This window comes from Erigeron canadensis, chromosome 7 (genome assembly GCF_010389155.1).
Source record: "Erigeron canadensis isolate Cc75 chromosome 7, C_canadensis_v1, whole genome shotgun sequence".
Classification (NCBI taxonomy): domain Eukaryota; kingdom Viridiplantae; phylum Streptophyta; class Magnoliopsida; order Asterales; family Asteraceae; genus Erigeron; species Erigeron canadensis.
In genome coordinates this window covers 27,008,967-27,081,055 of record NC_057767.1, presented here as the reverse complement: position 1 = coordinate 27,081,055, position 72,089 = coordinate 27,008,967, and the positions used below count along the sequence as shown (strand labels likewise).

The 72,089-nt window shown below is 33.4% G+C and overlaps 4 protein-coding genes across 5 annotated transcripts; 2 read left to right on the top strand and 2 right to left on the bottom strand.

Moving 5' to 3' along the window:
- Positions 1-26,508: 26,508 nt before the first annotated feature.
- On the bottom strand, positions 26,509-28,158 carry LOC122609195 (protein FAR1-RELATED SEQUENCE 5-like). Its single transcript, XM_043782252.1, has 2 exons — positions 27,960-28,158; positions 26,509-27,338 (listed from the first exon to the last, which is right to left on the bottom strand). The coding sequence occupies exons 1-2, from the start codon at positions 28,156-28,158 to the stop codon at positions 26,509-26,511; spliced, it is 1,029 nt and encodes a 342-aa protein (XP_043638187.1).
- An 841-nt stretch (positions 28,159-28,999) lies between these two features.
- On the top strand, positions 29,000-34,296 carry LOC122606819 (magnesium-chelatase subunit ChlH, chloroplastic). Its single transcript, XM_043779685.1, has 4 exons — positions 29,000-30,517; positions 30,959-31,041; positions 31,386-33,188; positions 33,274-34,296. Exons 1-4 carry the CDS (start codon positions 29,113-29,115, stop codon positions 34,126-34,128), a joined length of 4,146 nt encoding a protein of 1,381 aa, XP_043635620.1. The 5' UTR covers positions 29,000-29,112; the 3' UTR covers positions 34,129-34,296.
- Positions 34,297-35,379: 1,083 nt separating this feature from the next.
- Positions 35,380-40,068, bottom strand: LOC122607534 (probable glycosyltransferase STELLO2). Its single transcript, XM_043780524.1, has 3 exons — positions 38,090-40,068; positions 36,950-37,076; positions 35,380-36,094 (listed from the first exon to the last, which is right to left on the bottom strand). Exons 1-3 carry the CDS (start codon positions 39,784-39,786, stop codon positions 35,624-35,626), a joined length of 2,295 nt encoding a protein of 764 aa, XP_043636459.1. The 5' UTR covers positions 39,787-40,068; the 3' UTR covers positions 35,380-35,623.
- A 28,076-nt stretch (positions 40,069-68,144) lies between these two features.
- Positions 68,145-71,328, top strand: LOC122608374 (tRNA-uridine aminocarboxypropyltransferase 2). 2 transcript variants are annotated; one of them, XM_043781471.1, is made up of 2 exons: positions 68,145-68,529; positions 70,853-71,328. In XM_043781471.1, exons 1-2 carry the CDS (start codon positions 68,184-68,186, stop codon positions 71,269-71,271), a joined length of 765 nt encoding a protein of 254 aa, XP_043637406.1. In that variant the 5' UTR covers positions 68,145-68,183; the 3' UTR covers positions 71,272-71,328. The 2 variants fall into 2 exon arrangements, with proteins under 2 accessions (XP_043637406.1, XP_043637404.1); XM_043781469.1 differs by having other exon boundaries at positions 70,847-71,328.
- The last annotated feature ends 761 nt before the right edge of the window (positions 71,329-72,089 follow it).

Genomic DNA, 72,089 nt, shown 5'->3' with positions numbered 1-72,089 from the left:
AAGGGTACGTTTGCGGCTATTGTTCCATCTCTTTAAAAATCGTCTTCTTCAATCGAACATCTTGAGAATATCAGGATTCAGAAGTATCCTTTTCATAACGTGTTCAATACTCGGAAGGTCTAAGAGACATTTGTTCTTCAACTCGCTGGCAACCTAAAAATGGAAACATAAGATTATTAAGAGAAAATAGGCCGGATACCCGAAAACCATCCTATATATACATAAATGCCCAAGTTTTATGGAGTTTTCACAAAATAACCCATCAAGATCCCAAATCAGGTTGAAGGTTCGCAAATTCTAGCAAAATTGCAAAGAGCCTTCGTGGGTATTTTGTGAAAACTCGAAAGAATATGGGTATTTTCGTATATTGAGGATGATTTTGGGGTTCTAGACAATACGATAATGATTCACAATAATTCACGGAATTGTCCATAATGAATTAGGGGTCAAAAATACACATACGACCCAAATAAACCGACCTGATCAAAATAGTCTTGGGTCATATGGGTCACCTTAATTCGGGTTTTTGTTGGTTATTTGGGCTAATTCGAAACCGTATGGTTTGGTATATAGGTTCAACATATAAAGATTTGGGTGACCCATTTGTATATGAGCTAAATCCATATTAAACTAGCATTTAAAATTCCATGTAAAAATATCATTACAAAAAAATGTCATATTTAAATGTTGTATGAAGGCTCGCAAGCGTCCTAGCTAGTAAACATCGAAATTAACATGATCGGTCTTCCTATACATTCCCTTAGAAGTTTATCAAAACATAATTTAACTCAGTAGATTTGATAGAATCGTTTCATGTTGCGAATACTATAAAATCATTAAAAAAATACACCATGAAAGCAATCTCAAGGACACGATTACCATTTTTTTTTTTTTTGAATAAAAAGAAGAAAAAAAGATTGTGACTTCATGAAAAAGATTGGGTTTTTTTTTTTTTTTTTGAACTGCAACTTTCCAAAAAAAAAGATAATCACGAATAATAAAAGATTGGGTTACTAGACCTCGAATAACCTAAATTCTTATTCGGTTTGGGTAATGGGTTAAATTTTAATTCATTCGGAAGCAATTTCTCAATCCAATCCAAATGATAATCACGAATAATAAAAATAAAAACGTACATTACATTATACTTCAACCCCATCAAAGAAAAATATATATATAAAAAAAATACCCATCTAACTAATGTTATCGAATCCAAAATCGATAGAAAAAAAAAAGTGACTAATCAATTATTTTCAAAAATTTATGTTTCTAGCTATATATGAGCCATTTCTTTATTATTGATAGCAGTAAAGAATTTATAGAAGTGATTAGTGCAAGACGTGGTCCATGCAAGAATTTGCGATGAAGAGAAGCAGCTAGTGTCTCTATTCAAGTTGTGATCGCTACCCTTAATCTTCAATAATCGTACTACCGATCACAAGGATTCTTTCTCCTCTTGAGAGCGAAAAGCGAGAACCTTTCTAGGCCTCTTACCTCCTTTACTACTTGAACTATCAAGCCTTGTTGAAGTCAACCAAGTATCCCAAAAGCAGATTGTGGAAATTTAACATAAAGCACCGTGATTTAGACAAACCAGCATTCAGGAAACTTGACAAGTAAATTCACATGCTTATAAGTAAACAAAACGAACGAAATTCGGATACGTGTTCAGTCCATTGATAATATATGAAACTTATTGCACCACTGTATGAAAAAACTAGCTAGTAAAAGTAACAAAGCTGTAAATTCCTAAAGTGCAGACACATTGTTAGAAAATGGTATACCTCAAAACAAACAGATTGATATAGATGTCTAAAAAATGTTAACATGAAAAGCTGGATAATATCGAGATCAACATTGTGTCATTTACACAAATCCTAACTACAACTGCCCGAGTATAAATTCAAACATGAATGTTTAGTAGAACTTGAATTTGCAGGAAATTACAAGATCATCACTTAAAAGCCCAAGGGTACATTTTTTACTGTAGTTCGATTTCCTTAACATTCACCTTCTCCTTCACGTCGAACATCTTTAGAATATCAGCTGTATCCATTTCATGGACGATCTTAACGAAAACAAGTGCAGTACTGGTAAGGTCCAAGAGGCTTTTAATCTTCAAATCGCATGCAGCCTAAAAATAGAAACAGAATATTATTAAGAGATAATAGGCTAGATACCAAAAAAACCATCCTAATTGTTTGGAGTTTTCACAAAATAAACCATCAAGGTCCCAAATCAGGCAAAATTGCAAACGGGTATTTTCTCGTATATTGAGAGGATGATTTTGGGGGATACGATAATAATAGACAAGAATTCACGGATTTGTCCATAATCAAAAATACCCATACCCAAATAACCCGACCTGACCCAAAAGGGATTGGGTCATATGGTTCACCTTATTCCGGCTTTTTTGTGGGTTAGCCTGAACCCAAATATTTTTGTATGTTTTGGTATATGGGTTAATTAGACATATAAAGATTTGGGTGACCCATTTAGTTAAATCTCATTTAATATTCCATATAAAGATACCATTATGATATTTAAAAGTTGAGAAAGCATAAACATGATCAGTCTTTCTAAACATTCCCATCAAAAAAGTTTAGCAAAAAGTTTGTAACTTGATGAAAACGAGTAACCTAAACCCGATAGTGAAGCTTTAATTGTATTTGGGTTAAATTGGTCACTCGAATAACCCAACCCAAAACCCATATGGAAACAGTAAACATAAATAAATAACCCGAAACCATTAGTCCCGTGAAAGAATTTTAATTTTTCATTCCGGTCTAGTAAACCTGCAACGCTGTGAGTATAAACACGAGAAAAATACTCAATAAAAATAAAAAACGTACATCAATTAAGGTATTTGACGAGTTCATGCCCGGATTTGCACTTCAATTTTAGAAAGTCATCATCTATTACATTCAAGATACCTTGCTGAATCTCTTCAGGGTAATGTCGAGTCGTAATCCTGACATTTGCACGAAACACAAAACCCTAAAACATCTTCGATATGTGTATGACATGCTTCACGCTTATAATGCAACAGGCAGGAACGGATCTTATCGGATTCAAACATACAAACACTTTTCGCCCAAACTTGCTCGCGAATAATTCTTTTTCTCCAAACGTACGTGACCATTACCAGCAACTATACAAAACCCACGTTTATTATTGGTCGTTCGCTCGTTATATTTATTAGAATATTTATCTAAGAGGTCTTCAAATTCTTTGTTTTCCAATGTAAACTCTTCTTTTAACGTGATTTTTCGGTGACCCATAATGATAACAGAATAGAAACCCTAATATCTAAGAGCTTTATGTATGTGTGTGTCTGTTTTTGTATATGTGGGTTTGAGGTTTTTTTTTTTTTGTTTTTAATATATCCCGGCGACGTCGATTTCGTCAGTTTACCGCGTTTCGTGATGTGAAGAAGATGACAAGTACCACATTATTTACTAAGAGTATTTGTTTTTGTTATACTGTTACTAATTTTCAATTTTAACCTTCAAACGTTAATCTGTACTATATTATAAAAAAGAAGACTTAATATAAATTTTTGAAATTGAACTTAAATTTTTAATAATGATTTTAAATACTTCTCAAAATACATCTCCCATTTATGTCATATTTATCTAAAATAACTATAATAATAAAAAAAATATTAATAATGTAACAAGTGTAAAAATGTGTGACAAAACGGGAGAAAAAAATGAAAACGCACTAAAATTAAAGTATAATGAAAAGTACCATATAAATCATTGTAGAACATAGAAAGACTTATGAAGGCAGATAATATATACTCGTATTAACTTTGTACAATAAATTGTAAAAAACCAAAATAATCGAAAAAACGACAATTTTACTTAAATATATAAGGCAAAAACACTTTTTTTCTTAAATTGGGCGACCGATAGAAAATATTAATTTGACACAAAAACTACACTCAAAAGCCCATTAGAAAAATGGACTTTATTAGTAGCAATTTTTGTAACTCTCGTAAAACACTAAAATAACATCTAACGATCAATTGATCATTAACACCCGTTTGAGAAAAAAATGAACTTCTGATAGAGAAAAAAAACCTGATTTGCAGTTGTTATTGATCCCGTTAAACACTCAAACAATACTTAATAGTTGTTAGCATTTTTAATAGTTTTTTTAAATATCTTATAACAATGAGGATATTATTATAAGATAGTTAAATACAAACCCTACAACTTCAAACCATAAACTACTGCTTAAAAAGTCTGCGACGATCACTATTTAGATATATGTGGTTTGTTCATATGAATCCCTAATTATCTATACATCTAAAGGGCTGCATCTTAGCCCTTAGATCAAACTAATCAATGGCTGAGATTAGCACTTAACTTATAACTAAAATTATACACGGAAGGGTAGTTTCGTAAATTACCCCGCATCCTTTATCTTCTTCCTTCGCCTCACAAAATACACACGCACACAGTAACCAACACCAACACACACTTAAAACCTGCGATTCACACAGTAAACACACACACTATTGCTCTCTCTTTCTTTCCGCCATTTCTACCCGTCTATCATGTCTCTTTGGCCATTATTTTCTACCGGCGATTATCTCTATCTGTTAATTATGTGTCTCCGGCAATTATTTCTACTGGCGATTATCATTTCCATCGGCGATTCCGTCTAAATCATTAAATAGATAACGGGAAAGTGATATGATTTTTCCATCGGCGATTATCTCTATCTGTTAATTTTTTTTCATATAGATCTTAGAGATTTCTTTTTATGTATCTGTATTTGTAAAATCATATTTGATTATGTAAAATCATAACTTATACAAGATCAACTATTGAAAATCATATATGATTATGTAAAAATATTTAAAATCATTGTTTAGAATCATATATGATTTTCTATATGCTTTCCATACAGAATCATAACTTATACAAGATCAACTATTGAAAATCAAAAATGATTTTACGTATACATGGGTAATAGTTATGTAAAATCATATATGATTCTGTATAGCACAATGTGACAAAATGAAATGATTTTCTTACATTGAAACTTATTCATAATCATAAATGATTTTAAGCATACATTGTGAGATACCCATACAAAATCATATTTTATATATCATACAAAATCATTGTTTAGAATCTTATATGATTTTCTATATGCTTTCCATGCAGATATAGTTAATGTACAAAAAGATTTATGATATTTTTTACACATTTAGTCAAACAAGATGGTTTGCATAAAAAGATATTTATTTATATTCAAAAATGATTTTATAAAAGGATACATTATGAATAACTTATACAAGATCATATTTGATTTTATTCATGTATCTAGAAAAAATAAATTATATTTCATTTTCTATTGCTGAAATGCATAAATATAACATTCTCATCATATTTGTTTCATAACAGATTATACAACTTTATTTCACAAACTATTTCCATATGCACGACGAACCCTATAATCTCTTATTCTTAGATAGTTCTCTTTTATTTCCTTAATGCTATACATGCTTTTATACTCATTTGCATCCTCAAGTATTTTTGTCGCTTCAGTGTTAATGTCATGTGTCAACATCTTTGCGGCATACTTTATCCTCTGCGGCATACTTTATCCTCAACTTCACAAGTACTTCAAGCTGATCCTTGGATTCGACTGGAATACCACAATTCCAATTTTTGGATTGTTGACCAATAAAACATTCCATATGTCGCATAAGAAAAACACCACAATCAACATTGTTATTTTCTGTATGCCATTGAAGATCTAGTTGTTCTGCTTGGTATAACTCAACAATATTTGACAATGGATGATTCACATTCTTGAAATGCCTTGAGAAGTGATAAAGCTATACAAATATCAAAAGCAAATTTAGCTAATTTTATAAAATTAAATAAAAGAGAGTTGATTTGATTTGTACATACCACGGTATCACACACGTTCTCATACTTGTCTTTGAAATCGGAAGTTGAAGTGATATTGTCGATAATATGAATGCCATTTAAATCATCTGTTATCTCCAGAACCAGAAGATAAAAATGTTGCCCACGACAGATTGGGATAAATATCTATTTCGTAGTTTAAAGCAAAAACAAAATAAGTTAGATAAACAATTAAGAAAAATCAAATTCAAATGAATGGAAAGACACACAAATTTGTATCATACCATATCGACTTCTCTAAATGACAGCACATCAGGATCATTATTAAAGAAGTTCTCCAAATTAGACTTAAAAATCTGGTGAAGTACATCCTTATTTTTCTTAGAATGCTCATCAAATAGTTCATGTGTCTGTTGAATTAAAAAATCAAAGAGTTTTAACTTGATATAATATAAAATTTTTAATATTGATTAATAGATAAATAATTAAACGTTACAACTTACAAAAATACATGTACTAAGAAACACCCTTCTTGGTGAATATTGATCCTTGAATCTTTCTTCATAATTCAGTATTCCTGACCAGCAATCAACAACTGGAGCTTCTATATATGATCCAGGGCTAACGATTGAAACATATATGCCATTCCAAACGGATTTCCATATACACCGTTAGTTTTGAAAACAATTTTACTGTAACAAAAGTAAACAAGGTAAAAGTTTAGCTACTCAACAAAAATTTATCTACTCAACAATTAATTTATCTAAACGAAACTTACCAAAAACTGTCTTCTTGTGTAATTGAAGAAAACATATTCAAGGCAACCACTAGTTCAGAGTAAACTATACGTGTAGAGGTAGGGAGAAACCTCCTGTTAACATATGGAGATTTTATGACAGGGGCAGCAACTTCTAGAGGATTATTCAACGGCGAGTTTAAAGAAAACTGAGATAATAGTTGGAATGTTGGATGGGACAAGTTTACAACATCCTTATTTTCTTCTTTTTTATTTTCTGATTGATTCTTTGTCTTGATTTCCAACGAAAGTTTGTTCATAGTTTCAAAAAATTCATCTTTATTTTCTTCCAACCACTTTAAAAATTTTTCTTCTTCTTCATCATTCTTCTTAACAATTGACTTTTTACCAATTTCATTACAACCAGAATCTTGAAATAATTCATTCTGAACATTATTTTCGTAGTCTTCTTGATTCCGGTTATTCTGATTTTCAGATTCATATTCATTTTCAAATTCAAAATCTGCTTCATCTGAACCAAGATTAACTTCAACTTCATATTCTTGACTCATATTGTTAATTTTTTTACTATTTAAGGTTGCACCATGGTTTTCTTTTTTAAACTCAAGTTCATTATTGTTTCCAATTCCTTCTCTGTCCAATATATTAGTCACATACAAATCCACATCTTCTCCTTCTTTAGCTAAAAACTCCTTCACAGAAAAAACATCATTGATCTTCCAGTATACCTTTTGCAAGCTGGCATCATCTCCATAATTTGATTTTAATTCTTTGATGATATCCAACAACAACAACTTCATCTCAATTATAGCATCTAGCTTATAATCAATTAATGTTAAACAATCCTACAAAATTAATTAATAAGAAAACTATTTAAAATCAGAAATGATTTTACACATAGATTGTCCAAACCTTATACAAAATCATATATGATTTTATTCATACATGTAGAAAGAAAAATGTGACTTCGGTAATATTAAACCCATTAAAAATCATATATGATTTTGTATAGCATATTGAGTCAAAGCAAATGGCTTCAATAGAAAGAAATTTATTCATAATCAAAAATTATTTTACGTGTACATTGTGATATCTATATAAACAAATATATTAAAGATCAAAAATGATTTTACTTGTACATTGTGATATCTATACAAAAAAACATATTAAAGATCAAAAATGATTTTAAGAATAGAGTGTACCTTTTTTCCACAAGGCGACAAATGTTCCATTAAAGCAAAATCTCCAAAAGCATTCTCTCTTTCTGCACGAGATTTTAAAAAAGGAGTCCAACTTTTGAATATAGGCCGTTGTCGACAAACAGGTAGCCCTTCAGTTTTTAAAGCAGCTAAAAAAAAGTAACACAATGAAAAGTTACAGGGTCAAAAAACACAAATACAATATGGATAACAAAATAAACTTACAGTTAAGAAGGTAGATGGACCAGCATATGGATTTGTTGCAGGACTCTCTCTGTTCCAATTATTTTTACTCTTTTGTAATTCATTCAGCAAAAAACCAATCCAATCTATGTCAAAAATAACTGTTTTACTTGATATATGTTCCAAAACGTCATACTTAACGAGACCATTGGTTTCGCATCCTATCATTGTATTGGCAAAGAGCATTAAGAAATTCATCTTAAAAAATTCATCAGTTGCGCCATTTGAATTAGTGGTTGCCGATTCAATTTCAGACATTGTAATATCTCTCACATTACCAAATTGATTACACCACTCTTTAACAAAAGAATCACTCACTTTGTCCAAAGACTTAATGTCAACTTTTCCACCAGCAATTCCAAATACATCAAATACAGCATCACGGTCACATTTGATGTCACCTTTTGATGTCCTTATCAGCATTTCGTCCTTATCAAATGAGTCAACAACATAGAACAAAAGATCCAATGGTAGATCAATTATATCAAAACCTATCAATGAACCAAAACCTAAATCACATACAGCTTTCTTCTGTATTTGATTAAGAGCTGTCATTACAACAGCTAATTGTTTCGGCTTAGTTGTGAATTTCATATGTCTTTTCGAACCTTTAGTTGTATTATTTTTAGGTGAGAATCGCTTTACAGAAGATAACAAAGGTTTTGTAAAAAGTTGACTATCATCTATCTTAGGAGATTTTTGAGAAACCCTAGTCCTCTTATTTGATTTCGGAGGAGACGGATATAACGAGTCATGTGTAACTTCTGCGAAAAAAAGTTACACAATAATTAAATCAAATATAATTCACAAAAACTTTATATCCGTATTTCTATCAAAGTATCATCACTAATTACACATCTATATAATAAATAAAATTCGAATCAAACATCAAAAAATCATAAAGAAATATAATATTAACCTAAAAAAAAAAAACCTAGAAAAATCTTCATTATATAATACACTAACAAGTAACATGTAATAAATTAGAAAAAACAAAAAGAAGATAGAACATTGAATTTACCTGAATCTGCAGTACAGTTTATAGGTATGAAATCTTCTGATTTTTCAATGTTGTTTTTGCGTTTAGAGTAAGATGATAGAACCTTTGACATAATAAAATATTTAATAATTCTCTTGAAATGATAAGGAAAAGCAGTTTTCGTTTTTTGAAGAACATGAAACTGAGATTCAGTTTTTAAATATTTCCATAAATGATCAAGGAAAAGAAAATAAAATCTTTCTATCACACGAAAGTCAATTATGTTGTATACTAAATTACATAAATACCACTTACAAGAGTGTTTATGTGAATCCAAAATCATAATTCATTTTGTATTATTTTAGGGGTAATTATGTAATTTCAGTAATTTCACGATTAAAACCTAAGCGTGTAAAAGATCATAATTGATTTTGTTTTATTTTAGTGATATAGAATCCAAATTCATGCGTAAAATTATAACTTTATGTCAAAAATCAAATTTAGTTTTACATAATTTTCATGATATGCTTTTTTGATAAATTAAATATGACTTCGTATAGTAGTTTTTTAACACTGCATACCAAAATTAAATAAGATTTTATAACGTTTTTTGACATTGTTTGTTGAATAAAATAAAAATCATATATGATTATGTATAAGTATGAATAAAATCAAACATGATTATGTATAAGTATGAATAAAATCAGATATGATTTCGTATGGATAATTCAGACTATGTTTAAAATCATAAATGAGTTTCTAAAGTTTTCCTCTAATTTATGTGTAAAATCATTTTTGATTTTGCTTTGCTTTCCTAAATCATGCATAAAATCATTTTTGATTTCGTATTATTTTTTTATGAATGAGATGGAAGTTACGTAAATCTACTCCACAAAATCATATATGATTTGACATACTTGGTTGACTAATTACCACTAAAATCATATATGATTTTGAATAGGATTAATGTTATCGAAATCATTTTTTTTTGTCTATATTTATAAATAAAATCATATATGATTTTGTATATGTTTTCCCCCATTCATACGTAAAATCATTCTTATGGATAATTCAAAAATGATTTTGTATAATTATGATCAAAATCAAAAATGATTTTCTATGGATAATTCACAATATGTTTAAAATCATATATGATTTCAAACGGTTATATTATTCTGCAACTTATTTTTGGTTTTGACTCGATGTAATATACAAAATCATAAATGAGTTTCTAAAGTTTTCCTCTAATGTATGTGTAAAATCATTTTTGATTTTGCTTTGCTTTCCTAAATGATGCATAAAATCATTTTTGATTTCGTATTGTCTTTTTATGAATCAGATGGAAGTTACCTAAATGTCCTACACAAAATCATATATGATTTGGTATACTTGGTTGACTAATTACCACTAAAATCATATATGATTTTGAATATGATTAATGTTATCGAACTCATTTTTTTTTTGTCTATATTTATAAATAAAATCATATATGATTTTGTATATGTTTTCCCCCATGCATACGTAAAATCATTTTTGATTTTGAATATCATACTTCATACTTTAAATCATTTTTGATTTTATATGAGTTTCTTTGTATGTAACTTATTTTATACAGAAACCTGTAAAAAGAAATAAATTGAGATACTTGGATCTCAAACCAATATATAGTTTTTTCAAAGTTTCCATTAATTCAAACCACTTTATAAACATGTTCATGAAAACTTTATAAACAATACATAGTTTTTTCAAAGTTTCCATTACTTCAAACCAGTTTCTACACAAATCACAAACTTCACCTCTTTCCTTTCAGATACTTGGATCTCAAACCAAGATATAGTTCTCTTATGTGTCTTTTGCTATGTTCAGCTCCATACGATACTGCCTCTTCTTCCATTAATGTTTTCAAATTGTTAGCTCTATGTCGCATTATCGTTTCAATGTACCTAAATCTCAAATTGAACAGCACATTTTCTTGTCCTTCAGATTCTTTTGGAATTGAACAGTCCCAATTCTTTAGAATTTGTGAATGGTAACATTCCATGTGACGCATTAGAAATATGCCAGAATCAATTGAATTCTTCTTTGTATTCCATTTTATTCTGAGCTGCTTTGCTTTAAGTGACTTAATCTTTTCAGCATTGGGATGCTCAACAAGAACCAAATATCTGCAGAAAAGGTTATGCTGTGCAAATACAATAAAAATAATCAGGAAAAATTTATATAAAATGAAAACAAAACATGAGTACTTAACGGTACTTACCACAATCTCTATAGTCTTTCTGTATTTTTCTTCAAATTTTTTCCCTGGAATGTTGTTGTCTATAACATGAAATGCTGGTTTCCGTCTTATGTCATAAACAAACAAATAAAAATCTTCTGAAAAACAAATTGGGAAGAACACCTGACAACATATGAAAGTAGAAATTAAATTCAAGAAACTAAAATTAAAAAACATAAAATTAAAATAAGTGAAACATACCAAATCAATTCATTTCAATGACTTTAAATGTTCAGCATTGTAAAAGAAGAACGACCAACTACTACTGAAAAGCATACAACGTTCTTTGTCGTTCATAGAATTATCTTCTAAAAAGAACTCATCTGACTACATTTTTAAAAGTACGTAATTACAATAAAATATAGACGAATGAATAACAAATTATATTATGCAAAAAAAGTACAAAAAACTTACAAAAATATGAGTAGGGAAAAACAATCTCTTTATTCCTTCTTTTTTCATCGATTGTTCTTGGAAATTCAATACTGATGCCCAACAATCTACAATCTCTCTTTGAATATGTTTTCCAGGTTCAAAACACTGAAACATATGACGCCTGGCGTTTGTCGTTTCAAAAAACTTGTCGCTTTTGAAAACTACATCCCTATTATTAAATAAAAAAAGAAAGTTAAAACAAGTGTTAAGGGATTAAAATCATTTTTGGTTATTAAATATAAAATTATACTTAAATTAATAAAAAGATGAAACTTACATTCGTGTGCCCTTGTAAAAAGAAAACATAAGCATTGCATAAAAAACTTCGATTTCATCCAACTCATCTCTTGCTCGTATTATAGTGAAAAAAGAATCTTTTTGAAAAATTGGCTCCATAATAGAAGTTTGATCATATTTTGCTACTTCATCATTCAATACTTTTTCAACTTCATCATCACCTTCTTGCTCAACTTCTTGGTTATCTTTAGGATCAACTTCTTTTTCTTGTTCAGGCTGAACTTCTTGCCCAACTTCTCTATCAATTTCATGCTCACCTTCTCGATCAAGTTGTTGTTCATCTTCATGCTCTACTTCAGCATTCAATTCTTCATCCACATCATAACCAGCATTGTAAGCAACTAAGTTCATTTCTACATCCTCCTTTTCATAATCAACATCATCATTCACACCATCTAAATTGTAGACAACTAAACTCAATTCTCTGTCCATATTATCAGAACCTTCAACCTCATTATCATCATCTCTTGAAACAAATACCGAATCACTCATCTTGTCCTCATTCACCTCTTTCTTTTTAAGCAAATCATCAAGAAACTTTTTGTCCAAAGAAAAAATTTCGGACAACTTCTCACGTTTATCAAAGAAAGTATCATCGTCGCCAAACTTTTTTGATATCTCAGTGAATATTTCAATCACAGATGACTTCATATCATTCACTGTTCTAAAACTATCCTCAATCATATGCAGGTAGCCCTATTCAAAATTAAATTCTTGATCAAAATCAAAAATGATTTTAAGCATGTTTTCTGAAAAACCTATAAAATATCATATATGATTTTGTATAGGACATTAACCCAAAACTAAATTATTTCCATCCAGAGAAACCTATTTATAAAATTTTTTATTTTACTCGTAGTTTGTAACATTCTTACACAAAAACATATATGACTTTACTCATACATGTAGACATAAAAAAGTTAGTTCACTATCATTAAACCTAGTCAAAATCATATATGAATTTAGTGTTCATTTTCGAGAAAATATAAAAATCATATATGATTTTGAATGGCATTTTATACAAAATCAATATAATCAAACTTAACAGTTATAACAAAATCATATTTGATTAAATTAATAATAATATTACCTTTTTCTTATTTAGCGTTAAGTCCTTCTCGCCACCATCCTCCTTACATTTTTCTTTTTCACTTTTGTCCACAGAAGGCATCACAATATCAAATGTACCGAAAGATTTATTTCTCATTTCCTCAACAGCTCGAGCTTGTATGTCAGCATCAGTCCAATTCTTATGAATTGGATATTGACGGGTTGAGTCTTGGGAATCAGATGTGGTACGATCAAGATACAACAACTAAAAATTAAATAAAACAAAAAAAAGTGTAAATCATACAAACATTAATATATAGGTGCAATTAGGTCAATGTTGAAAGAAAAATTTACTTACATATAAAAAAGTGTAAGGACCAGAATATGCGCTTTGTAACGGATTTTCTGGATTCCATCTGTTTTTACTAACTTTCAAAGCTTCTAACAACTCACCACACCAGTCAATTTCTTCAACTTTGGTGTCATCTTTTATATATTTCAACACTTCGCTACAAATATGACCACCACTTTCACAAGCTATCATCGTGTTGTAAAACACCATAAGAAAGTTCATCTTGAACATGTAATCTGCCACATCGTAACTCATAACATTGGCAATGTCTTTTGCTGTTATCAGTCTAGGATTTTTGAATTGTTTTTCCCAAACTTTTTCAAACTCATGTGTCTTTTCTAAGGAACTCAACGGAAGACCAACTGATTTCGAAATCCCAAAAACTTGAGATACAGCATCACGGTTACAGTAAATTTTGCCTTTCAAAGTTTTAATATAAGAGCCGTTAAAAGAACTCACTATATAATGCCCAAGTTTAGGGTTGAGTTCGCTTATTGAGAATCCAAGTAAGGATCCTAATCCCATTTGACAAACCATCTTCTTCTGAGATATACTAAGTGAGGACATCATTTTAGCGAAAGGAGATGGCGCAGTCCTGATGACAATTGACTTAAACTGAAAACCAAGAAGGTTGTATTTCCTTTTAACTTTTTGAGGAGATGAAACATCATTATCAGTATCATCACTATCATCGTTCTGATTTTTATCATCAGCAGATACAACCTTCTTCTTTTTTTGAAACTCTTCTACTTTTAACAGCCAGTTCAAAATTTCCTTTCTTCATCGTTTCTAATTTCGACAAATTGACATTTTCGTCATCTACATAATATGTTTAATATATCAAAACTAAATGAATAATATTTGGATAACACAAATAACTAACAACATAAGATAATATTTGATTCTACACATAAACTTAAAAAATAACAAATTCAAACATGATATTACACATAAAGTTACAAAAACAGAACCTCTAAAATTTTTATACATGATCAAATATTGGATTGTATAAACTCTAAACCTATAATCAAACATGATACTACACATACAGTTACAAAACTCAAAAATATATATACCAAATCATATATGTTTTTACATGTACAGTTACAAAAACCTATATCTCTAAAATTTATATACACAATCAAATATGATTCTAGGCATAAGGACGCAACTAACAACAGCCTCAATACAAAATGATAATTGATTGTAGAATCAAAGATAAAAAACTGAAATCTATATACAAAATCATATATGATTTTACACATAGATTTAAAAAAACATATACCATTAAAACCTCTATACATAATCAAATATGATTAAGTGAAAATAGTTAACTACATAATCAGTGGATTGCAAGCATAAAATTAAAAATTAAAAAAAAAAAACCTAAAAAAATAAATTAAAACCCTAAAAAAATCATATAAAAAAATGGATAAATAAAGATTAAATGTACCTGAATTTGAAATTGACTTTTCAGAATCATCAATAACATTTTTCCTTTTCATATTTAACGATTTAGACTGCTCAACCATGATTTTTTAAGATGATAAATATAATATTTTACGGAAGTGCGGAGATAGTGGAGGAATTGTACAAGGGACGGAAATAATTGTACGACGGTAGGATATAATAGATTTGTATCGGCGGTACGACGGTAAGAAATAATATAACGGAAGTATAATGAAGAGAAACAGAGATCAAAATCAATCGCCGGTTTTAGTGTGTGTTTGTATCCGTTTGTGTGTACGTGTGTGAAGATGAAGGATTTTGGGGGGAAAAGAAGTACATAATGGATTATGTGAAAAATACAATACTACCCCTACGTTTTATATATTTTCTTGAGAAGATATGTGTAAAATCATATATGATTCACAACAGTTTTATGAATTAAATCATATATGATACCACTTATGGGTTTTTAAACATTTCGTTTAAAATCATTTTTTATTTTAAATAGGTTTATTTGTATGAAACTCATTTTTCCTCCTACATGATTAACATATTAATATGTATGACTTTCTATAGATTTTCTCTAAATTTTGTGTAAAATAATTTTTGATATAAATAGAGGATTTTGTGATAACATTTTCATATATGATTTTCTATAGATTTTCCCAAATTTTGTGTAAAATTTTTTTTGAACTTGAATAGGTTTTAAGATTATATGAGTAAAATCATATATAATTTTTTATAGTTTTTCCTTTATTTATGTTTAAAATCATTTTTGATTTTGAATAGCACAATTTACTCAGAAAAATTTGATTAACTAAATGATGCATAAAATCATTTTTGATTTCGTATTGTCTTTTTATGAATGAGATGGGAGTTACCTAAATGTCTTACACAAAATCATATATGATTTTGTATACTTGCTTGACTAATTACGACTAAAATCATATATGATTTTGAATAGGATTAACGATATCAAACTCATTGTTTTTTGTCTATATTTATTAATAAAATCATATATGATTTTGTATAGTTTTTCCCCCATGCAAACGTAAAATCATTCTTATGGATAATTCAAAAATGATTTTGTATAAGTATGAATAAAATCAAAAATGATTTTGTATGAATAACTCACACTATGTTTAAAATCATATATGATTTCAAACGGTTATATTATTATGCGACTTATTTTTGGTTTTGACTCGATGTAATATACAAAATCATAAATGAGTTTCTAAACTTTTCTCCTAATGTATATGTAAAATCATTTTTGATTTTGCATAGGTTTTCTAAATGATGCATAAAATCATTTTTGATTTCGTATTGTTTTTTTATATATGAGATGGAAGTTACCTAAATGTCCTACACAAAATCATATATGATTTGGTATACTTGGTTCACTAATTATGACTAAAATCATATATGATTTTGAATAGGATTAACGATATCGAACTCATTTTTTTTTTGTCTATATTTATAAATAAAATCATATATGATTTTGTATATATATAAACTTCATGCTTTAAATCATTTTTGATTTTATATGATTTTCTTTCTATGTAACTCATTTTAAATGATATACAAAACAAACGTTGTACATATCAGAAACCTATAAAAAATCATATATGATCTTGTATGGATAATTCACCCTATTTTTAAAACATATATGATTTCAAACGGCTATATTTTTATGCAACTTATCAGAAACGCTATGTTTGTATGCGTTTGTGTGTACATGTGTGAAGATGAAGGAATATGGGGGGAAAAGAAATATATAATGGACTCTGTGAAAAATACAATACTACCCCTACGTTTTATATATTTTCTTGAGAACATATGTGTAAAATCATATATGATTCACAACAGTTTTATGAATTAAATCATATATGATACCACTTATTGGTTTTTAAACATTTCGTATAAAATCATTTTTGATTTTAAATAGGTTTATTCGTATGAAACTCATTTTTCTTCCTACATAATTCACATATTAATATATGTATGACTTTCTATAGATTTTCTTTAAATTTGTGTAAAATAATTTTTGATATAAATAGTGGATTTTGTGATAACATTTTCATATATGATTTTCTATAGATTTTTCCAAATTTTGTGTAAAAATTTTTTTGAATCTTAATAGGTTTTAAAATTATATGAGTAAAATCATATATAATTTTTTATAGTTTTTCCTTTATTGATGTTTAAAATCATTTTTGATTTTGAATAGCACAATTTACTCATAAAAATTTGATTACGTAATTATGTAACAAGCAAAAATAAAAAATAAAAAGAAAAAATTAATTAAAAACTTGAATACGTATTTAATGCACATAACTGTTTGACAATTTAAAAAAAAACAAGCGTTGTATTCTTAAATTTTCAATATTAACCGTTTATTCTTGTACTTAACTTCTCTATATAAACCATTCTTTGAAATAACCTTTTAAAAAAAAATTTATCTTCTTCTTTTTCTTTTTCTTTTTCTTTCTTCTTTCTAGATAAAATATCAAAAATGGATCCTTCCTTTGTTTTGCCACGTCCACCATCTCCAATAGTGCCAATTACTTCAATCAGAAACTACTATTCTTTGAGGGGTGATCACTACAACCAAGATATTTGAAAGCATACCGAATTCATAAATAATGCTAAAGACCGATCTATTATTCTTCTGAATGAAATGGAAAATATTATACTAGAAATTGATGATATAAATTGTCAACATGATACTGTCATGAAAAGGTTTTTCTTTTCTCTTTTTTATATGTAAAATAATTTTCTTATATACTATAAAAACTGTTAAATTTTTAAATGTTTTTTTTTTGCAGCTATCTAGTCCCACTATCCGAAGAGATTGTTGAAGAAAAAGAATACTGGGTTTCAATGTTCAAGAAAGTAATGGAAAAAAAAGGAAGAATTTGAAGAAAAGATTGGAAAATTCAACAAGGAAGAGAATTATATTCGAAGAAGGAAACAAATTGTTGAAGAACTTATAAACTATGCTCCAAAGTATTAGATTTAATATTTATTATTTGTTCTAGAATTTTATGTAATGATAAATGATGTAATATTTTCACGAATTATGATGAAATGGGTTTGACTCTGTATGTTTAAAATCATATATGATTTTAAAAGAGTATCTTTTTATGGAATTCATTTTGATGTTGACTCAATGTTCTACACAAAATCATATATGATTTTGTATTGTTTTACCTTAACACATTTGTAAAATCATTACAGATTTCGAATATGAAAGTGTATGCTAAAAATCATTTTTGATTTTATATATGATTTGTTTAAGGAAGCCATTTGCTTTAACTAAAATAAAATCATATATGATTTTGTATATGTTTTCCCAAATGCATACGTATAATCATTGTTATGGATAATTCAAAAATGATTTTGTATGAATAATTCACACTATGTTTAAAATCATATATGATTTTAAACGGTTATATTATTATGCGACTTATTTTTGGTTTTGACCCGATGTAATATACAAAATCATAAATGAGTTTCTAAACTTTTCTCCTAATGTATATGTAAAATCATTTTTGATTTTGCATAGGTTTCATAAATGATGCATTAAATCATTTTTGATTTCGTATTGTTTTTTTATGAATGAGATGGAAGTTACCTAAATGTCCTACACAAAATCATATATGATTTGATATACTTGTTTCATTAATTACAACTAAAATCATATATGATTTTGAGTGGGATTAATGATATCGAACTCCTTTTTTAATTTTATTACAAAATCATATTATATTTTATTACAAAGAAAAATAAAATCATATTTGATTTTATTCATAATCATAAATGATTTTAAGCATACATTGTGAGATACCCATACAAAATCATATTTGATTTTATTACAAAGAAAAATATTTAAAATCATTGTTTAGAATCATATATGATTTTTTATATGCTTTCCATACAGAATCATAACTTATACAAGATCAGCTATTGAAAATCAAAAATAATTTTACGTATACATGGGTAATAGTTATAGAAAATCATATATGATTCTGTATAGCACAATGTAACAAAATAAAATGATTTTCTTACATTGAAACTTATTCATAATCATAAATGATTTTAAGCATACATTGTGAGATACCCATACAAAATCATTTTTGATTTTGCATAGGTTTCCTAAATGATGCATAAAATCATTTTTGATTTATCTGAATTTTAAACACAAAATCATTTATGATTTTCAAACTCTATAAGTAATATTAATCATAATTTTCAATGGCTTACAAACTGTTTACAAAACATACACCATTCAAAGTTTCCACAAGTCTATCAACAACTGAAAAAAGTTTCCATCAACTTCCAAGTCTGAATTTCTATTTAGAAACATTTTGTTTTTGCATTGCAACAAAAACCTTTGCCATCTTTTTCCAATCTCTTTTTTTTCCATATTCTTCAACCCTTTGAATATTACTTGAAGCAAGATTGTTGGCTTGATGTACCTGAATCATTTTGTTATACCTTATCCTGAGATTGAAAATTTCTTCAAATTGACCTTCAGACTCTTTTGGAATTGAACAATCCCAATTCTGTGGCTTTTGACCATCAAAACATTCCATGTGACGCATCAAAAAGACGCCACAATCAACAAAATTTTTCTTTGTATTCCATTTTAGTTTCATTTGCTTTAACTTAAGAGAAATAATCTTGTCGGCCATTGGATGTTTCTTGTGATTCAAATACCTACAAAATTGATTATGCTACGCATAACAGAATTTTTAAAATAAGAAAAATCTTGTCAAGCACATGAAAAATATATAAATATAAAAATACATGAAAAATAATTAATACTTACAACAACATTTATGACATTGCTATATTTTGCTTCAAAATTGTTGCCAACATGGATGTTGTCAAGCACAATTAATTCTGGTTTCTTCCTCAGGTCGTATACGAAACAGTAAAAGTGCTGTGAACGACACATGGGGAAGAAAACCTGTTTACAAGTGAAAATAAAAAGCAAAAAAAATATCAAGAACCATACAAAGTCAAATGCAGTTCATATCAATAACCTATACAAAATCAAATATGATTTTATGCATAAATTTGGAAAACCAAATTATTTAGATATCAAGAAACCTATACAGAATCAAAATTGATTTTGTACATACCAGATCAAACTGTTGAAAATTACTCAAATCTTCATTCTTTCCAAAGAACGTACGCACATTGATGTCAAACAACTCATAAAGTTGTTCCTCTGTTTTCGTCTTTTTTTCACTAAAAAAATTCTTCAGACTGGTTGTTTAAAGAATATGTCAATACTATTGATAAAAACTGAATGAATAAGCAAATAGAAATTTTACAAAACTATGAAAAGAACTTACAAGTATTGAAGTGTTGAGAAATATTTTTCTAACATCTACTTTTCCTCTCGATTGTTCTTGGAAGTTCAAGAGAGCTGACCAACAATCAATTACAGAAACATCCACATATGATCCTGGTTTTAAAGTTTGCATATTAAGACGAAGGGCATTCGACTCTCCAAAGTACTTGTTTGACGTGAAAATCATTTCCCTAATATCAAAAAAGATAAAGTGAAAATCAACAATTAAGGACTGCAAAATATTTATTGTAATATATAAAACTATAAGTGAAATAACAAAAGATGAAACTTACACTTCATCTGCTTCATTATTACAAAACATTTCAACTGCATACACAACCTCTGATGTCTTTAGCTTATCTCTAGCAGGTGTGAGAGTAAACACAAATGGAGAAAGCAAAGCAGCAGATGGTTTTGAAGTACGTTTTTCAAAAACTGCCTGCATAACAGCTGGGCTTGAAATTGCCGTTTCATTCTCAGTATCAACCACCAATTCAACATTCTCAGTTTGGATGTCCACTAAAGTGTTGGAGGTATTCAATGCCAGTAACAACTCAGCATCCACATTTTCAATATCTTCTGACTCTTGTAAATTTAAGTTTTCATCAACAATAAGATTCATTTCCACAGTCTCTTTTAAATTTACATCTTCCACATCAACCGACTCAACTGTATCATTAACATCAACCTTTGTCAATTCTGATGCATTATCTTTGATTCCTTCTTCCACAAAATCTCCAGGAGTCTTTGACACTTCTAATTCCAGGTTTTCAACAACCATTTCTTCATTATTACCTCCATCTCTCAAAACTAACTCATCTTCAACCTCATTGTTATCATTACTATTAAGAAGGTCACGCCAATTACCACCTTCTTCATCTGTACCCTTTTCAGCACTTTCATAATCATTATTTGGAAGATTTATCGAATCAACCACAGAAACAATCAAATTAGTTGCATCCACCTCTTTTTCTTTTAACAAACCATCAACAACCCTTTCATCCAGTGAAAAAAGTTCGGCCATCTTCTTTCGGCTCTTTAAGAAAATATCGTCATTGCTGAACTCTTTTGATATATCATTAAAAGTCTCCATTAAAAAATCCTTCATCTCACTTAGAACACTAAAATTGTTATCAATCAACTCCAGATAACCCTAAATCATCACATATCACATGTTAGATAAATTATTGTGCTTCACACAAAATCAAATATGATTTTACATAGGAAAATATAGATTCAAAATTTTATAGATAATCCAAAATCATATATGATTTAACAAAGAATAAAAAACTACCTTCTTCTCATTCATTTCTAACAAGTTGTCATCTCCTTCTTTGTTGCTTTTGGTAATTTGCACAACTGGAAACGTCCCAAACGATCCTTTCTTCATTTCTTCAATTCCTCTTTCTTCAATGAGAGCATTTGTCCAATTCTTGAAAATTGGTTTTTTTGCACTGATCGGTTGAGAATCCGCTTTCGTAGAATCAAGATACAACAACTACAAAAGAAATACAAAAAGGAATTTCTTATAAATCACATAAACATTAATACACAAAACTTATTAAAAATCAAATTTGATTTTAAGCTTACAGTGTGAAAAACATATAGAAAATCAAAAATGATTTTCTATATTAAATTTATAAAAAACAAATGATTTCTTTACAAAGAAACATATTCAAAATCAAAAATGATTTTTACACATACATTTTGAAAACAATTATGAAAAATCAGGTACTATTTTTTATGGCACATTTAAACAATCAACTTTAGTAAGTATGAATAAAAATGCACTCACATATATAAAAGTGTAGGGTCCATCGTATGGTTTTGTGTACGGATTTTGTTCATTCCAATGGATTTTACTACAGCCCAAACTTTTCAACAGCTCACCACACCAATCAATTTTTTCTACCTTTGTTTCCCTGTTTATATAACGCAGAACACTCCGATCAAGACGACCAATGCTGTCACATTTTATCATTGTGTTGTAAAACACCATCAAGAAGTTCATTTTGAACATGTGGTCAGCTTCTTGATAATTCATGTAATCTGCAATGGTAGAAGCTCTAACTTCTTTTTCTTTTACGCCTTCGTTTGAAAATTTCTTAAACCATTCTTTTTCAAATTCTTCTGAATACTCATTTGAATCCAAAGTAGTACCTTCAGAAGTGGAAATCCCAAGGACGTGATATACGGCATCTCTGTCACATATAATATCTCCTTTAGCTGTCCTGATCACCATCTCAATTTCTTTGAAAGATTTCACAATATAATAACCGAGTTTTAGGTTGAATTTGGTTATTGAGAAGCCAAACAAACCTCCAAATCCCATCTCGGAAACCATTTTCTTCTGAGATAAACTCAGTGATGACATCATTTTTGCAGAGGTTTTGGTGATGTCCTCATTCTAATCGACAGTAGATTAGAACCGACACGATTTGAAATTGGATTTGCTATTGTCAATTGTTTTTGATTATCATTTTTCTTCTTCTTCTCTTTAGTTACAATTTGCTTCTTCGAAGTTTTTTGATTATCACTTTTATTCTTCTTCTCTTTACTAACTCTTTGCTTCTTGACAACTTTAACTGGCAACGGAACAATCTCCCTTGAATTTCCTTTTTTACTTGATTTAAGTTCTGCCAATGTGAGATTTAGATCATCTACAGTATATAAAAATCCGTATAAGATATTTTAGATTATAAATTGTCAAATGTGAGTGACATATAAATAACTATACAAAACAGATACCTCTAACATCTAAATACATAATCAAATATGATTCTATGCATAATGGCACAGGTAACTAGAAACTAAAAACAAAATTATATATGATTTTAAAAAATAAAGTTAAAAACTCAAATCTACATACAAAATCATATATGATTTTAAACATAGAGTTACAAAAACAGACACCTCTAAATTCTACATACATAATTGAATATAATACTAAGCATAAGGACACAGGTAACTAAAACCTCAATAGAAAAGCATATTGGATTGTATTAACAAGGTTACAAAACTCAAATCTATATACCAAATCATATATGTTTTTAAACATACAGTTACAAAAACCTATATCTCTAAATTTTATATACACAATCAAATATGATTCTATTCATAAGGACACAGCTAACTACAGCCTCATTACAAATTGATATTTGATTGTAGACTCAAAGTTAAAAAACTCAAATCTATATACAAAATCATATATGATTTTACACATAGATTTAAAAAAACATATATCATTAAAAACTCTATACATAATCAAATATGATTCAGTACACATAGTTAACTACATAATCAGTGGACTGTAAGCATAGAATTAAAAATTAAAAAAAATAAACTAAAACCCTAAAAAAATCAAATAAAATTAAAAAAATATTAAAAAAAATTGAATTAATAAAGATAAAATATATCTGAATCTGAAATTGAGTTTTCAGAATCTTCAATTACATTTTTTCCTTTTCATATTTATCGATTTAGACTTCTCAGCCATGATTTTTTAAGATGATAAATTTAATATTTTAAGTGACGGAGATAGTGGAGGAAGTGTACGACGGACGGAAATAATGGATGAAGCGTACGACAATAGAATACGGATATCAAAATGTAATGGATTTGTATTGACGGTACGACGGTAACAAACAATGGCAGAGAGAAACAGATATCAAAATCAATCGCCGGTTTTAGTGTGTGTTTGTATGTGTTTGTGAGTACGTGTGTGAAGATGAAGGATTTTGGGGGGAAAAGAAGTATATAATCGATTCAGTGAAAAAGACAATACTACCCCTACGTTTTTTATATTTTCTTGAGAACGTATGTGTAAAATCATATATGATTCACAACAGCTTTATAAATTAAATCATATATGATACCTTATGCGTTTTTAAACATTACGTTTAAAATCATTTTTGATTTTAAATAGGTTTATTTGTATGAAATTCATTTTTCCTCCAACATGATTCACATATTAATATATTACTATCTATAGATTTTCTCCAAATTTTGTGTAAAATAATTTTTGATATAAATAGTGGATTTTGATTTTTTGATATAAATAGAGTTTCTATAGTTTTCCTCTAATGTATGTGTAAAATCATTTTTGATTTTGCATAGGTTTCTTAAATGATGCATAAAATCATTTTTGATTTCGTATTGTCTTTTTATGAATTAGATAAAAGTTACTTAAATCTCCTACACAAAATCATATATGATTTGGTATACTTCGTTGACTAATTACGACTAAAATCATATATGATTTTGAATAGGATTAATGTTATCGAACTCATTTTTTTTTGTCTTCATTTATAGATAAAATCATATATGATTTTGTATATCTTATCCCCCATCCATAAGTAATATCATTCTTATGGATAATTCAAAAATGATTTTGTATAAGTATGAATAAAATCAAATATGATTTTGCATGGATAATTCACACTATGTTTAAAATCTTATATGACTTCAAACGGTTAAATTTTTAAGCAACTTATTTTAGTTTTGACTCGATGTAATATACAAAATCATAAATGAGTTTCTATAGTTTTCCTTTAATGTATGTGTAAAATCACTTTTGATTCTGCATAGGTTTCCTAAATGAAGCATAAAATCATTTTTGATTTTCTATTGTCTTTTTATGAATGAGATGGAAGTTACCTAAATGTCCTACACAAAATCATATATGATTTTGTATACTTGGTTGACTAATTACGACTAAAATCATATATGATTTTGAATACGATTAATGATATCCAACTCATTTTTTTTTGTCTACATTTATAAATAAAATCATATATGATTTTGTATATCTTATCCCCCATGCATAAGTAAAATAATTCTTATGGATAATTCAAAAATGATTTTGTATAAGTATGAATAAAATCAAATATGATTTTGTATGGATAATTCACACTATGTTTAAAATCTTATATGACTTCAAACGGTTAAATTTTTAAGCAACTTATTTTAGTTTTGACTCGATGTAATATACAAAATCATAAATGAGTTTCTATAGTTTTCCTTTAATGTATGTGTAAAATCATTTTTGATTTTGCATAGGTTTCCTAAATGATGCATGAAATCATTTTTGATTTCGTATTGTCTTTGTATGGAAGTAACCATACGACTTCAAACCCTAAACCCTTAAGCGTACCGTATGCACTCATCCCCCTCTTGTAGGCTTTAGCATTTTGGGGTTGAGCATTTAATCTTTTAGAATGTAACTTTCCCCTCGGGTTTTACTTTGTAGCTTAGGGTTTAGGGTTTGAAGTCGTAGGGTTAGCCTAACGGCTAATCTAGCCTAATGGCTAATCAATCATCAACTTCTAACCAATTGTCATTTTGTAATGAAAAATCAATCATCAACTTCTCCCATTTTTCCTCGAAAGTTATTGGTTCCATGTGAATATTCCAAACTATACTGTCAAACTTGCTCTTGAAGTCTCTCTCAGTTTCATCTTCTATACTTGGAGTTGCCTCTCTTATCTGTATAAAATCAAAATTGATTATTCACTGAAAAAATCATAATTGAGAAAAACAGTATACAATCCTTTTTGATTGATAACAGACGTCACCTTTGTTGGCAGTTTTTGTGTTATGTGCCACATGCACAGCCTATGCTTTGCAGTCTTAAATATATTTTTTATTCCAATCTCCATGGCTTTGTCTTGATCTGTTACCACCATTGTTGGCTCTTTCTTGAAGTTATCCATGAAACATTTTAGAAGCCATGTGTATGTTTCTTGCTTCTCATCTCTTATCAACCCAGCAGCAAAGGTTACGCATTTGTTATGGTTGTCTATTCCCGTGAAAGGGACAAACATCATGTTGTACCTGTCATCAAAAACCATATTCATGTACAATCAATTTCAATTCGTAATCTATTATTGTTTAATTTTATGTTCATAATCATATTTGATTATGTATAGAGATTATACAGAATTCTGTTTTTGTAACTGTATGTGCAAAATCATATTTGATTTTAAGAACAAATATTTAAAATCATAAATGATTTTACTCATAAATTTGGGAAAACCATTTAAAATCATAAATGATTTTACATATATGGTGTAAAAAACCTATACAAAATGATATATGATTTTATACATATAGACAATAAAGTGATTTTAAGCATACACTATGAAAAATTTATATATGATTAATGTATAAATTTTAGACAAGGCAAACGAGTTCTATGCAAATAAACCTATTTAAAAACTAAAAAATATACCTGTTTGTCCGATACGTTGCATCAAAGGACATTATGTCGCTGAATTCTTCATAGTTACGCCTTGCTACATTATCGGCCCAAAAGAGTGAGTGCAATTCAGAGTTGTCAACCTTATACTCAAATGCAAAACTAGGTATATGTTCTCTCATTTCCATCATTTTGTTAACTAAAATTTGAGCGTCACTTTCATTGATGTACACATTTAGGTCCCTCTTCCAGTTTCTGAAATCATCAACTGTCCCGTTTACATTTAACGAGCTCCCCTTCAAGTTACTGTACAGTTGATGAGCTTTTGTTGGTCTAACGTTTGAGATGGAGGCGTTGTAGACAAATAGCTGCTCTGCATATTTTAGTTGTCTATCTGTTTTGCATAGATGTCTATACTCTCGCGGAACCAATTCTTGATTATGAATTGCATGGAAATCAGCTATTATGTATGTTTCGTTCAAGTAATCCAAGTCAAATCTCACTCTAGCTCTACATCCAGTGGATTCCATGCTGCTTTTTCTAACTTGTTTTTCATTTCTTTCTAAACTATCTATGTTAACCTTCTTTCTTTCTCCAGCTCTGTGACAAAGATAGTACTTTTGTCTTACCAATCCCGACAAATTAGTTTTCTGGCTCCCTTTTCTGATTTCAAAACCAGAATAATAAACATACTTGTGGTACATCTTACGACATCTTTCAAGTGATCCATAGTTTCTTCCTATCACTGGTTGTCTTTTGTAATCAACTATTGGGACAAAAAACTGCGATCCGTCCGGCGTTTGGAATGTTCGAGTAACATTTGTTTTAGGTATTTCTTTCAGCACGGGAACTGTATTAGAATATACAGGTCAGAAATAAGTGCATTCAATGCGAAATCATACTTGATTTTACACTGATAGTCTTAAATAGTAAATTATACCTTAAAACGTAAGACTTGAACAAAATCATTAATGATTTTGTGTAAAATCATTTTTGATTTTCAATAGCTTATTTTGTATATGTTTTTCACAATCTACGTGTAAAATCAAATATGATTACAGGAATAACATCACGCGTAACTAAAACGTCAATACAAAATCATATTTGATTGTACTAATAAAAGTTACAAAACAAAAATCTACAGAAAGTACATACAAAATCATATATGATTTTACACATACAGATAATTAATCAAATATGATTCTGAACAAAATTTTTTATCTATAACAGATAATTTACGAAATCATATTTGATTCAATACACGAAATCACACAAACATATACAGTTATACTGCACAAAATCAAATTTGATCCTAAACTTAAAACTAGTCAAACACATGTGCTTTGAAACATGAATAATCATATTTGATTCTACTACATACTTTTAGTTAAAATCTTCATAAATAATCCTAATAAATTTAAAAAAATTCATGATAAAATTTAAAATAAAGAAGAAAATAGATTAAAATTACCGGAAAATGTCTTTGAAATATCTGCATAATTTTCTACTTCCGAAATTATTTCTCTTTCATCAACTGAATTAGATGTTGATGTTGACGGAGCTTTGGCCGGAAATCTAGTTGGATTGATTGAATCCACCGAATTCGATGAAGATGATGACGGAGCTTTCGCCGGAGATCGAGTTACAATATTAGGATCGATCGATTCCATTGAATTCGCTAAATATGTTGCCGGTGTTGTTGCCGGAGCTTTCGGAGGAAATATTGATTGATTTTTTGTTATTTTGATCGGAGAATTTTGGAAAGGAGGAAGTGTTTTTGATGAAGCAACTGAGTTTTATTTGTTTTTTGGGAGAAAGAAGAAAATTATAATTTGTCAAATTACCTTTCTACCCCTCCGTATTGTTTTTTTTTTTTTAATAACAGCCGTTGATCACTTTTGATCCAAGGGCTGAGATGCAGCCCTTTGGTTTCACCACTTTTTGTAGTTTCACGTGAGTAAAACTCTTAGATATATAAAAGAGAATATATTTATATCCGCAACCAAACACGACCTCTGCTATCATCGTTTATACGGAGTACACTATACATCAATTTAAATGATCACAACTACCCCTTTTACTTTATTGCCCTTAATAAACATAATAACACAAATACATCACTTCCACTAGAACTCCACATCATCATAAATTTATTTATTTCAACAGAAAACAAAAAAACTACAAATGACAAAAAATCTTCTCTCTCATAGTCTAAATACAATCACAATTCCCACTTTTTTCTTTTTGTTTTTCTCATTTAAAATTTCGAGAATCCAAAACAACCAATCAGAATGCACCAATATTCATCCTCATAGCCTATTCTCAGATAAAACTGTGATTACATTCCATCTCATAACACACACTCCCTAAACAAACCTCAACCTCATGCACCTTCTTCTTTTTATACGTGTCATTTTCTTGCACCATTAAAATCTGCAACTCTGTATCTATCTATCATATATATTTTTTGCATCATATAACAAAGTCTAGCCCACAACATCAAAAACAAGAAACAAACCTTCTTCTTCTGCCATTTTTATCTGTTTTTCAAGAAAACAGTTTACATTTTCAAGAAAACTGGTGCAAACTTTCTTGAATTTGCATCAAGATTTTGTTACAAATCAATGGCATCTTTGGTTTCAACACCATTTACAATACCCACAAATAAAGTTGACAACTTTTCACAAAAACATTACTTTCTTCACTCATTCTTGCCAAAAAAATCATCATCAAATTTACACTCAAAAACACAAAGTTTTGGTGTAAAATGTGCTGTTGCTGGGAATGGCCTTTTCACTCAAACAACACAAGAAGTTAGAAGAATAGTACCTGAAAACAAACAAGGCCTTCCTGTTGTCAAGATTGTGTATGTTGTGTTGGAAGCACAGTATCAGTCTTCACTTTCAGCTGCAGTTATGACTCTGAATAAAACAAACAAATTTGCTTCTTATCAAGTTGTGGGCTATCTGGTTGAAGAGCTAAGAGATAAAAATAACTATGAAAGTTTCTGTTTAGACCTTGAAGATGCAAATATCTTCATTGGGTCTTTGATTTTTGTTGAGGAATTGGCTTTGAAAGTGAAGGCTGCAGTCGAAACACAGCGAGATAGAATGGATGCAGTTTTGGTGTTTCCATCAATGCCAGAAGTTATGAGGTTGAATAAATTGGGATCATTTAGTATGTCTCAACTTGGTCAGTCAAAAAGTCCATTTTTTCAGCTTTTTAAAAACAAAAAGAAGTCATCAGCTGGTTTTTCTGATCAGATGTTGAAGTTAGTCAGGACTTTACCTAAAGTTTTGAAGTATTTGCCTAGTGATAAAGCTCAAGATGCTAGACTTTATATTTTAAGTTTGCAGTTTTGGCTTGGAGGGTCTCCTGATAATTTGGTTAATTTTGTGAAAATGATTTCGGGGTCTTATGTTCCGGCTTTAAAAGGGATGGATATCGCGTATTCGGACCCTGTTGTGTTTCTAGATAATGGCATTTGGCATCCTTTGGCTCCATGTATGTATGATGATGTGAAGGAGTATTTGAACTGGTATGATACTAGAAGGGATACAAATGCGAACCTTAAGAAGTCGAATGCTCCTGTTGTTGGATTGATTTTGCAGAGGAGTCATATTGTGACTGGAGATGAGAGTCATTATGTGGCTGTGATCATGGAATTGGAAGCCAAGGGTGCGAAAGTGATCCCAATTTTCGCGGGTGGGCTTGACTTTTCGGGTCCAATTGAGAAGTACTTAGTTGATCCTATCACGAAAAAGCCGTTTGTGAACTCTGTGGTGTCATTGACTGGGTTTGCACTTGTTGGAGGGCCAGCAAAGCAAGATCACCCAAGAGCTATTGAGGCGTTGATGAAGCTTGATGTGCCGTACCTTTGTGCATTGCCTTTAGTGTTCCAGACAACTGAAGAGTGGCTTAACAGCACTTTAGGACTTCACCCGATTCAGGTGGCTTTGCAGGTTGCTCTTCCTGAGCTTGATGGAGGATTGGAGCCTATTGTTTTCGCAGGACGTGACCCAAGAACTGGTAAATTTACACCCTTTTTACCTTCTAAAATATCAAAATCTATGTTACTATAAAAGTTCAACTATATAGTATATTACTACATTGCAAAGGATAATGAGATAGTTCTAGTTATCAAGAATTCAGTAGGAAGTATTCTCATGCTGACATATCTGATACATCATTTGTTACATTTTGATACACTGGACCAAAAAGTGGTGCATCAATTAAAAAAAATGTGTATCAAAGTGTAAAGAATGATGTATACACTGTGACTACCACAATCATGCATATATTTTTTTCGCTATAAGAACCTTTTCCAGAGGTTAGAATTCGGAAACCCGAACCACCACAAGAACCCTTTTCTCCTTAACGTCACCCGATACCATTTACCCATAACTTTGTTTAAAACATATCAGAAGTAGAAGTTGTAGGACAAGTACCTTACAATAATATTTTTTTCAGGAAAATCACATGCACTTCACAAGAGAGTGGAGCAACTGTGTACTAGAGCAATTAGATGGGCAGATCTGAAGAGGAAAACAAAGGTACTTTGGCTCTCAGATATGTTATTTCTTTTTAATATTAAGCAGAGAACTTAAAGTTGCAAATTTAATCAAATTTTAATGTTTGGATAGACAGAAATTTTATATATATGTTTCTAATTGCTGAAAGACAAATAAATAGTTTCATACTAGTTGCAACAGAGCTAATTATCCAAGGGCAATATTTATCTCTTATGCAATTAGAAACTCCCTAGAGGAAGTTAAGTTGAAAAACTTGAAAAGCTTAGTTCTCACTAATATTTGTTGCTGAATAATATTTAGTTGTTTGTTTTCTTTTGATAATAATGAACAGAACATAATGTAAAATTTCGGATTAAAACTTGCAGACTGAGAAGAGGGTGGCAATTACCGTGTTCAGTTTCCCACCAGACAAAGGCAATGTTGGAACAGCTGCTTACCTGAATGTATTTGCATCCATTTTCGCTGTTCTACAAGACCTCAAAAGAGACGGTTACAATGTGGAGGGCCTTCCAGAAACTTCTGCAGATCTGATTGAAGACATTCTACATGATAAAGAGGCACAGTTCAGTAGTCCAAATTTGAATGTTGCATATAAGATGGGAGTAAGAGAGTACCAGCAGTTGACTCCATACGCCACAGCATTGGAAGAGAACTGGGGAAAGCCTCCAGGGAACTTGAACTCTGATGGTGAGAACCTTTTGGTGTACGGAAAGCAATATGGAAATGTCTTCATTGGTGTCCAGCCTACATTCGGATACGAGGGTGATCCCATGAGGCTACTTTTCTCTAAATCGGCTAGCCCACATCATGGATTTGCAGCTTATTACTCATATGTTGAGAAAATCTTCAAAGCTGATGCAGTTCTTCATTTTGGAACCCACGGGTCGTTAGAGTTCATGCCTGGGAAACAAGTCGGGATGAGTGATGCTTGTTTCCCTGACAGTCTCATTGGGAACATTCCCAATGTTTACTATTATGCAGCTAATAATCCCTCAGAAGCCACCATTGCCAAGAGAAGAAGTTATGCCAATACCATAAGTTATTTGACTCCACCTGCTGAAAATGCTGGTCTTTACAAGGGTTTGAAGCAGCTGAGTGAGTTGATTTCATCTTATCAGTCTCTCAAAGATACGGGCCGTGGCCAACAGATTGTGAGTTCAATCATTAGTACGGCTAAGCAATGCAATCTTGACAAAGATGTGGACCTACCAGAAGAAGGCGTGGAGCTTCCAAGCAAGGAACGTGATCTTGTTGTTGGAAAGGTTTACTCCAAGATCATGGAGATTGAGTCAAGATTATTGCCATGTGGGCTTCATGTTATCGGTGAGCCCCCAACAGCGATGGAGGCTGTTGCCACTTTGGTCAATATTGCAGGCCTAGACCGCCCAGAAGAAGGAATCTCTTCACTTCCCTCAATACTGGCCGAGACAGTTGGTAGACAGATAGAAGATGTTTACAGAAGCAGTGATAAGGGAGTCCTGAAAGACGTGGAGTTGTTAAAGACGATTACAGAGGTGTCTCGTGGGGCTGTTTCTGCTTTTGTGCAGAGGTCAACCAACAGTAAAGGTCAAGTAGTTGACACATCGGGTAAACTGAGCTCGATCCTTGGGTTTGGTCTAAACGAGCCATGGATTCAGTACTTGTCTGACACCAAGTTCTATAGAGCAGATAGGGAGAAGCTTAGGGTTTTGTTCCAGTTCTTGGGCGACTGCTTAAAGCTCATTATAGCTGACAATGAGTTGGGTAGCTTGAAGCAAGCTTTGGAAGGCAAGTATGTAGAGCCGGGTCCTGGTGGAGATCCAATCAGAAACCCAAAGGTTTTACCCACGGGAAAGAACATTCATGCGTTGGACCCACAAGCAATCCCAACCACAGCAGCTATGCAGAGTGCAATGGTGGTCGTGGACAGGCTGCTCGAGAGGCAAAAGGCTGATAATGGAGGAAAGTTCCCAGAGACAGTTGCATTGGTCTTGTGGGGAACAGATAATATCAAGACTTATGGTGAGTCCCTTGGTCAGGTACTCTGGATGATTGGTTGTAGGCCAGTTGCAGACTCATTGGGCCGAGTCAACAGAGTTGAGCCAGTCAGTCTTGAAGAGCTCGGAAGGCCTAGAATTGATGTTGTTGTGAATTGCTCTGGGGTCTTCAGGGATCTCTTCATTAACCAGGTACCACAATGATTAACTTCAAATGCTCTTATAGTTTGTTTCCTTTCCCAGGTATACTAATGCAATATGTGATATGCTTTCACAGATGAACCTTTTGGACCGGGCAGTGAAGATGGTGGCTGAGCTCGACGAACCATTGGAGCAAAATTATGTGAGAAAGCACGCACTGGAGCAGGCTGAGACCCTCGGTGTCGATGTTAGGGAGGCTGCAACTCGTATCTTTTCCAATGCCTCAGGATCCTACTCCTCAAATGTTAACCTTGCAGTTGAAAACTCATCATGGAACGATGAGAAGCAGCTTCAAGACATGTACTTGAGTCGAAAGTCCTTTGCATTTGACAGCGACACTCCTGGTGCTGGAATGAGCGAGAAAAGAAAAGTATTTGAGATGGCATTAAGCACAGCTGAAGCAACATTCCAAAACCTCGACTCATCGGAGATTTCTCTAACTGATGTTAGTCATTACTTCGATTCTGACCCAACTAACCTTGTTGGGAGCCTACGTAAAGACGGGAAGAAACCAAATGCTTACATTGCAGACACAACCACAGCTAATGCACAGGTGCGTACCCTCTCAGAGACGGTCCGTCTTGATGCCCGGACAAAGCTATTGAACCCAAAATGGTACGAAGGTATGTTGTCGAGTGGTTATGAAGGTGTTCGTGAGATTGAAAAGCGGCTCACCAACACGGTTGGTTGGAGTGCAACTTCAGGACAGGTGGACAACTGGGTGTATGAAGAGGCTAATACAACTTTCATTCAAGATGAGGAGATGTTGAACAGGCTCATGAACACAAACCCCAATTCGTTCCGGAAGTTGCTGCAGACGTTCTTGGAGGCGAATGGACGAGGGTACTGGGAAACATCAGAGGACAATATCGAAAAGTTAAGGGCATTGTACTCAGAGGTTGAAGACAAGATCGAGGGTATCGATCGCTAATCAATAACTATGTATGTCGTATAACATTGCCATTTGTTTCCCTTTTCCCCAACCTGTAAGTTTTTTGTTCATTCGTGGGGATCAAACTCATTGTATTTGTAGCTTTCAAGACACTGATTCATAAACTGTGTAATGTAAAGTCAAATAAACTTCGCACTTTATTTAGGACGTGCCATCTTTTGTTGTACAAACTAGCTGAAATGAGGAGTCTGGTAACCTTTGTGTTCTAACCAAGCATAAGGGATCCCCAACAGTATAGAAACTCTAGTGCCAAACAAACTTTCTGTTAGACATTATGTCAAACAGCTTATGTGCATAAATGTGAACCAGAACATTAAGCAAACCCTCTCCAAGATTTTGACAAAGGTAAATAGGCTCTTGATGTACAACGAGCACACCCGAAACCTAAATTCCGATTTCCCCTAAGGGGATGCCAACCATCCTCAAGATCGGCCCACAAACACTTCTTTGGTTGCGTCCGGAACACCAAAACCGAGTTATGTTACTAACACAATAGAAGGACCCGAAACTAAATGTTTAGTTTGGAGAACAGTTGGTTTTTGAATCGATATAATTGCATTCCATTCCATTTCAATTCCTTCCCGATACGGCAATACCTCTCATGGAAAATCGAGCAGGAAATAATAATTCATCTATTCGTCGTAATTATAAGTTTTTAACCCTAAGTCATGAAATATTTTTTTTGTTCTTCTGGCCTATAAAGAAAACTGTTTGAACTAACCGGATGTAACCACATAAATTGATATTGTTCATCATTTATATGACTCACAATCAGGTTCGTGTGGTATAATTGTTTTTTTTTTTTTTAAGATTTGCATCGCTTGGCCCTAACACTATAAACTAAAGCAAATGCCTCATATTGATCTGACACAACTGGGTGACAAGATTCAGATTCAAACATTATGCATAGAAAGATGAGAACCAAATCTAGGATTGGCGGGATTCAAAAGCATCAGCTTGCAAAAAAATTGAAGTAGGTCAGCGTCATTCGGTCTAATGTTCAAACCACTGTTGCAAAACCCATCGAGTCGAGCCAAGTACTCCCTGAGTACTCGCTACAAGGCAGAGCACCGAGTCAACCTGAATCGACCAATTATCCCAAGGACTCCCTGCCTTGGCCCGAGTACTCCCAACTTCCTAGTCGACCGACCCAGGAGCGTCTAATGACTTCTGTAACCTTTTCAAACCAAATCCATTATACATATAGCAAAATAAAACTGGCATAACAAGGAGAAGAAACAAGTTGTAGATTGTATACTTCAGTTGTATGAATACCAATGTACAAATTAGGCCTGCTTTCAAAATCTGTACTAAATTCAGGAACGAAACGAAAAATAAGAGAAATTTTACTTCTATTTTCCATCTCCTCCTTCCACCCTATAACTTTTACACAAAATCCCCAACAGTCCACCACAAGAATCTACAGAAAGTTCATATTCATCTATAGAAAGAATCGTACAAAAAATGCAGGTATTTAAACCAACTCCATCAAAAGCGGATCACCTGCTGCCATTATTCTGATAAGCTTAATGAATTCTTGCTCAGTTGACACATTCCATGGATAAACTGCAGCTGCTTCAGGAGAATAATAACTTGAAGCATTCGAAGGTGGTTTCTCCTTGTACACCATTGTCCTAAATACCGAGTCAAAATTCTCAGTGGAATCCAGTGCTACAAAGAACATGGGAAGAGCAACCTTCTGGTGAATATCAAGATTTCCTACAAGATATACAAGATCTTTGAAGTCACTGACTAGCCTTCGGGGAACATAAAAAACCTCAGAACTGCAAATTGTGAGGCTCGAGTCATGGCTAGTCATATGTTTCTTGTAACTGACTTGGAAATGAACGGGCATTGAGCTCACTACTTTGTTAACCATTTCTCCTTGTTTGCCATACCAGTCTTGGTTTCCATTATATGAAACAGTGGTCCAAGATTTTGATACCTACAAGAGTGTCCAGGAAGAACAGATTGTTGAGGTGAAACTGTAAAGTTCATTATACTATTTTCTCATTGTTATTTATGTTAATAGTGAATGGTATTGCGGAAGAACTATTGAATAATTTGTACACTAGACTGGTTAAGTTAGAAAAAAAGGTAATTAATATGCATTTTGGGTAAGAGGTGGGAACATGAGTAGCTCGAAGGATCAGGCAAGTTGGGTAAGAGGTTGAAATGGGTTCAGGTCAAAACAAGCAAGGATCGAGAATAGGTAATTTTTGGTTTGGGTCAACCAGTCAGGTTGGGTTGAACACAAACAATTTCTGCCAAAAAAAAAAAAAATTGTGTCTTCTTTTTATAGGAAATAAGTCTGTCATATAGTTGTATCATTTCAATAATAATCTATTTTTCACGTGAAATGATATAAAAGGTTTGATTTTTATGCATTAAACCCTCTCTCGGGGTGACTGGCCATCTGTTCGACCCATTTGACTTGTTTCCTTTTATGCTCATGCTTTTGATATTAATACTAATTATACCACTGTGAGCCGTTAACAATAAAACAGAACCCTAAAGAGGTCAGTTAAAGCAATCAAACTCATTTAAAGGGTAAACAGTCATTATTATTGATAAAAATACGAACTGGGAATTTGAGCGGATAAAATGCATGTTGCATTTGATTGTTGTGTAGATTTATTCATTTTTTGGGTATATAAAACCGAATGAAAGATTAACATGTGATTTTAATCTCATATTTATGTGGAGCTTGGGGCGAAACTGCTTAGACATTAGTCGAAGATAATAGAATCGCAATTACCAGAAAAGCAAAATGGAGGGAGGAGGATTGATAAATTTGTACCTTGTCTGTTATCCAGAGCTTAGTCTTATCTGCTTGGACCAAGTTCCAGTAATTAAGAACTGTATTATCCTGGAGAAACAAAAATCCTTCTGCACTTGAAAACCTATCAAACAATTTTGGAAGATCCCTGTGATGAATAAAAGAAAATTTTAGAGGGAGAATTTCAACTAATCAATGTGAATATTGATCGTTTTTAGAATTGTACCATACTACCATGTCTGTTATATAGTCTTGCTACTAGAAAAAATAAAAATAATAAACTCCACTAAATACGAAGCAATTCAAACTGGTAAATGGTTCAAAGGACCCTCGTATTCCCAAGCTTTGTTTAAATTTAATGAATTAAGTATACATTCTATTTCAACTTAATAAAAATTTAATTTAAAATTATTAATGAAGGAGAAAAAAGGGTTGGCTCAACCTGTCCCACCCGTTTTAACCAGACCTGAAAACTTGATCCGCATTATCAAAACTCGTTACCAATATCTCGTAACGCATATGGCCCATTCGCAAACTATATGAATTTTATTTAAAGGAACCATTAACTGTCACATTAATGTATTTGTGATATAGATGGTTTAACAAAAAATTCAATTAACTACTGGTGTACCAACCCAATCACTTATTAAAAAATGGCTTGTTGAAAATTGACATGACACCTAACCAATACATCAATTTCTTCAATCCTAAGGAACTAAAGGCTTGTTTGGTTAAATGTCATTTGCTTTTTTTTTATAACGTAAACAAAGTTGTGATTTCTATTTGACAATAAGATATTGTGTTGTAACACTGTTTCGATTCACATTAAAAACCATAAAACATGTAAATCGAAAAGAAAAATTGGGTAAATCTGTAAATGCAAGAATAAGAAACAAATAATCACTTTGCAGTCTCAGACTCTCAGGGCACAAATATATTAGACTGTCTCTAATGAATGGCGATTTCACCCTATCTTTAACTAACAGAACACTATGAAAATGGTTAGTTCTTACTCCGAGGGCAAAAGATGAAAAACAAGCACACAGAGTAAAGTAAAGCTTAATGTGCAAAATAACATCATTAAATAGTGGCAGAAATATCATGTGATGATAGTAGCAGAATTCATGTGATAATATTGTAAAAAGGCAAAGAATCACATACTTGTATAGGTGATCCAAATGGCCTTTTTCAACGGCAAGTTCACCATTCTTCTTTTCTGACAAGATAACAACAGCCTTGAATATTCTGCCATACAGCAATCTCCACTCAAGAGCAGTTCGTTCAACAGGTCCATTGCAATACAGTATAAGCACAACATTCCCGAAATTCTTTCTCCACCTAATCAAATTCCCTATTTCATAATTTACTGTTCCGGTTTCCTCAACTCCAAGATGAACAGATGGTAGCTTCTGAGGTACAAAATCCTTTCGATCTCCGTGACCGATGGCTGCTCTTGGCCTATGCAGTTCCAGTGTCATTAGCCGAGGTTGCAGGTAACCAACAGCAATCAAATCCTGAATCCAAGCCGCTGTAAACTTCAAATCTTTTTCAGTCCAAAACCCTTCCTCAGCCATAGCGTAACTAAGTTCCATTAAAATTTCAAACAATCTATGCTTATCAGATTTCCACGATACCAGAAACTTAATCAAATGACCCACATTAACATGAAGATCTTTCTCTTCTGCAAATGGGTACGCTTCAATTCTATCGTATCTATGTACAGTAGGAGGATAAACCACAACATACCCACCAATTTCCCATAAAAGCCGTTGTGCCCAATAACCTCTCAACACATCAGAAGCCATCGAACTTATATCAATAGGAAGCATTAAACCCCAAAACGCTGAATAATGATGCAAAGTATTAAAAGAATTCATGGGCACCATGATTCCTTGAGGAAACGCAACTTTCGGGGCATGCTCATCAAACCTAATATCAAAAGGTTCAAGATTTGGCTTCCTAGTAAAATAAAAAACCGAATCAACATCAGGCAACCCATTTGAAATCCCTTGTTGTATAAACTGCTTTCCACCAAATACTTCGGTATAATACTCTTCATGTTCAATCTCACCTACATTTTCTAAAGGCAATCCCCTAGGCCAAACCGACCGTTGCCCAAAATGAATATACGGATTGACAACACTCCTATTCGGATTCTCGTGACTATACTGCAATATAACCTCTTGCCTAGCACTTTCACCAACTAACTCAACATCAAAATGTTTACCTATATCATCATCAATCATTTCCCCTCTATCATCAGCATCATATATTTTCTTAGCACCATGTTGTATAGCAAACAAATAACCAACATTTTTCCTAACATATGAATCATAAGGCAAGTAATCAACAATTCTAAAACCTAACTTAGCTTGATCATCTAAAGACAAAAAGATCACACCTTTAACATACCAATCACTCGGGGTTTTCGAGTTTCCAACCGCAACGATTTGCCAGCCTTTAATCTTCAACAACTTCTTAAACGAATCACTCGGGTACCCGGAAACCGAAACAACAATCCATTGCTCTGATCTAAAACTTGAAAAAGGTGAAACTTTATCAACAATAGGATCAATTGCATTATAATTAATAACAGGAAAATGAATAGTTTCAAGTTGTTGTGTTTGTTTTTGAAAACAGAGCAACGCCGCCGAGTCACCGACGTTTCGGAGGAAGAACACGGCGGCGACGGTGGCGATTAAAAACAAGATTGTTACAATTTTGTAAAGATTTTCAGATACCCATGTGGAAAAGTCAAGTGATTTAGATACAGAATGTCTATTTGAGCGTAAAGTAGTGGGCAAAGATGAAGATTTGGGCTCTTTTTGGACTACCATTGGAATAAAATTTGTACCCATAAAAGGGGATCAAGATTGGATTTTGAAATATGGGTATTGTTAAGAAGAAGGAGATGTGAAATGGGTAGTGTGTGTTTTGGTGAAAAGACACACAGTAGTGTGTGAATTATGAGGGGAAAGTAAAGAGCAGGTAAGAAGAAAGAGTGTGTGTGAGCTGGAAGAAGAAGAAAGGAAGATGTTGTAAGTTGCAACCGACAGTTGATGTTTGATATTGTGGCTGCTTTGCTAGTTGTTGCTTCAAGTTAACGGTTGATACTTTGGTGGATTTGGTGAGTGTGGGGTCTAAAAGATTAGTCACATATCCTTGGGAATCGGAAAATATATGCATAGAATGGAATAGATTATTTCTTGTACAAACAAATAATTACGTTGGTTTGGTTAGATTTGTACCAAATAATACTAGTTAGTGTTTATCATATGTCAAAGAAATATAATCATAGTACTCGTAATAAACAGGTTACATTTTTGGTCGTGATCGTTCCGTAGTAATTAAAAGGCAATAGTAGATCTTCTGCCTAAAAACTCTCTTATAGTCTTATATATCAGAAAGTAACATTAAAAAAAAATTATTGTAATCCACATATCACGAGTTTTAGGATCCATAAGTAAAACATTTAATCAATAAGCTAATAAAATTAAATACACAAAATTGACTTTTAATAAAACTTTTTATTAATGAGTAATAAGAAAAATTATAATCAATAATACAAAATAATAGAATTATAAGATAACACTAATCCAAAATTACATTTCACTGAATACAAATTTAGTTTGTAAAGTACAAAAGCTAACAATCTTTATGAACGGCTGACAAACAATGTTCGTAAAGAATAATATTGAAAACACTAAGTTAGAAAAAAATTATTTTGAGAGTTGAACAATCAGACTAACATCTTTCTCCAATGGTTTAATTTCTTTTTTATACACCGAGATTCACTCTGAAAAGTGTGCAGCCCACTTTTCAAAAGTCTGATTTGACAAGTGTAGGATTCGATAAAACAACTCATACTTTTATGTATCTTTTTGTCTTATCATGTTTACACGACATTTTCTTTGTACTTATCGACATCAAATAATCAGCAGTTATAAGAATTTTATTCTCAAAATTCTTTTTAAATCTTTTATTTATAAGTATGTTCATAAGCAAGTATATATACAACTATTCTGCTGAACCTCGTTACCTTAATGTGTTAATTAGACTCTAAAGTTAATTCATCTTAACTTTGATATCTTTTTTATCAGATCTAAAATCAAATTCGATAGCTTATATTTTCTTGTTGGAACCTCCTTAGATCTCACATATTTTAAATCTATACATCTTCAACTATAACTTAAATTTCATAAAATGTCTAATAGTTAACGAAGCCACAACATATGTCTTCTAGAATTAAAGTGAAATTGACAAGTTAAACGATGATATATATCTCTATATCTCTTTTATTAGTTCTCAAGTTATAAAACAATTAATTTAAATTAAAAGACAAGAATTTTGGACATATATTATCTCTTAAATATGTTATTGATTACAAAGTAATTTTTATTTTTATTTTATCATTTTAAACAAAATATACTTGAAAAACATTGAGTTTTGAAATCAATTTTAAATCAACATTAATCTTTTTTCATAATGATTTTTATTTGTGTTATATTAATGGTCATATTTATATGATGCAATATGAATGAATTGTTAACTTAATGATCAAGTTTTTAGGTGTTGTTTGTTTTCTGTAAAAGGTTTGTGTCTAAATCTAAATACCACTTCTGAATGTAAAGAGGTGGTTTAAATGTCTGAAATCTGAATAATGATAGCTATTTGTTTTTTGTAAAAATGTCTGAATATGTATATAACACCCGTCATTTAAAAACCTGAATTTTCAAAAACTTTGCCAAACGGCGGTTAAAAAGTAACGGAAATGGATCACTTTAAAACCACCACATCCGTAATTGGATGGTATCTTTATAAATGGTGTTACTAACATAGTCACATAATTCGCAGTTTGTCCGGGTTCGGGTTCGCGATTCGGGATTGCAATTCGCAGGGGTCCTGCGAATCCAGTTCGGGAGGGGTAGACTCATTTTGGATCACTTCGGTACGGTTCAGTTCAGTGAACCCAAATTTAAAAATATAATAATAGATTTGAATATTGAATACTCCAAAGTCCAAACATTTCAATACTCCAAAAAAAACAATTACAAGTCTTTAAACTTAAAAGTTTACAAGCAAAACATAAAATAAAAAAAAATACATAAAAAATACTCTATCTTTTGTTTTTTTCCATCCACTTAATATATTTATTTTGAAAATCGCAACGTTTAATTACTACTTAAATCAAAATCATTAAACCCAAACGCAATTCACTGAATATTCCAGTTCTTCCAAAACATGAATTTTTCTTGTCCAGTTTACTGAACCTCACCTATTTGGGGTTGTCGAACCACCCTCTACCAGTTCGGTGTTTTTTGTCTTCGGTTCGCGAATCCTATCGCGAATTGGATCGTTGAACCAAGAATGGAATTCGTGGGGTGCTCAACGAATCCGATAAATATGGTTACTAATGCATCATCGAAACAATATAAATGAAATCCAAGTTATGGCACCGGCATAAATGTCATCATTATTACATGTTCAATAATCATAAATAGAAGTAGCCAGGACATAAGGCTATAAGGTGAAGTCTAAGCATTCAACTTCTAATGTTAATCTTCTTTATTACTTCTACCTATGTCACCGAGCTAATCATTTCCTAGCTCAAGCTTGTTTATCCTGAAGGCACAAAGTTTTCAAAAGAACAAGTGTTAGCTAGTAAGATAACATAAGATTGAAAACATTTGCCAATTCAGGTATATTAACAAAATCATCTTTAATGTTAATATCACATACATATAAATCATTGCACACATAATCATATCACATTAGGATCATCTTATACCTAATGTTCCTACTTTCTTTCTTTTCTTTCTTTTCTTTACTTTGTTTCTTTGCCTAGACGTAGGCTAAGTGACTTACGCCACTTACATAGGGTTGTGAGGTTTGTGTGCAGGCGGTCATAGACCATACATGGAGTCTCACACCCGACATGATGGGTAAACCATAAGGTGGTCCATCGGCTTCGTTAAGGAATAGACTTACGTCATTCGAACTGAATAAACCGTTTATGTCTTTATGCAATGGTGGTTAGTTACTCCACCCAATCAAACGTAACTATGCCACATGAGGTATCTAGATTCCCATACCACGTGCCCACGTACGCACTAGCTCCATGGAGCTAACACAGGTTAAGCTTAACACAATACTTTACATGTGCTCGAGAATTCTTAATCATATTAGCTTAAGCTAGACTTTCACCTAAACTAATTACATAAATCATCTTTTACTTTAGGGCCCTTAACGTGCACGTGAACATGGCAATCCTAATCATAAGTCTTGTGACTAGGTGTTCAAGCCATGCATACAAACATATAACATAAGAATATCATCATTTCAAAATCGTATAACAATATCATGCCAACATTTCATTTCATAAGGACTTACACCTTACCTTTGCAACCTGCAAATGCATATCATACATCATAAATGATAAGCCACATATCCCGTAACAACCTTCCCATAATCACCTTTTAACTTACTTTTAAGCATCATAAACATTTGGAAGGTTTAACTTATGAAAACGGGTTTTGTTGTACCATTAGGTGACAAAAGATGTTATCTTACCTCGCTGAAGAGCACAACAAGTGATAACGTAAGTTACAGAGCTTTGCAAGTATTCCCGACTACCTATAATCATTAGATAACATAATGAGCTAACAAGTACCCACTTACTTATGGTCATGACTCAAGTCTAATTACCTACAAACATGACCCATGACAATGTTTGATGCATCGGAGGTTCGTTTAATACTTTAGAGCTTACAAAACTCGATGGAACTTGGTATTCACTCACTAATTTAACCTTTTAGGAAACTTGACATCATAATCATCTTTTGAAAGCATTACTATTAGAAAGTAGACTCTCTCACGATTCCGTGGATAGCTTATTTGTCAAAAAAGAGTTACGGTTCAAAAGTTATGGCCATTTGAAAATTCTGTCGCAATGGACAAATTGCGTCGCAACTTAAGTCGCTGTTTTCTGGTTGCGTCACAAGGTGTTGCGTCGAAACTGACCCCGAATCTGCACAAACCTCATTGTTTAACCTCCAAAACTTAGCCAAACACACCCCAAACGATCCCAAACCTTATGAACGACTTTTGTACCTCAAAATTCATCATTTTAAGACCATAATGATGCAACGAAATCCTTGATTAACCCCCAGCTTATTTACATCACAATAACAAACTTTCTAGGTTGCCGAATCGATTAAAACACCCGATTTTGACTTCAATCAGCCCTCTAAAGACCTAGATCAGGTATGGAACGGATTAAGGGATTGAAGGGAGATGAAATCAATGTAATAATTCCTCAAATACCTGGAGATTACACAAAGGATGCAAACTCTGGATCAAAGCCTCTTCAAATCAACAAGTGTAACACCCGTCGTTTAAAAATATGGATTTCCAAAAACTTTCGCCTAACGACGTCAAAAGAAAGCGGAAATAAACTTGAAAGACCAAACCAAAAGAATTTGTTTGGTTCATTTACTCATAGGTGTTACCAGCAATGTCATCAAAATAGGTTCAAATGGAAATCCATCGGTTGCCCAACATTAAACAACCGACAACATAGTAAATGCAAATCATAATTGTCTAATCATAAGCCAATGTCTAATGTGAGCTGCCACTATGGGTAAACTACAACCGACTTCAAGATCATCTACCCATGCCTCACATCTTCTCACATCTACCTGCTCACTAATGTTGGATCTGAGGGCACAACACATTTTAAAAGAACAAGTGTTAGCTAACGAATTAGCTAGAATTAGCTAAGTAAGAAAATACATAATTAATAAAACATCTGTCCATTTAAACATTATATAAAAGTCATATTAAATCATTAAGCACATATCACATCATCCATAACATATCATCGTATCAAACATCATCATAATAGGTTGAATCACCCTAATCGTATAGTGTGACATAAGTCACTTACATTAGGCGTGACATAACATATAAGGTGTAAGTTTGTGTGTAGGCAGTCATAAGACCTAACAGGAAACCTCACACCCGATTGGATGGATGAGCCTTACGACGGTCCATCAATGTTGTTAAGGAATGGCAAGCCAATCCAGGAGTAGTCCGTATGTTCAAAGACATTGGTGGGTAATCAAGTCACCAGGAGATACCCATACCACGTAATTATGTTGCAAGGAATCACCCAAGCAACCACATCAACGTACTACACTGACAATCGTACGGGTTAAGCTTAACACTTCTCACGTCATTGACGAGCTCGATTTGCATCACATATAGTTTAGGTGTCCACATTAACTAAACAATCATGACATCACATCAAATCACTTTAACGTTTAGGCCCATAAATGTGCACGTGTCATGGCAACTTACAAAGTCTAGTGAACTAGATGTACAAGCCATGTAATCATCACATTTCACATCTACACATGCACATATAGTTCATATATCAAAAGCCATTTCATATCATCTTCCATCTCATATCGTATATCCTTGCATATCATCTATCATCTCATAACAATACATGTCATATCATGGCATCTTATAACAATACATATCATATCATATCATGGCATCTGATAACAATACATATCATATTATATCATATTTCATAACATCTTAAAGCATTTCATAGCATTTCACATCATATCATATCATATTATGACATCACATATCTTTGGGGTAGCATTTTAGGCAACGATATACATCTACATAGCCCATCTCACCTCCCGTATAGTTCTGAATACCCATAAGCAATCAAGATATCATTAGGGGAAGTTATTATATGAAAACTATGTTTTTATTGAACCTCAGTGTGTCAAAGTTGTGTATCTTACCTCGAAGAAGCGCACACAAATGATAACTAAGGTTACCGTGCAAAGCAATTATTCCCGACTACCCATAATAAACATCGGACCAATTAACGAGCATGAATGAAGCTTAACCGGCCTATAGTATATATACGTGTCGTATAATAGTCTCTGTTGACTACTTTCATCTATTATAGACTACTATACTCTTCTATAGACTACTTGACTCATTTGTAGACTACTTTCATATTTTGTAGACTAGTTTCATATTTTGACTACTTTAAGTTTTGTAGACTATTTTTGGCATAAAAGATGACCAAATGAGAGAAACCTCGGTTCTTAGCAAATGTATAGGACTCAAAGAGCTTTTAAAAAATGTAAGGTTTGACTCTTGAAGAGCTCTAATGAACAAGTTATGACGTTTTCAAACCAGGCCTGCACAACTTGCCTGAAATCCGACTACCATTGAAAATCAACATTTTTCCCCCGTCTCTGAGCAAAATCGAAAGGAACTTTGTTCATATCGAATTTATAGGACACATAGAGCTTTTCAAAAATGTAAGATTCATCTCTTAACTCATTATTATAAAGGGAACGAATTGCACTTTTGGTTCCTGTGTTATCACACCTTTTGCAAGTTTGATACAAACATGTGCAAAGTCGCGAAACGCATCCCCGTCATATCACACCTGTTTCAATTTTGGTCCAACAGTAACATTCTGTCTATTTTCTACCGTTAATGGCATCATGTGCCCCTCACGTGAGGGGCAATATTGTCATTTTATGTAAATGAGGACTATTCTTGCAACTCACCCAAATACATATATCATCATCCTCCTCATCATCAAACACACACAGATATGATATATATATATATATATATCAAACACACTCCGGTGAGAACAGTCTTAAAATAAGAACGGTGAGAATACTTAAAAAACATCATTTTGATGCATTAAAAGTCCATAAAACTAACATAGTGCATAACTAATTATCATTACTTAAGTATTTAACAATACATTGATCCGTCAAAATCGAAAAAATCACGTTTTTTGGTGGATGTATCATTTTGAATAATATGCATCCAAGATGGATGCACAAAACAAAAAACATGATTTTCTTGATTTTGATAGGCCAATGTGTTGTTATACACTTAAATAATGATACTTAGTTATGCACTATGTTAATTTTGTGGACTTTTAATGCATCAAAATGATGTTTTTTAAGTGTTCTCACCGTTCTTATTTTAAGACTGTTCTCACCGGAGTGTTACCCTATATATATATATATATATATATTTTATTACATCAATTTTGAACACATTTCTTTATTTTAACTCTTTGAGATCCAGACTTTTCTATCTCAAAAAAATCTAACCCCTTACTACAAACCCTTTGATAGATAATCATCATTATTATATTCACATAAATAAATTTCCAAATATTTTGCAAAATCACCTATTATCATTTGATTATTATATTACTTATCTAATCCCTTTAATCTCCAACACCACTGCTTAGACATTCTTTCCGGTAGCCACCACCAACCACTGAAAAATAGATTTCTTCATCTCTATTGGGACCAGCCACCACAATCGACTATAAGCACCATCGAGACAATCAAACCACCGCCACCAATGAGACCATCAAACCGCCGCCACCATCGAGACCATCTAATCACCACCATCATCGGGACCAGCCATCACCGTTTCCGATTTAATGATGTGTTGTGATTTCTTGAAATAGGTATGTGCATTTTTTGGGTATATATATGTATGATACTTTTTTTGATTTTTTGAGATAATTATGTGATTTGGAGATGGTTGTGATTATTTTGGGATTTTTTGTATATGAAATCGGGAAATGCAGCACCATGGAGATCCATAGATGAGTTACTTTGAATATTAGTTTGTGAAATGGGTTTCTTCACTTCTTGTATACGAGAACTGTGATCTATGCATTTTGGTTAGTTGCAGAAATAGTCCTCGTTTATATGAAAAGACAGTATACCCCTCACGTGAGGAGCACATGATGTCAGTAACGGTAGAAAATAGACGGAACGTTACTGTTGGACCAAAAATGCAACAGGGATGTGTTTCGCGACTTTGCACATGTTTGTATCAAACTTGCAAAAGGTGTGATAACACAGGGACCAAAAATGCAATTCGTTCTTATAAAGCAGATACAATTTTTGCAATATGACTGAATTTTCAGACCTTATAAACACTTTGTTTTACAAAAGATCTCGACCATCAAACATCCATGGAAATTAACCATGACACCTACCGAAAATGAGATTCAATTGACGCTATAAAATCATATATTGATTCATGGATTCATTACACACATTTTACAATTGTTTTGACACCCGAAATGACCTAACTCGACCATCAAACGCATTTGAATCCTAATTAAACCTCAAGACCAGATATGAGGTGACATAAATGATCTATTGAACATTAAATCATGAAAGGAATAACTCAAATACCTATAGATGGCGAAAGGAACACAATGTATGAACCAAATCTCACTCAAAACATCAAAGGAACGTTTGAATCGGTCAAGAATTGCTCAAGAGACATAGGGGGCAGCTAGGGTTTGATGAAAAGGAAAATGAAACTGATTTGTGATGGTAATTAGGGTCTAATTAACCCCTAATCCCGTTTTTAAGTTTCAACCTATGTCAAAACTACTCCTTAGACTTCCTTATGGCTCATATTAGGCTAAAATCACCTATTGGGAATACTTACAACACATTAAGCACATCTTAAGCATCTTAAACACATTAACGTATACATCATTAAGGCATTAAAGCCTCACACATATAACACATTAAACACACATGATCATTAAATCTCCTAGAGACTTAACGGACACAAAGTGTTGGCTTAACGACTCAAGTCGACCGTTAATTAAAAGTTTGGGATGTTACACCAAAAAACGATCGTAACACGCAAGAATTGATCAAGGGAAGGGAGGGGGCGGCCTAGGGATTGGAAAGTGAGTTTAGAAACTGAGATATGAAAGGGATTAGGGTCTAATTCCTGGACACAATTTCTAAATCTCACACTAAGGCCCCCCAACTTTACTTCTTTACGTTTATGGCTCAAACGACCTAACGGGAATACTTACTAACACTTTAAACACATTTAATCATCTTAAATACATTAACACATGAATCATTAAGACATTAAAACCTTACACATATAGCACATTAATCACACATAAACCAATTAAGGCACATAAACTTGACGAACCTAACGTTAACTAACGGAATAGTCAAATGGTCAAACTTGAAAAGTATGGGATGTTACAATGTAAAATCATCTAATTAACCATTTTATAATGTTAAATTATTGCAGTTAATTTAAAAATAGATTTCTCTTGACATAAAAGATTAAAAAAGAAAGTACAAGAACAAATAGAAAATGTTTCCAATACATCTAAAAATTCATACTCGATTTTACATTAATCGTGCCGCAATTTCATCTCTCAAATTGATCATATGTCGATCTGTACTACTCCCGTGTGATGGGAGCTCATCATCATCATTATCGTGATCCTCCTCGTCACCATCATCTTGTACATTCGTATTAATAGGCATTCGAGCTTGATCATACATGGCGAATAGTTCATCACTTAAGCCTTCTTTTCGTATATAGTTATGAATAGTAAACCATGCAATGGTAATATCTCTTTGTTTAATTAAAGGATAAGATGACATTTGTGTCAAGATAGGAAAACATACCTTTAACACACCAAAGGCGCGTTCAATAACATTTCTAAGCTTAGCGTGGGCATGGTTAAACTTTTCTTTACTACACGTCTTTGATGAAAATCTCCAAGCCAATACCTAACATTGCGATATGGTGCCATAAATCCCCGAGTATGTTTATATGCAACATCACAAAGATAATATTTATCTAAAAATAAACAAGAAACAATTAGTGTTTTATGCAACATCTTTAGGAATTTAATAAGGTAAAAAAAAAACAATAAAATTGAACCTGTAGGGGGAACGAGAAACTCAAAATCAGGATCAACTAATGCTTCATTTAAAATTCTAGCATCATGTGCGGTACCTTCTGATGTGTTAAATCGAGTTCAAAAATTATAAATTAGAATCACCTAAAAACTCACTACTACACACTATCGGGCAGTGGACCCGACCGTTTGCAATATAGTTAAGAGGTAAGACCGTGTTCGTTCTCGGGGATTGGTTTTAACTAGTTGTTTGGTAAAATGGTTTGGAAAAAGAGGTGTTGCTTCAATTCTCTCTTGACAAATAAATTAAAAGAAATTTAAAAGACAATTTGCATAAAAGTAAGGAAAAACTTCAAACAATAATAATAAAGATCATCCACCTTGAATTCACTAGACTTCAAACATGATTGCATTCAATTAAGAACAAATTAATTTGAGTTGAAAAGATAATCGTAAAAGGATTAAGGTGCTCACGTGGTACCACCAACCGTGAACAAATGACCCAATCACCTAAAGTGCTAGTTAAATTACCTAAGCCGGTACCACCAATACCTAGACAATCTTACCAACAATTAGCTTGTTTGATTATCGAATTAACAATTATATCTATGTGAGGATAACGTGGTACCACCTAGGGGTGATCATGGGCTCAACCAGGCCCGACCCAGCCTCAACCCGGCCCGACCCATGACCCGAAAAATACAAAATATGTGGACCGAGGACCGGCCCATGTTTCAGGTCGGTCCGGTCCGGTCCGGGTTAGCATGCGGGCTCTGGTTTTTTGCGGGTTAACCCGTAACCCAGAGAACAACAATATATTTCATGGTTTTTTAAGTGTTCTTATGGTTTTCGTAATAATGGTTTAACTACAATACAATATCTCATTATGATTCTCGTTTTGACCGTACTTTAACTATCAACAACATTAAGAAATTATGTGAGAAATTCCTAATTACATTATTAACATGATTTTACATAAAAAAAAAAGTTTGTTGGATAAATTGAAAACCAAATCAAATACTGAAATACATATATAAATATATTAAAATACTAGTAAAAGTATTATTATAATATATAAAATATATTTACGTGAGTCTACATGAGTCTTATAACAATGTAATGTCAATGTTGGCCGGGTTCTCGGCTTTTTACCCGGGTTAGCCCGGCCCGGCCTGCAACCCAAGATTTCATAAAATATAGGCCCGTGGACCGGACCATATAATTAATGGGTTGGGCCGGGCCGGTTAAACGAGTTTGACAGGTTGGCCCGTATCTTGATCACCCCTAGTACCACCAACCATTATAAAACACGTTGACAACATATTCCTTTCATTAAAATGATATTCACTATCATACCATGAACTAGTGATAATTGCCTATAGACAAGCAACCATTTGAAAATCACATATGCATTCAATTAGTACCACTAACGAAGAACACACATGCCACCAATATCAAAATAATATATATAAAGGAATTAAATCATCAAGATCTCGACACAATGATAATTAAAATCAACTCTTTAAATTAAAAATATAGCAATCACATCATTCGTCTAGTTTCATCAAGGTGGATGATTAAACGTTTAGCCACTTATGATCAATTCAAAATAATAATTAAAATGAAAGAAAAACATGATGTACCAATCATTTAAGAAATTGAAATTGCAAGACAATAAAAGTAGATACGATCTAGCTGGGTGCTCGTGAATCTTCAATGAATCGATGGAAAAATATCTTGCTCTTGATCCTTGAAAAATCCCTTATAGAACAGCTCCTCGAAAGAGTTTTACTAAGTTGGAAAATAGGGTTTTGATTTCTATTTATACTCCTCCCAAAATCTGATGCAGAAGGCGTCCAAAACCCTCAGCTCCCGTGCACTCACTGCGGCGCAATGAGCCATGCATACCCTCACTGCGGCGCAGTGAGGATCCACGTCTCAATTTGTCCTTCAGGTGACTGCGGCGCAGTGGGCTTGATCACCCCTCACTGCGGCGCAGTCCAATTCCACGGATCTGGTTCCCGTTTGTCCATCATGTGACTGCGGCGCAGTGGGCTCATGCTTCCCCCACTACAACGCAGTCCAGACCTGCTGATCAAAAACAACCTTTTTACTTGTGAACTTGCTCCAACTTTCTATCTCCTCAACCTTAAACAACTCTCAAACTCACAAATCAACTTCTTGGCCTCAGAAATCATCCGAAAATGTGCCAAATGATCACGTAACCTGTTTAGCGCCTGAAAACACTAATAAACACCATAAACGCGCCAAATGCACATAAAATCAACTTAAAACACTTAATAAAATGGCCAATAACGATGTGGGCGATAGGTATAAATTGGTCACATCACCTTCCCATCCAGCCACAATGAAAGTAAAGATTATGTTGAAGTCACAAACTACCAAAACATTTTGGTAACATTCACCTCTACCCCTTGCTCTATATAAATGTTGTTGATCACGAGGGTCAATAGCATGTATCAAAGTTCTATCGAGGGCACCAACCGCTCCCTAAATAGAAAAAGTTTCAATATATATATATATAATACAATATATTTGATGAGCGTCCATTTTGTGATTATTTCCTATATTATTAGGTCGTGTTTTGATGTCTAAATGAGTTTAGAAATGCGAACGTTTGGTACTTAATGGGATGACATGTTATGATAGGTTCACAAGGTGTGCAAGTGAAGGCAAACATCTCTACTCAACTTAACACGAAGCCACAAGACATTTGGACGAAGACTAGCAAACGGAACATGAAGAATTTGAGGCCGACATGAAGCATACGACCATGTGTTAGTATTTTGAGCATAAATTCTTCATATGGACTCCATTTCTGAAGAGTAAGCTATCCACAGAAAGGCGAGAGAAAGATCTACAACTTTCATGCTGATGTCCAGGAGCAGCGCTGCTCACATAAAGCTCTAGCCCCGCTGGAAGTCATCCTAAAGCTCATGAGTGCCGCTGGGACCATCTTGAGCGCCGCTGGGAGTTCATGAACGGATATGAGACATCATGAGCGGAGCTGGGAGTCAGCCAGCGCCGCTGGGTAAGGTCGACCAACTAGGGTTTTTCCCGAAAACCTATAAATACCCCCTAAACCCTAAGAGTCGTAGCTCACTTCCTCCAGACGAATTGTAGGTCTTTTCTAGGGTATTTTCATCAGATCTAAACCCTCATAAAACTTCCATATCATCCGGAAGATCAAGAATCAATTATCAACAACAATTACCATTCAACAAATAAGCATTAGGTCAAATTAATTAGGGTTCGTGGTGTTGATTCGGATGAGCGGCATTAAGGACTGCGTGACTTCAATATCCCTATAAGTTTGATCTCTCTTTTACTTTTATCATTGTTATTAGGGTTAGAATTGTAAGACTATTTGTTTGACAATTATTATTATGGATTTATTTATGTTAATGATTGTTAGGTTTATTTGTCTTGTCATGAGTAGCTAAGAGTTTTGCATCTATTTGGATAATGTGATCATGTCGTGATAGTTTTCTATATTAGATTGTTGAACCGTTGCTATGCTTGTCGCAAATCCATGATTATCGAGTCAGACAAATGTTATTGGTTTACATATACAAAGTTGTTATATTGATTTGGTTAGGTCGAATTAGTACTAAGGCCTTAGGGTCATTTAATATGTTTGTGAAACATTAATCGGTCTATAATTAATGTGGTCTCTTGACTTGTAACCAACAGGAGATGGTTAACTAATAATTTGGCTCAACTGAACATGTGTTTTATTAGGTTAATCTAGTTGATCTGGCGAACGGAAACCGGATCCGGGTGACTAGGTTAATCAGTGTCAAGTGACTTTTAGAAACCTAGAAGAATCTTCACTTACATAGAAGATAGAGTCATAGTTACAAAACTTAGGTCTTAATGCATAACAGTGAATCTAACGAGAATCTGTTTATAGGGTAGTGTGAGTCTAAAGACAGCCCTACTAAGTAGTTTGGTGAATCTAACGAGAATTTGAACGTGAGAAAAGTTGTCATGGCATGTGAATTGTTCCAAATAGATGCAACCTTTTAACTATTAGTCTTTGTTTCAAAATATTTTTGTTGTTTCATCTGAAACAGCTTGCCCCGGTAATACCGGATTCTTGTCTTTTGTTTTATTATTTTAAGCATCGTGACAACTCGGTCACAAAATCCCCAACAAACCCTAGGATTACTTAGTCTAGCTTAGTTTTTAAACATAGTCCCTACGAACGAACCTGGTCTTACCTAATAGCTATATTACATACCAACGGATCCACTGTCCGTAAGTGTGTGTGTTTAGTTTGGTATTTCCTTGACTTATAAATTTAAAACTTGACTGGTTTTCATTATACACAAATGACACATCAATATTATAGTGGCATCAACAGTATTTTTACCTTGAAAATTCGTCGCTCCCTCCTATTATATCATGGAATATTTGGATTAGGATTAAATGACGTTGGTCGTATAACTTCTTCGGCAAATATCATCATTTTATCTGATACTTCATGAAAATACTTATGAATCGTTTCTTCCGAGTGTTGAAACCTACGCTTAATCCATACATACGTTTGATTGTGACCAACTATCATCAAGAATGTAGCCATTTTCTCCTCGACTGATACATGTTTGCTATCTTTTAACCAACCTTTTTCTTTAAAATGCACACATAATCAAACAAATGAATCACATGACATGTGCAATAACTCGGTGCATTGTATAGCATTTCCTTCTAAAAGCTCCATTGTATATTCATGGCCAGACATTATGTATGTATTATCCCTATTTTATTTACTATGCCTAGGCCGGAAATACTTAAAATAAAAGTAAACGAAAATGATAAAAGCAAGTTTTTGAGCATTATCCATTAAGCTGTGAAAACAATGTTATATGTCAAAAAAAATGCTATAATGGCAACGCATCAGTAGCAATGAAATACATTGAAAGCAAAAAATCAATAACAAAGCACATAAGAATATATAAATAGCATCATTCATTACATAATAGAAATACATCAGTAGAAACATTTCATCACAAGGTACCAACTAGTTCACAAAAAAGGTACCAACTAGTTAAAGGTAAGCTACCAACTAGTTCATAGTTAATATAAGTACTACAAAATACGAATAAGACCTACTGCCAAGTTAATTACTACTTAAGATAACTACTTCATAATGCCCAAAGTCTTCGCCATCATTGTAATCCAATTTTTTAAGACTTCCGAATCTGATGGTAGTGTCATCCATGCCTTTCTATAGTTATTTGAAGGCTGGCCAAAAATACCAAATGCTGCTAAGAAAATTGGATCAATGGCTTCCAACCCAAGCCACTTTAACTTATCATGACATTCATCGATTGTAGGCCCCATGACTTTTTTTTTCAACAAGATTGGCGATTGCCTTTCTCATATCTACAACTAGTTCAGTTAAATCAATGGTGAGTTTTGCATTTTTCTTGGCCCTACCACGATCCACATTAGGAACACTTGTGTGTTCAGGAATTGAGGAATCATCTTCAAAACCAGTTTCATAACCGGTTTCTTGGGTATTTTCATCATATGTGTTTTCATCATCATGACTCTCAATAGGACCATCATCAATTAGAAGTGTTCGAATACTATAATTTTGAGAAGATGATGAAGCCCTTAGGGGAGCAATAGGACGACGAATAGAACTAGTTGCCGAATTTTTATCATATAGAGTTGCACAAAGCTCATGGTTAGCTAATGGAGCGGTTTTCAAGTATGTTGCCTTAGGATGAACCTGTTGGAATAATTATGATTCGTATTGTAAATATAATGAAAATATGATAATAATAATAATACCTGATCCAGTAGACCTTGTAAGAGCAATAATGTTTGCCGTTGATTGTCAGGTTCCCAAAACGAGATGATTGTATTTAGATGGGATATGAGTTTTAGGAGAAAAAATGCACACACAAAAGGTGGAAGATTAGGGTTAAAATGGTTGGAAATGGCTCTCTATTTATAGAGAGATCATTTACAACTTTAGCCATCTGGTGTTTAGTATGTGCAATATAAGTCCCCGTATTTCTAATCATCTAATGGGAAACCCTATAATATGTCTTTAAGAGTAAATACGCCCATCGTATAGTTACTAGACATAGGGATTTCAGTTATCGTCAATTATCATATCACGAATGATAAACGATCAGTGACGGTCACATTAACGTGGTTCCAACATTCTCCCACTTGACCAAGCGATCATTTATCTATGAGTATTCAATAAGTCCGACCGGGACAATACTCATTTTGCTTTAAACTGAAATCATAGTCAATAAGTACAAGCGTAGAGAAGAACATCAACTCAGGACCCCCACTAGTCAAACTATGACTCAAATCTAAAACTAATAAGCAATGATCAATTGACTAAGACAAATTTTGTTATATAATGTCTATACACCATTATGAGCTCGAAGTGTAACTAATAGACAAACAAAATCTGAATAAGGAGGAAAATTTTTTCATAAAGTTAATAATAATGACCAATAAGTACAACATGCTATTATAATAGGTCCTTTAATAAGCTTCATCTTCGACACGTGTCCTACGAAGATTTTAGGAGGAAGACCTTTGCTCATTGGATCCATTAGCATATTATGTGTACTTATGTACTCAATACAAAGAACATTTTCCTCAATCCGTTCATATACAACAGATACTTTGTATCAAGATACATCTCATCGTCAGTTGAACTGTTACTGTTCAAGCAAGTTACGGTAGCTGAGTTAATCACAGTGAAGCTTCAATGGTCTATAAATAAAGTTGACGATTTTCGAGTCCACTAACTAGGTTCGTTAACAACATCTTATGACATGAAATTATGAACGTTCAGATATCATGATAGACGTTGCAGTCAGTTTCTACTTATGACTCCGTCAAAAGATAGGTTTGCAAGCTAATCATAAATATATACATATCAAGAAATAGATTTCTTATTGGAATTAGAACATCCCACTACTTCTAAGATGTCACCTTCTCTTCTATAAGTTAATGTGTAGTCTTTGGTCCTTAGCAGATATCGTAGAACCTTTTAACTGCTTTTCAATATGCTAATTCGGGATTAGATAGTTAACTCCCAAGCATATCGGCGATATAAGCGATATCTGGACAAGTACGGACCTGAGCGTAAATAATGCTCCCAACTACAAATGAGTAAGGTATCATCCTCATTTGCTCCTTTTCAATCTCAATGCTCGAACATTGGAAACAATCACATATGTCTCCTTTCACTAATAGATCTATAGTGGGCATATAGCGTTGCATGTTATGGCGTGCTAAGATGTGTTCAATATAAGTCTTTTGAGAAAGAACTAGAACATAATTACGCCTATCTCGATGTATTTCGATACCTTTGACATAAGAGGTATCATCGAGATCTTTCATGTCGACATTATGCGAAAGTAAATGCTTCGACTCATGCAACATATCCAAGTTGTTACTTGCAAGAATATCATCCACGTGCAAAACAAGGATTATAAATTTACTCCCACTGATCTTGAGATTGGTGCATTAATCCACTTGGTTCTTTAGGAAGTCTTGTCCTTTTATGACTTCATTAAACTTAAGGTACCATTTTAGTGATGCTTGCTTCAACCCATATATGGACTTATTCAACTTGTAGACCATGTGCTTTTTACCTTCTGGAATAAATCCATCAGGTTGCCACATGTATATGTCTTATTGCAAGTTTCCATTCAAGAAAGTGGTCTTGACATCCATCTGATGTAACTCTAAATCATAATGAGCTACGAATGCCATGACGATCTTTAAGGAATCTTTATGAGATTCAGGAGAAAAAAGGTCTCCTGATAATCGATTCCTTCCTTTTGAGTAAAGCCCTTCGCAATCAGTTTGGCCTTATAGCGTTTGACGTCTCCATTCGGGTCTAATTTGGTTTTGAAGATCCATTTACAACCTACAGGTTTAGATTCTTCAGGAAATTCAACCAAGTCCCAAACGTCATTATGCTATATGGAATTGAGCTTTCAAATTATGGCTTCATTCCACTAAGTGGTATGATCGCTATTAATGGCTTCTTAATAAGAGGTAGGATCAGTAAGCTTTCCAATGTCCTCAACTTCAGTTAAATAAGTTATGAAATCATCAAAAGTTATGGCCTTGTGTGACCTAGATGATCTCATGAGTTGATTTTCAGGTTTAGTAAGGAAGATAGCATTAGTAATAAGATGCTTTAACATTAGTAGCATCTTGATTAGGAAGATTTTGATTAGGAGAAGGTGGATCAGTGATATTAGGAGCAGCGTTGGGTACAAGAGAAGTTATCGGAGGAGTTATAATAACCGACGATTGGTTCCCCTCGCTTCTTGTACTTCTAGCAAATCTTAACTTATGATTTGTCATGCTCCTACTGATCTCTTAGTTCTCAAAATAATGCTAGTAGTGTAGAAAGATAGTAAAACTAATAACCAATAAAGAAAACATGTAAGGGATTTAGGATCCCGTTTCTTTTAAGTTAGGGTTATGGAGTTCTGCTTTGGCAGTACAGCCTCATTCGTTCATATATTTTAGACTCAGTTTCCTTTCTGTCTAGGAGTCTTAAGGACAGATTCTAATGGAACTCTTATTGAGTATATGAACAGCTATGTGTAAGGCCTCAGTCCAAAAGAAAGTAGGTAAGTTAGTGTTGACAAACATACTTATGTCCATGTCCATTAAGGTTCTATTTCTCCTTTTAGAAACATAAAATTTTGAGGAGAACCAAATATGGTGTATTGGTTACTTATGTTTTGTTCCTTTCAAAAAATTATGGAAAGAACCGGCAGCTTAACCAATATCAGTATGTCAACCATAATACTCACCTCCTCTATCTGATCTCACAACTTTTATTTTATGATTAATTTGGTTTAAAACCAAAGATTTAAGATCAATAAAAGTCTCTAAGGGATCAGATCAGATATAGGTGCACATAACGTGAATAACTGTTAATGAACGTAATAAATGATGCATGTCTTGAGATGGATGCGGAATAGGGGCCACTAACATCAGAGTGAATTATTTCCAACAAGTTGGAACTTCTAGTGGCTCCTTTCTTAATCCCTTAAGCCATTGAATACATGTTTCAAAATCACTAAAGTCAAGATAATGTAATATTCCATCCTTATGACTCGTATCATGCAAACTCGTGAGATGTGGCCAAAATGTTTATGCCACATTATGGAGGAATTCTCTAATTATTTAGGTGATTTTATTTTTGTTATAGTTATGTCATCAGTATTAGGAGACAACAAAGACTGTGAGAAATTATGATCTAGTTCTAACTTATACAACAATACATCTAAGAAACTACGACCAAAATATTCATTATTATGAGTAATGGCAATCTCGTCGTAACCATGAATTAATACATAACTTTCAAGGTCTTAGACTGGAAAAAATAGACACAAGGTTCCGAGAAATTCTCAGTACACATAAGGTATCCATTAGTCTAATACACTTTTAAGTATTTATATGTAAATCATAAGTCTCCATGGTTTCGACATATAAGAGATCAACCGTTCCAACTCTAAGCTTTCTTTGGTCATTTGATAGCTTCTGAATTGTATGGAATCCTTATGATGAGTACATGAACCATAGAACTAGAATCACTCACATATGTATTAATAGATACATCATATATTACATAAAATAAGTTACCTTTTCTTAGCTAGCTACTCCTTGATTTTAGAGCAATCTGGGCACAATCAGAATTGGCAGTTAGGATTGCTCGTCAAGGACTTAAAGCTAGAGGCAATAGCACCATGATTATCTGTAACAACCATCTTAGAAATGTAATAAATAAAATCCACAAATTTTATCTAAGTTCTTGACGTGCTTTAGACTTAAGATATGTGTTTACATGAAGGCCCATTTAATCAAAAATCTTAATTTCTAAGACGAGTCTATAATTTAATACGATAAAAATACTAGATTTCGAGTCGTAAATGTTCGTATTTATGAAAGTTCTAGTTCAAAATGTTTGCAAATGGCCCTTGCAATTATGGAGTTCATTTGATATAGGAAAGGTATATAAAGAAAGGAAGGGGAACCCTAGTGAGATAAAACAACTATTCATCCGTCTTCTTCATCTCATCTCTCTCTCTAAAACACACACTTGCAGCCTCCATTCACACACACACAAAATTCATCTTTTGATTTTGGGTTGTTAAACCAAAATCATTTGTACTTTTATCCTCCTTGTGAAGATCAAAACACGTTTCTGGAAACAATTCTTAGGTAGCAACAACAAATTTTGAGTTTTTGATCAAATTAAAAGTGTATTTTTCAAGTATTATGTTCTTGATGATTTGGTCCAGTTTTTGAATAAAAATCGTGTTAAAAGCTAATGAGTTTGAGTCTAAATGTGTTTAGTAACCTTTTTGTGAACAAATTTGGGTCATAACATGCTTAAATCTACAAAACCCATTTTTGAAAATGAGGGAAAACTTGTTCATGATGTGCCACACCTTGTTCATGTTGTAGATGGTCTTGAAATCGTTAAAAGTGTTAATGGTTAGTGTTATAATGTATATATGTGCTAGATTTATGTCCAAACAAGTCCTGAAATCGATCTAAACCTTGTTGTCAATCTCGTACCTGTTCTTGTGCCTAGAATGGTTCTGCTGAGACGATCTTGAAGCCTAGATCGTCCTAGGCAGCCTTCTTGTTCTCTTTTGTGCTTGCTCGATTTGATCTTGTGTTGTATTGTGATGTGATGTTATGTTGGTACACTTCTGGGTAACTGATCTTCTAAGATCGGTTTCGCTCAATCTGTGTTCTTGAATCAAAGATGATCTTGTTCTTGCCCTTAAAGTCTATGAAACGATCCTGAGCTAGTTTACCAAAACGATCCTGAGTTGTCTAATGAGACGATCTTGAAGCCTTGACATTGAGACGACCTTGGCCTAGCCTGAACATGAAACGATCTTGAAACCCTAGAAACATGAAACGATCTTGAAACTCTAGAAACTTGAAATGATCTTGAACCAGCTATCAGAAGGACGGTCTTGGTCCTAGAAATGGGACGATCTTGTGCTAATAACCTAGGACGATCTTGCTGAGCCTAAAACGATCCTGACACTAGCTTGACTCTTAAAACGATCTTGTCCTAGGACATAACCTACATGAACATCAATCGACTAGGTCTTGTACATAACTACTAGACCAGTACATTAGAGTTATGAATCATCTTAATTAACAAAGTACGAATTCTATGAACAACTAAATAAGTTCTAAGGCTAAAGTTCATTACTAAAGTCATGTTCAACTCATTAACACGATAAGTATTTAGGTGTGATTTCAAAGACGTTCATTTCGAGTCCAGTTCATGTATTTAAAGTTCATTTAAACACTTTTCGAGTCAAAACTTTCAAAGAGCATCAAAGGACCAAATCATCAATTCATCAAGGTTATTTCAGTGAATAATTAATTACAAGAACTAATACGTGTGTTCATCTATGATCAATGACTTGTGATTAGGCTTACATCAAGACATACTTGGATTCAAATAGATATATCTTACTTATATCTGTGCTCATTCTCTATGCTTGTACACTACGCTTGTACCGGATCGCTGTGAGTCATCGTAGCCCCTTTTTCTTTACTTATGTTTTGGGGTGAAAGGAATACTATCTATGCTTTTATATATGTCGTAACTGCTTTTACTACTCTATGGCTATCTGACTACTTGTTACATATCAGTCGGTCCTGTTAAGGATTGTGTGTGCTCGCTTTATACTATCAGCTGGTCCTGTTAAGGATTGTGTGTGCTCGCTTTATACTATTAGCTGGTCCTGTTGAGGATTGTGTGTGCTCGCTTATACTATTAGCCGGTCCTGTTGAGGATTGTGTGTGCTCGCTTATACATATTAGCCGGTCCTTTGAGGATTGTGTGTGCTCGCTTTATACTATTAGCCGGTCCTGTTGAGGATTGTGTGTGCTCGCTTACTTATGTGCAAGTTGATCTTTAGCCACTACATACTACTTTATACTTGAATTCTATTGACGACATAAAACGCTTTCATACAACTTGTTTGTACACAAACCTACGAACTCACCAACCTTTGTGTTGACACGTTTAAGTATTCCTTTCAGGTATTCAAGCGAATCGTGGCTAGGTCGGGTAGCATGGCACTTTAGCAGCCTGCAGGCTAGGTTTTGTTGTTTGCATGCTTTTGGTTGTGCTTGTTGGCAATATGCCCTACCGTTTCCCCTGTGTGGGAACATTTCGTACTTTTATTTGAATGCTTGTTGACTATGTTTTCGAATATGTGTGTTCAATATATGCACTCATTCAGTTTCCTATGTAACATCCATGTGCGCGTGTGCTTTATCTTACATCCCGAGTTTTCCGCCGCTGTCGGGGTGTTACAGATTGGTATCAGAGCCGTGGTTATAGTGAATTAGGTGGATTTGCCTAGACTATAACTTAGGAACCGCACGTAGCATGCATGATAGGAATTATGTGTGCATTCAATCTCTATGGATTTTATCTATATCTGCGATATCCATGCTATTGTACTCATTCATTCGCAGACCTTAGAACCATGCTACCTTGCCACGTGTACTCATGCAATTGGTATTCGAACTATGAGATGTGATTAAATTTAAATAATGATAATAAACTAGCGAAATGATGTGTTGTTAGCAAGGAAGTACGGCGATATATCATCACAGAAAAGCCTGATCAACTTTTCGCGTGTGGTATATTTTCTATGGGATTGATGGCGACATGGATCGTGCTTAAGATGGTTAGAGTGTGGTAGCAACTCTGGCATGTTCAATAGGTGTTGGTCGGGTGGAGGGTTAGCCGCTGGTACACCCTGTATACATACCTTTGCCAATACCTAGGGAGCATATCAGTACCGTGAACCGACCTTGCATTAGATGTACTAGAGGTGTGGAGGGTTAGCCGCTGGTACACCCTGTATACATACACCGCTAGTGCAACGGATGTAGGTGTTAGATCTGGACCGCATTTTGGCTGTCAAAAGTTAATTGGATTTAAAAATTAAATTTAAGTTGAAATGGTTATATTATTCATCTTGCGAACTATCCTTCATGAATTAAATATCTTATTGTAATGTTACTTTGTACTGCATGATTGATATTGATGATAATGCTCACCTTCAGACGTAATACTTGATTTCTTGAGCTACATGCGATAATGAAAATATAAGTGTACAGGATTCTAGAAAACTAACACGAGTGTGTTGAGAGTGCGTAAATGACGTCACGAACGACTATTTCCTCATTCTAACGCCGATCCCATCTTTTCCTAATATAGGAAAATGGTGCGAACAAGAGCAAACCCGAATGTCGAAGTTCAAGAAAATGGTGTTGGTCGTGGTAACCCTGGAGGTGGTCGTGGCAACCCAAGAGGAGGTCGTGGGGGTCAGCAAGGAAGAGGTCGTGGTAGAGGTCGTGGTGGCCGTGGTGATGGCATGGGTTACGTTGAGAACCCTGATTTGGCCACTATCATTGCTGAACAATTGGCGGCTTCAATGCCTACTATTATCGAACAAGTGAATGCCGCAATGGGTGCTGTTCCGAATCAGAACCGAAGAGCACCTGAAGTTGAATCTGAACCAGTAAGAGTTGCGTCGCAACAAGTGAATCAAGAACCAGAAAATTTTGACCCCGAAGTGGAGTTTGTTGGGTAAGGTGTGTATGTGGGCCCTGGACCCAGGAGGTTTCCCAGGAATGATGAGTATGCTGTGGAGAAAAGAGGTTGCAGTTACACCGAGTTTAAGAAGTGTGGTCCACCAGATTATAATGGAAAAGGAGGGGCAGGCGTGTTTATGAAGTGGTTGGAGAAATTGGAAGCAGTTATGGATATAAGTGAATGTCCATCCCATCAGAGAGTAAGATTCACTGGAGGTTCCTTCACCGATGATGCACTGTCATGGTGGAACACCTTGCTTGGAGCCCGTGGAAGAACTGCTACTTTGGAAACACCATGGGATGAGTTCAAGGAGATGATGAAGAACCGCTTTTGCCCACTGAATGAGATGCAGAAGATTGAGCAGGAGTTTTGGCACCACACCATGGTGGGAGCTGGTCATGCAGAGTATACTAGCAAGTTTCAAGAGTTGGCTAGATTGGTACCTCACTTGGTGACTTCTAAGGCGAAGCTGATTGAGAGATACATCTATGGTCTCATTCCTCATATTCGCAACACTATGACTGGCATTCCTCCTTACTCGATTGAAGAAGCTATTCGAAGAACTAGTGCCATGACTGATGACTTGGTTAGGGCTGGAACACTGACTAATTCTGCAGAGAAGAAGAGGGACTTTGGTGAACCTAGTAAGAGAAGGGATTTCAGAGCTGACAAGAGAGTCAGAGTTGGAAAGGTGTTTGCAGCAGTTGAGCCAGGACAGAAGGCGTATGTCGGTCAATTTCCCCAGTGTGCTACTTGTACTTATCATCATTCAACAGCAGTGCCATGTTGATTTTGTTAGAATTGTCAGAAGTTTGGGCACTTGGCTAAAGATTGCAGAGCAGCCAGAGTTCCAGCAGCACCACTGAATGTTGCTCCAAGAAACTTCAGAACTCTTCCGGTTAATCAGAGAGCCTGTTATGAGTGTGGCAGCACTGAGCACTACCGCAATGCTTGCCCAAGAATTGTTAGGCGACCCGCCCCAGCCGCAGCCAATCAGAATCCTCTACAGATTGTAGCACCAAATCCACCAAGAGCTAACCAAGCCCAGCAGGCCAGGGGCCGAGTCTTTGCTTTGAATGCTGTGGAAGCTGCTAACGATCCGAACGTTGTCACGGGTACATTTCTCTTAAACAATCATCTAGCTACTGTGTTATTCGATTCGGGTGCCGACTACAGCTTTATCTCCACTAACTTTGTGTGCACTATTAACGTGAAACCCATTCGTACTCATGCATGTTATGAAATAGAGGTAGCAAGTGGTGGAATCTCTAAACTTGACCAAATTGTGCCTAAATGTGTGTTAACACTTGATACTCATTCATACTATATAGACTTAGTCCCATTTGAAATGGGTAGCTTTGATGTAATAGTGGGGATGGATTGGTTGTCCCTGGTAGATGCTACCATTGTATGTCGCGCAAAAATCCTCAGAATTCCCTTAAGTGGGGGAGACGTACTAGAAATCCAAGGTGAATGACCCGAGTCACACAAACGAATCCTAATGAGCACGACAACCGAAGTAATCAAACTAGCCGATATCCCAATAGTCCGTGATTTTCCCGATGTATTTCCTGATGACGTTCAAGGATTGCCTCCGTCTCGACAAGTTGAATTTCGAATTGATCTCCTACCTGATGCAACTCCAGTAGCAAAGGCACCATACCGTTTAGCTCCTTCTGAAATGCAAGAACTCGCGACACAGTTACAAGAGCTACAAGACAAGGGTTTCATTTGACCAAGTTCTTCACCATGGGGTGCACCGGTACTATTTGTCAAGAAGAAAGACGGATCTTTTCGCATGTGCCGAATTTTCAATTCAATTAGTTTGACTTTGTGGCACATAACAAATCCTTCGCATTATGGACATCAAATTTAAGAATATGGTTTTCTTTTTTCTTCTTGTCGACCGCACAAAAAAAAATATTGTATTTTTCTTTTCTTTTTTTATTATTATTTCATTCGGAGGCCACAAAATAAAAAATTAAAAAAGGAAAGGAACATATCCTTCTGTTTCATTCGTCGGCTTAAAAAAAATTCCAAAAACAATTGTTTTTGATTTCAAGATCTTGAAGCAGTAAACAAAATCGATTTATTCATTTGCAAGATCATATTTTCGGTGTTAGCTCCAAACAATTTATGGAACAAAACAATACAAATCATTAGATCGATTAAGAACCATTGGCTCATGATACCACATGTTGGAATAATTATGATTCGTATTGTAAATAGAATGAAAATATGATAATAATTATAATACCTGATCCAGTAGACCTTGTAAGGGCAATAACGTTTGCCATTGATTGTCAGGTTTCCAAAACGAGATGATTGTATTTAGATGGGATATGAGTTTTAGGAGAGAAAATGCACACACAAAAGGTGAAAGATTAGGGTTAAAATGGTTGGAAATGACTCTCTATTTATAAAGAGATCATTTACAACTTTAGCCATCTGGTGTTTAGTATGTGCAATATAAGTCCCCGTATTTCCAATCATCTAATAGGAAACCCTATAATATGTCTTTAAGAGTAAATACGTCCATCGTATAGTTACTAGACATGGGGATGTCAGTTATCGTCAATTATCATATCACGAATGATAAACGATCAGTGACGGTCACATTAACGTGGTTCCAACAGAACCTACATTTAATTTGGATTCATTTTCATGGTTAGCTAATGGAGGCGTTTCAATTAAAATGTAAAATATAATATAAAGATAGTTATAACCAAACCTTGCAAACATGTTCCCATTCTTCACTTGTTAGGTTGAACATATTTGTATGAGGGTTGTAAATGTTTCCCGTTTTCCGTCTCAAATATGACCAAGCGAGATACTTCCCTCTGATGTAATCATACTTGTTTTTCAGTTGTTTTTGATTAGCCACTATACCATATGCTTCATTGAGTTTTTTCCCCAAGACAACCCAAGACTCCCTCTGTAAGCTTACTTCCATGTAACCCAACATATTGGTTTCTTCTATACATGTCTCTAGAAACAATTTATCTTGCTCATTCGTAAGTTTTAGCCAACTCTTGTCACCCATGCCTAATAGAGAATCAAAAATAACATTTATAAACCTACAAGTTTCCACCAGGCTACTAGCACATTATAAATCCAATATGACCAATTATGTTGTCATCATGATAATAAACATTGACAACAATATTCCACTCAAAACAGATATAAGGATGGCTACGTACATATATATAAATCGATAACTAGATCAAAATAATAATATATGAATGCAATGTGCATAAGCATTTTCTACAAATAATTTTATGAGTCCACAAATCAAATAATTAACAATATCATAAAAGTAATAAGTAACTTTAAAAAAATGAATTAACGAACCTAATTTGAGAATATAGACCTTCGTGAGGATAATCTTTGCCCTAGAAAAAAACGAACAAAGATACTTATGGCTTAAGAAAAATTTAGAAGTATAGATATTGTTGGATGAAGAAAGATTGGAGAGAGGAAGAGGGCCGCTGCTTCTTTTTTTTTAGGGTTAAGACATTTTTAGAGATAAAGTTATGTCTAGGTCTCTTAGAGGATATTTATAGATTTATAGTCTAAAAAGCAAATGAAAAATAAACGCTCCTTCTTATTTTGTCTGACCGAAAGGGACCTAGAGCCCATTAAGAGTTTTTGATAAAATAAAAAAAAAACGGCCCCTTAGTTTTACATGAAATTAATTATCGAAGAGGTTTTGATTTCGTCAAGCTTGAATTGATGAATAGAAAACTTCCATGTTATCCCGTTTACAAGGTTTTGTTAATGGTAAAGAATAATATTAAATTATCTTTAATGATTTAGGGTATTCAATTCATAGCCTTGATTGTGATGGTATATTGGAGGGTCATGAAACTGAAGTCATTGATGGTGTTATAGTTTTTTTTTGAACATTATTAGTATTATAGTTTGTTTAGCTTAATTAGAGTCATTGATGATAATTTATAACTATTCTTTACCATTAACAAAACCTTGTAAACCGGATAACACGAAAGTTTTCCATTCATCAATTCAAGCTGAAAAAAATCAAAACCTCTTCGATCATTAATTTCATGGAAAACGAAAAATTTGATCTTTAAGTTAACAATTCGTTGATCATACATCATATAAATTTAATCATTAATACAACACAAATGAAAATCATTACTAAGATAGATGAATGTTGATTTAAAATTGATTTCAAAACTTAATTTTTATTTTTATATTGGTATATCTATATCTATATTGCTTTATAAAATAAATTGAACCCCTCTCTTAGATTTAAGAACCTGATATGTCTAATTTATCCTTCATTTTAATATATTCTTATTTTCACAGTATAGACTGTGACTAAAATACCCTTTAAAAAATCAACATGTATCACCCCCTCACACGGAAACACACATAGCAAAAACCTTAATTCACAATTTGTCCCCCTCTTCCTCCATTTCACATCCTACCGTAAAAATTCATCACATCGCCAGCCGCAATATTTTTACTTTTATGTTAATAACCACATTGCCACCTCCGTCGTCATCACTGCTGCATTGTACGGGCACCAATCTAATATAGATAGATAGATTTATAATGACAATTTATGAAAAATTGAGTGACAAATTTGGGATTTTAACAAATTTACGCTTTTTACCAACAAGTAAAATAACAATCAAAAATAAAAAAGGGGGCAAATTGCATCTTCCAGCCCTTCCAAACCCTATATCAAAAGAATTACTCACAAACAAAATTTCCACGTAATTTTACATCGTATCCTGCCCTGCCCAAAAACACATTGTTCAAAACCATTGATGTCAAACAATAACATCAACAACACAGGCGACAACAAATTATGCGACCAAACGACACGCCGCAAAATCTGCAGTCTCTGTGAAAGACCAGCAACTGTTTGCTTATGTGACTCCATTCCGGCCGTACCACTTTCCACCTCAACACAAATAATAATCCTGCACCACCCACATGAACAGAGACACCCACTTGCCACTGTCCCTGTCCTCAACAAATGTCTCAAAAACTGTCACATTATAACTGGCCGCCGTTTGCGCCGTGGTGTTTCAGCCGTTCTGGATTCTCTTTATGATGATGCTGAAGAGAATAAGCCTGGCCAATCTGTTCATGCTGCCTTTCTCTTTCCCGGTATACCCTCTTTATTATATATAATTATTATACATATAAGCTTAGGTGTCGAACAACCTTATATTCCCTTTTTCCATATATATATATATATATATATATATGGAGAGAGAAGGGATCAAGTGAGAACCACATATATGGTGAGAACCGTGAGAACCATTGGAAAATCATCTTTAAGGGCTTTGCCCTTAGCATTAAGGGCTACGCCCGTACCGTAACAACCGTCACCATCTCTTGGATCATCTCTTGGATCGCCGCCTATCAAATCCATACCATTCCCATATGCGTCCGGTGACAACCCCTTTAGAACGGATGTAGAGCAACGCCCGTACCGTATCCGTACGTTTTCTTAACGCGTAACCCATATGATTTTTTACAAAATTTTTTTATTTTTATTATTATTTTTTTTTTTGGAATAGGTTTTTGTTAAAAGAAAATAAAAAACAAAAAAAAGGTGAAAAACAAAAATTAAAAAAATAAAAAGCCACAAAAAAAGAAGAAAGAAGGAGGGAAACTAGTGGTATATATGTATATATTTTATGAATTGTGTGAATATAGATAATGGTTGTGTCAAAGGGGGCTTATTAATTTTAAAGTTTATTGTAATACAGAAAGTGATAAGTAGGGAGAGTATGGTTTTAAATCCAATCCCTGTGTCGATTTAACCGTAGTAGTTGATTTAGCTAGCCCGTGCATGTTAGCCATGGGACTGGTAGTTGAGGGTCATACGGCCTGTTATCTTTAATTTTGTGTAGAAAGTGAAGCGGATAGATTCATTTGTAACATACCGTATGAGGTTGTTGAAATTGAATTTAGGGGTAGCAATCGAGACGGGATAGGGTTGGTGCTTAAACCTCCTGAGTCCTGAGCCTAAAGAAAAGAACTCTAACCACCCTTTTAGTTGAAAGTTGCGGTTTCCTAATATTCCACCATACTTTAAAGTTGTGATCCTAAGATATTGCGTCGAAGAATGACTTCGATTGTAGTGGCCCAAGTCTTCTCAATCTTGTATAGCAATGATTATGCCTATGAGGCTAGTAGGCTTGACAAGGACATAAGGACTCGGGAGTTTGAGTGTAGGGGTTTGTAACGACCTTTCCTATGTTAGACTAAATAAATTAATTTGTAACCACCTTATTAGTTCAAAGTTTTGGGCCCTTTGTATTTCTGTTATGGTTTTAAGTTTGGGATATGCAGATATGGGGCCGTGACTTTGGGATATAGGGTAGGGGTTACCCAACCCGACTTGATTTGATAATTGAGTTGGGTTTTTCAACCCTAACTTGCAACCTGCCAAACCAGACATGATCCATATGGCTTGTTGGCAGGTTATCAAGTAACCTATATGAATCTAGTAAATTTTAATAGCCGTACATGATCTTATCTTGAACTTTTGAGCTAGTGTTTGAATTTAGGAAGGCGGAAGAAAAGCGAAAAATGGAAGAAATTATAAGATTGAGGTCAAAAGGTTATGTTATGGCCTTATGGGGGTGGAGGTGGGGTGGGAGGTTTTACTTTCAAGTTTAGGACTTTAGGTTGAATTGAATATTTAAAAAAAAAAAAATTGGGCAGGCGGTTTGACCTGTTAACCTAATTGGCTAACCCAAACCCGATCTTGACCTGAAATAGATCAAGTTGGTATGTTAAGATTTCAGAATTTCAATCCATAAATTTTCGTGTCGATTTTTGGGGCATGTTGAATATTGCCACCTCTAACTATGACTATGGATTTCATTCCCATATTTCAATCCTATAGTATCAACCTATGGAATAGTACCCATTACCTTTTTCCCTTACCCTTCAATCAAACCCCCCTCAAGCGTTATCTCTGCTTATCTCTAAAGCAGGTAAGGGTGTGTTTTTAAGACAAATAAGCAGTTTTGAACATTTGGATCAGCATGCATAACAGCATGTTGGTATATATGTTTTTGTACAGCAAATAATTTTGTAATATTAAAGCATACACTTGGTTTAACTATGTATGTTGAATGAGTTGCTTATGTGAAAATCTTAAAAAGCTGTTTTGCATATATTTAAGTTGTTGGATTCAATATCACAAGTTTACCCTTAGGTGGAAGAATTAGTTTTTCCAGTAAGCTGATTATATTTTGATAAGCATAACTTGTAAAAGTATGCAATCCGAAATACCTTCTATGGCGTGCACAAGGAATTGCATTGCACTTGTCTCGTTATGATATGAGGTTGTTTCTCAAACATTATGAGAACTGAAGTTATTCAGTTGAGATTTGCATGATGTCTTTTGGAAATTAGTAAATCTGGTCTCGACATATTTTAATTGCTGACATGTATTACTTTATAGGTACAGATCAAACTCCTTCGATGGAGATCAATGAGTGGAAATCTTCTTTTGGGGATGCTGATTCAAACAGATTTGTTTTGATTGCTTTTGATGGGACATGGAAGCATGCAAAGGAAATGGTTTTTGCTAGCTTTCCATTCGTGTCAAAGTTTGCCACTCAGGTATGTTTGAGCTATGACGTTAATGTTGATGGCGAAACGATATTCAGCTCTGCTTTAACACTTAGGAAGGAACCTTTTGGCGGCTGTATGTGTACAATGGAGGCTGTTGCACGGTGTTTACGAATACTTGAACCAAATGGGATAGAAATTGAGTCTAGGTTAGTCGAAGTTTTAAGAACTATGGTTAGATTTCAGGCTTCTTTCATAAAACCCATAAATCGAAGGCCTAAGTTGTTGAAAAAGTGCAAAGATGACGAGAAATAATTTAATCCTTATAAACTTTCATTTTAATTGTATGTGCTTAATTCTGGTTTTATTTCATCCATTATGTTTATGCTATGTTTTGTGTTCTATAGTTTCTTTTTCCTTTTGTGTTATGAGATTTTTATGGATGATGTTATATATGTATCTATATCTATAACACCTTATAAAACAAACTCAACCCCCCTCCTTAATTAAGATTTTGAAATACCTAAATTACCCCTACAAATTCAAGATTCTTCTCATTCATCCATTGAATGTACCCAAAATACTCCTAACAATTTTACAACCCACACAAATCCAAGGTGAAACCCTAATCTAATTATCTATCTACATCTATATTATTACTGTATATTATAAAGCAAATCTTATTTTGTTGAATGTTACGTTTCAAAGCACCGCCAATCGCCCCACCAACACCGTCGACGCTACCTCCGCATGCCAACATTCGTTACTGTCACCATCGCCGGCCATACATCACCACCACTGCCACCTCCACCGCCGCACGCCACCACCACCCGTCACCGCCATCACCGCCACATCGTGTAGGTACCCTTCTAGTACACATTATATAGGGACTAGTTCAACAAAACATATCTCATATAATACTTGACAATGACCACATATTGCAAGTTAAATATTTTAATTGTTCGAATTCAAGCTTTAACTAAGATGAAGCTCTTTTATGATAAAAGATACAACATTATATTATATATATACTAAAAAGCTATATGCTTTTACAGGTTATCTATGGATACAAGTTCCAAGTATGCATTGCATAGATAAAACAAACCCAATAAATAACTTTAACGCCCGTTAAA

What these genes read in the sequence shown, in the direction of transcription:
- LOC122609195 (XM_043782252.1), bottom strand. Translation starts at nt 28,158, where the DNA reads ATGGAATCGATCGATCCTAATATTGTAACTCGATCTCCGGCGAAAGCT. An exon ending in TATTTCAAAGACATTTTCCG is followed by an intron (nt 27,339 to 27,959) that starts GTAATTTTAATC and finishes ATTCTAATACAG; the next exon opens with TTCCCGTGCTGAAAGAAATA.
- LOC122606819 (XM_043779685.1), top strand. Translation starts at nt 29,113, where the DNA reads ATGGCATCTTTGGTTTCAACACCATTTACAATACCCACAAATAAAGTT. An exon ending in ATCTGAAGAGGAAAACAAAG is followed by an intron (nt 31,042 to 31,385) that starts GTACTTTGGCTC and finishes TAAAACTTGCAG; the next exon opens with ACTGAGAAGAGGGTGGCAAT. An exon ending in GGGATCTCTTCATTAACCAG is followed by an intron (nt 33,189 to 33,273) that starts GTACCACAATGA and finishes ATGCTTTCACAG; the next exon opens with ATGAACCTTTTGGACCGGGC.
- LOC122607534 (XM_043780524.1), bottom strand. Translation starts at nt 39,786, where the DNA reads ATGGGTACAAATTTTATTCCAATGGTAGTCCAAAAAGAGCCCAAATCT. An exon ending in CATTTGGATCACCTATACAA is followed by an intron (nt 37,077 to 38,089) that starts GTATGTGATTCT and finishes TATTCATCACAG; the next exon opens with GGATCTTCCAAAATTGTTTG. An exon ending in AGCTCTGGATAACAGACAAG is followed by an intron (nt 36,095 to 36,949) that starts GTACAAATTTAT and finishes ACACTCTTGTAG; the next exon opens with GTATCAAAATCTTGGACCAC.
- LOC122608374 (XM_043781469.1), top strand. Translation starts at nt 68,184, where the DNA reads ATGTCAAACAATAACATCAACAACACAGGCGACAACAAATTATGCGAC. An exon ending in TGCTGCCTTTCTCTTTCCCG is followed by an intron (nt 68,530 to 70,846) that starts GTATACCCTCTT and finishes ATTACTTTATAG; the next exon opens with GTACAGATCAAACTCCTTCG.